A 69,049-nucleotide genomic window follows, 5' to 3' on the forward strand; every position below is an offset into this window, starting at 1 on the left:
GGCGGCCCCCCTCCTCCACCCCCAGCGCAGCTCCGGCAGCGGGCGCGGGGCCTCCTGGCTTCGCGCTCTGACCAGGGGTGCCCCCCTTTCGAGCGCGCGGGAACCCGAGGAAAAGAGTTAGCCACGTTCAAGCAGGGAGCAGCGGAGGCCTTTGGGCCTCCCGGGACTCTTCAAAACCGAAAACAATTCATTGCCCTTTGCCTTTGCAAGCTCAGCCTCCTAAACCTATTTCGCTTTAGAGTCCCCATTTCCATTCAGGCGTAAGGGAGCGTCCGCGTTGCCTGGAGACTAGCACTGCCTGGATCCGGGTTCAATGCCCAGGGTCTCAGGCCTTGGGGAAGCCCCAAGACCCTAAGAGCGCCTCATTTTAAAATGAGAATATGCCCGCCGGTTACTCCTTAGGTGGTGACAAAATTAAATGAGATAGTGCATACCAAGTACTGAGAACATATTAACGATCGATGAATGTTAGTTGCTGTCATTTTTAATGTCGTCTTGATGGAAAAGGATTTGAATACTAACTCTGTCACTAACTCACTGAGCACCCAGTGGATCGTGTGACTGCTGACCCTTAGTTTTTCCCTCTACAAGATAGGGGCCAGTCTCTTCTTTTTAGGGGTGCTACATGCCGGTGACACCCCATAAAAGCAGACGCATGCCCAAGCGGAGGTGGAGGGTGGATATTCTCCAGGGTCTCCAGAGTCTCAGGAGCACGCAGTTTGGCTTGTGGCGTACCCCACGTTCCCTTAGAAACCCGATGACTGAACCCACACAAAGTCCTTGGGGTACCAGGCAGGGAGCGCTCCCTGGCGGCAGTGCCCGCGCTTTGGCGCCCGCCCGGGACCCACCAGAGAACAGAGGGCCGCAGGTGCCTAGGTTACCAGTGGTTATAAATAGTTTGCATCGTCGGAGAAACTAGGGCGCCTTGGGGCGACTCTTTGGGGTCAAGGGACGTTAACAGAAGAAAGAGGAGAATTACACTGATCCAGACTATCCTTACTCTCACCTGTCCCACGGCCCCAACCTGTTCAGCCTCCAGCGTCATTCACCTCCTCCCAGTTTTCTGACTCCGCCCTCAAACTCTGTCGTCTTTTTCCCATGACAGCCCAAGGGCGCCTGTGAACACTGAGTCAGGTCATGTCCCTCTTCTGCTTAAATCCTTCTCTGGCTCCACCTTCATCAAAGTAAAAATCAAAGTCATACCCGTAGTGCACAAGGCCCTGCAAGATTTGCCCTCTTCGCCTTCCCTCACACCTCTCCTCCCAAACTCTCTCTTTGCTCACACCCTCCAGCTACACAAGTTCTCCTTGAATATTGAGAAATTTAATTAGAGAAAATTTTAAGCTAGTCCGTTTACTCTCCATTTACAAATGAAGCTCAGAAAAAAGAGCTCTCCACCCCACCCCCCATTTATGGAGCCAGAATGTTTATGGCCCCTGTCCCAAGGGACTTGGTGACTTCCTCTAATCTGCAGTCCCCTACTTATGGATGAGAGAATGTGGAGAAGCAAGGCTCCAAGCCAGCCTGGGGACTGGGCTGCCTTATCCAGGGATGAGGCCACTGTTGCCTGCCAGATTCCAGGATGCCTCTCCGGATGGAGCTGGGGATCCTGGCCAAATTTTCACTCCAACCTTCTGGCATTCTTTTACTCAGTAAATATTTATTGATGACCACTGGGGATTTTGGTGGCACTGGCAACAGAGTAGCACTCCGGACTTGAAGTGAGGAGAGCAAGGACCAATTGTACAACCTCAACAAAATATGATAGCTACACAGGCGCCTCTCTGTAGCTGCTCTGGTCTCTCTTCCATTCCCTCTAAGGCCTTGGAAATTCTAAATTGCCTCCTACTTTTGCCTCCTGGAAACTGTCCTGAGTTCTCTAGATCTCTTCCCTCACCTGTCAGGTCTACCTGTCAAACTTCTGCCCACCTATCCAGCCATATCCCCCCGCACTCCCCTTACTCCCACTCAGTGACACTGGCTTTCATTTTCCTCATATAGACTAACTTCACGTTCAACCACAGGCCCTTTGCACTGGAGTGCCTTTCCATCACATTTCTTCAAAGTTGGTCTTTTTTGATCATTTAGGTCTCCATTTAAATATCACCTTCTCCGAGAGCTTTCCCACTGTACCTCCACACTCTGTTATTTATTTTCAGTGTCATTTATTTTTGAAATTGCCCCATGTCTGGCCAATGTTCATTCAATCTTTGTGAAATGAATGTGTGGACACCATGGTCCAGGCCTGTGGCAGTCACCCCCCTGTGGAGGAGGCAGAAGGGCTGGCACTGAAATTAGGTTGCAAAGGACAAACTAGGAAATTACAATATGGACAAAGAGAAAAAGGGCATTTGGGGGAAAGGACAGCAGAGGCAAAGACCTAGAGGTAGCAGAGAGAGAACCTGCTTTGTTCCAATTCCTCTGCTCTTATCTCCCCTAGTCAACATCAAGCCATTCTGGTCATATGGCCCCTTTGTTGTTCCACAGAGATGCTGGGCCTTTGCACTGGCTATTATTCTCCTTGCTTGCAATGTTTCTCCACATTTTGGTGGAGAATTATTTCTAGCTTTGTTCAAATATCATGTTAGAAAAGTCTTCCCTGATTGCATAATGAGCCCACCTGGCCCCCTTGCATAGCTTGATTTTTATTCCTTGCAAATTTCTTTCTTTCTTTCATTCTTTTTTAAAGATTTACTTATTTATGTGTTCAAGAACTGGAGTATAGGCCAGAGGTGTGGGGGGTGAGAGGATTCACCAGAAACAGCGAGGAGCAGAACAGGCAGATGTACTGAAATACACTGCTGAGGGGAGCAGTGGGTGAAACAGGAGAGGTCTGCTGTGCCATGGGGGTCACCTCCTCTCTGGGGCTGTGGATATCTCATAGTGCTGCATTTTTACCAATTGAGCCACCAAGGAGGGACCTCCTTGCAAATCTAAATAAATTTTTATTCTACTATTATCTTTCTTGCCTGTATGGAACAGGACAATGTCAGCTCTCTGTGGGCAGAAATTGTTGTCTCTCTTGTTCACTGCTGGGTATGTGGTTCCTAAAATGGATCTAGCACATAGAAGGTGCTCAATAAATTGTGTTTAGTGCTCATGAAGCTACATTGAAGTGGAGAGTCACCCACTTCTTCCTGGAATTCAGACTTTAACCTTAGGATTGTGAGAACCATGGGGGAGAAGAGGAGGCAAGGAACAAGGAGTCTCTCAAAAGATAGACTCTTTACAAACTGAATTTCCACCATCAGGGGCCCGAGAAACCTGACATCAGAATAACTAAATGTTATCTGTAAGACCTCAAAAAGCAGGTCCTCCCTGGTGGCGCAGCGGGTTAAAGCACAGCACTAAGAAGCTAAAGCCACTTCCGCATGAGTTCGATTCCCGCCTGCCCCGGAAGTGACGACATGGTGCGGCAGACCTCTCCTGACCTGCCCGCTGCTCCCCTCAGCAGTGTACTTCGTTGATCTGCCTGTTCTGCTCCCCGATCTGTCTCTGGTGAATCCTCACACCCTCTGCATCTCTGGCCTGTACCCCAGTTCTGTATGAATAAAAAAAAAAAAAGACCTCAAAAAGCAAGTAAAATGCTAAAGTTCATACTATTTAGGTCACTTACTACAGAAAGTGAAATGACTTATAAAGTCTATGGATTTTATTTTATTTTTTAAAGATTTATTTATTTGTGCATACAAGAGCAAGATTATAGGTCAAAAGTAGGGAGTGTGGGGGCTGGGGTGAGAGGATTCACCAGAGACAGATTGGGGAGCAGAACAGGCAGATTGACAGAAATACACTGCTGAGGGGAGCAGCAGGTGAGGCAGGCGAGGTCTTCTGTGCCATGTGGAGCAGCTCCCTGGCTGGAATGGAAGTTGTGCTGCAGACAGCTTCATAAAGCTGCACTTTAACCCTTGAGCCACCAGGGAGACCCGATATGTGGATTTTAGAGAGTAGTGGTATAGTGACCTGGCATCAGGCTTCCTGCGTTCAAATCCTGACACCACAGTGAAACCCTGGACAAGTTACTACACTGCTCTGTGCCTCAGGGAGTGACACTTCATAGTAGCACCTACTTCATAGGGTGCTGGGAAACATATTAATCAATTCTTGTAAAGCAGAGTATAGTATAGTGATGTTTCAGTATTATTGTTTTTAGAATGTGGTTTCTGTAGTCGATGGAGGGGATGGGGTTGGGGAAGTGAACACTGAACTTTCACTTTAATTGTAATTACTTATTTTTTCATTATTGTTTTGTTTGAATTACAACTTACATAAAAAAAATAAAGTACACAAATCTTTGAAGTAGCAGTCCATAAATTTTTATATGTGCATACAGATACACCTCAGAGATATTTTGGGTTCAATTTCAGACCACTGCAATAAAGCAAATATATTGCAATAAAAGGAAAATTGAAATAAAGCAAATATTGAAAAAAAGTCACAATTTTTTTTATTTCCCAGTTTATCTAACAGTATGCTTACCAAAACAATAAATAAAATTATGTTTACAGTATACTGAAATGTGCAATAGCATTATGTCTAAAAAGACAATGTATACCTTAATTTAAAATTACTTTATTGCCAAAATGAAAAATGAAGTGAGAGCATGTTGGGGAAATGAACATATAGACTAGCTCAGTGTGGAGTTCCCAGAGACCTTCAATTTGAAAAATCACAATAACTGTGAAGTGTAATGAGGCGAAGCACAATGAAACACTTCCATGCATACATTTACTTGTGCCCTTTCTCAGCTCAACTCCTGTAAGTTCTGTCACCATAGATTAATTTTGCCTATTTTTGAATTTCATACTGCATGGAGTCATTTCTTGATTTTTTTAAAGTTTATGTATGTATTCTTTCCGCGTATTTTGGTTTTGTTCTTTTGAAATGAAATTCACATACCATAAAATTCACCCTTTTAAAGCTGGTGATTTTTCAGTATATTCACAGAGAACATGGTATTTTTGAGGCCTATCCATAATATTGTGTATACCTTTGTTCCTTTTTAGTTCTAGATGTATGCCAAGGCATAGATGTGTCATAGTCCCCACATCCACTTACTGATAAATACTTGGATTGTTTCCAGTTTAGGGCTAGTAGGCCTAGTGTTCCTTGCTCATGTATTTGTGTGGACAAAAAGTGTTTCATTAACAGGTCTATACCTAGGAGGATTGGGTAGTCTTGACATAGAAGCTTGTTTAACCCAGTGAGTTTCACCTAGGGTGATTTTGTCTCCTTTCCTAAGGGGGATGTTGGCAGTGTTTGGAGGCAAGTTTGATCGTCACAGCTAGGGGCTGAGAGTGGGTGTTACTGGCATTAGAGGCCAATGCACAGGTTGTGCCCCACACCTACCCCCAAAAATGATCTAACCCAAACATCAGAAGTGGTGAGTTTCAGAAACCCTTCCTAACTTCATTACAAACTGTCAAATTTGTCTTCCAAATTGATCTTTCTCTCTTCGATGCCCATCAGCAGTAGATGAGAGCTGTGGCTGTCTAGAGCCTCTTTAGCCCTCAGTACTGTCAGTCTTTATCCTTTTAGCTATCTGAGTGGGTGTGGTTTAAATTCTTTATATCTTAAAATAATTCAGCATGATTCAGCTAACATGACAAATGTTAACATTTTTTCATCTTGGTTGCTTAAGATGTACTTTAGGAGGTTCTAATTTTTTCTGAATTTAAATTATATCTGTGCTTTTGTTTTGTCCTTGGCTTTTTTTATTTTTATTTTTTTAAAGGTTTATTTATTTATTCATATGGAACTGGGGTACAGGCCAGAGATGTGGATGGTGAGAGGATTCACCAGAGACAGAGAGGGGAGCAGAACAGGCAGATCAACGAAGTACACTGCTGAGGGGAGCAGCGGGCAGGTCAGGAGAGGTCTGCCGCACCATGTCGTCACTTCCGGGGCAGGCGGGAATCGAACTCTTGCAGAAGTGGCTTTAGCTTCTTAGTGCTGTGCTTTAACCTGCTGTGCCACCAGGGAGGGTCCTGTCTTTGGCTTTTTTAAATGATTTATTTTTATTTACTTATGGATAAAAAATTTTTTATTTATGCATACAAGAACTGGAGTGTAGGCCAGAGTTGCAGGGGGTGAGAGGATTCACCAGAGACAGAGTGGGGAGCAGAACAGGCAGATCTACTGAAACAAACTGCTGTGGGCTCTCCCTGGTGGCACAAACTGCTGAAGGGAGCAGCAGGCAAGCCAGGAGATGTGTGCTGTGCCATGTGGGTCAGCTCCCTGGCCAGGGAGCAAACTCATGCCACAGCAGCTATTGATAGCTTTATAGCACTGGGACTTAACCCCAGTGCCACCAGGGAGGCCCTGTTTGTTTGGTTTTTGAACAGTAGACCACCTGCCTGGCTGCACTGATAGTGGGTATACATTACCTAATTGGATTTTCAATTGGATTCAATTGGGTTTGGCCATCTTCTACATACCTTATCTCAGATGATCTAATTACTCCAAAATCGCCTCCCACCAGCTTTCCAAAAGGCATCTCCATTTTCCCTAGGGACTGGTTTTCTCCAGGTTTCCTGTCTCCACCTTTACAGGATGCAGCCAACTCTAATTTAGGGATGTGGCTTGAGTTTGAATCTTTGCCAAATATATGACCTTGGAACTGGGATTAACCCTGTCCAGACCTCAAGTCACACACCTGGCAATGGGTATGCTAATTCATTCACATACCTCATCTGCCCCAGGTGGGATTCAATCTGTTGATATGTTTAGATTTCTCAGAACAAGGCTGAGCACTAGGTGGGACCAAACAGGTGAGTGAAGTATTTGTCTCAGGTGCAGCATTTAAGGAAGTGCCAAAAAATTCAAGATACACAGTGTTTTAATGTGATAATTTTTTTTTAGATTTATTTATTTATGCATACAAGAACTGTGCCAAGTAGGTCACCTCTTTGGCCGGTGTTGCAGTGGCTAGATAACTTCACAGTGCTGCGCTTTAAACCCTTGTGCCACCAGGGAGGGCCCATCTCAGTTCTTGTATGCATAAATAAATAAATCTTTAAAAAAAAAAAACAGGATTAGTAATCAGGATCTCTTCCTCTTGCCTCAGGCACCAAACTTGATTGATCCTTCTTTGCCTGAAATGTTGGTTTTTTCTTATCATGTGGTTTTTAAATCAGTTTTGATTTTAAGATAGTTTATCAATACACAAGACTCTGGACTTGATCCTCATCACCTCCACCAAGACAAATAAAAAGCTGTGCATTATAGGTTATTTATATTGATGAATGGGGTTTTTGGTGCCTACTCAAATCTTGCATGTCCCGTCCCCCCCCCGTCCCCCCGCCCCGACCTTGCTGGGCTTATAGTAGTGTAACAGGTACAGGTTTCATGGACTCCACCCCTACTCCAGATGCTGGAACTCCAAATCCCATGAGTACCAAGAAGAAGCACGCCAGGATGTGAGGGCGGAGCTGAGCAGCCAGGTTGGGATAAAACCGGACTTGTGGGCTCTGGGGGGACCTGGTGGTTCGCAGCTGATCGTTTTTTGGCGCTCAATCGGTTTGCAGCGTGCCGGTGGGGTCCAAGTCAGCAGAACTGGTAGGACATCCTAGTTAACCTGTGTTTCTCTCCCTCTTTCCCTGGGTTATTCCTTTACCTTTCTCCTTATAAATAAATCCATTATTTAACCTTTTGAGTGTGTCCATAATACGACTGAATCGTAAGCGCACGGGTGAAGACCCACAGACAGGCAACCCAATTCACATTGGGGTGCCCTGTAACAGTAGGGCCTGTGTAAATAGCATGGTATAAACATTACATGGGATAGAGTATCTTCCTTATATTACATAAAGGCTACCTCTGGACTAACAGGTTTTACCTCATTGGATTTTTTGGCTGTAGTTTTATCTTTAGTGACTTCAGCTCTGAATTTGTTGTCTAGAACATAGACTTCCAGGCAGCCTATATGAAGTGAAATGTAAAGGCTAGAACCTTCTTGGAAAATTGTGCAGGAAGGTACTTAGGGAGACTGGCATGTTAGAACAAGATTGTTAGAGCTCCTTGCCTGCCCCTACTCCTCAATCCTCAAATTGTTACAGGGCAGGGAGAGATGCACCCCTGAGCCCCCAAACCTGCCTACTCTAAATAGGTTTTGCCATCCACTACATCAAGACAAGCCATAAGAACTTTAATGGAAAGGAACTTTAATACAATGAGAGTGCAATACAGAAAAGACAAAGAATATAGTTTCTAAATCAAACACCCAAAGTTCCCCATCCCCTTGTGGGTAAAAGTCCACCCAAAAAGGGATTGGCCCAAAGCAAGGCCCAAATGCCTGCCACAAGCCTAAAGCACTTTCTGGCTGGGACCCATGAAAAAGGGTCAGAAATAGCCAGATAAGTCCGAGAGGGAAAGAGCAAAATCAAGATAAACGCTGCTATGGTGAAACTTCCCACGGGTCTCTCACCCACATCTGTTTCAACCAGTTCAGGAACAAGAAGCAAGCACATTTTCTTAATATGTCTGTCTCTCTGCTCCATGTGCCTCCCTCCCGTCTCCTTCTGGCTCTTCATCTTGCTTCCTTCTCCCTCAGACTCCTCCTCCAGATTCCTCTCTTTGCTCAGCTCCACCCTCCTCCTGGGCTGGGCAGGGAACCTGGACCCTCCCCTTTTCCTGGGTCCACCCTGTTACAAAATCAGTCTACCAGCTAAGAAAACGGACAATATCAGGGATGGTTGAAAATCGGGATTAAGTGGGAACTTGGAGGGGGAGAGTAAAGTGAACTACTGAAACCATGCAAACCTGGGGGATGTCACATGAGTCCTCACCATTGCACTCAAAATTACAAGACGCGACTCAGGCTCAGAGTGCAACCTGAGTTTATTAACAAAGGGGAAATCAAGAAAAAAGAGTTTCTAAGGCCACAAATGGCCAGCTGTCCTATCCCAGACAGTGTCTGCAGTCGTCTAAATCAAAAGCTGCTTGTGCTAGATGTTGTCCCTTCAACAGAGCCTGGAACTGGGGCACACTGATAAGTGGTAGACAAGGACCCAACTCGTGGCAGCAGCTGGTGGTAGTCAGAGGTGGTGCTGGGAGGCAGTGCTGCAGCAGCCAGCAGCAGCAGTCTGAAGGCTGTGTTAGACAGCTGTTGCTGAACACAACAGTACCAGAACGTGATGCTGGAAGTGCTGGGGGTAGGGGCAGTGCTAAGGGGCTGGGCCAGAGGGTCAAAAGTGGTGTGTTGCTCTTGGAGATGGCCAGGCAACTCTTAGAGGTGGCCAGGCAGAAACCAGAAGTGCTGGTCAGTGCCAGTTAGCAGACAGTGATATGGAGGATCAGGTACCAGTGTTCCAGCTCTTTAGAAATGTTAGGCCTAAGTCAGTGGCATCTATCAGCAGATGATGTGGAAACAGAGGAGGAGGCAGGAGCAATGATTAATCAGGCATGTGGTGGTGGCAGAGAATGAGGCACCAGTAGTCAGGATGTGGCAGTCAGGCAATGGTCTGAAGCAGAGATCAGATGAGAAGGTCTCAATGAGTCTCTCTGAAGCAAAAGCTCTTGATGATTAAGAATTTCTGAGAAAGTCTAATGGTCTGTAATGGTCTGGAGCCCTACTTATATCCCCTTCAGATTACCCACCTATTTTTTTTCACCTTTCTTTAAAAATTTATTTATTTATGCATACAAGAACTTGGGTACAGGCCGAGGTGCGGAGGTGAGGTGGGAGAGGTGGTGAGAGGATTCACCAGACACAGAGTGGGGAACAGAACAGGCAGATTGACTGAAATGCACTGCTAAGGAGAACAGCAGGCGAGACAGGATAAGTCTGCTGTGCCATGTGGGCCACTTCCCTGGTCCGGGATCAAACTTGTCTGCAGTGGCTGCAGATAGCTTCGTAGTGCTTCACTTTAGCCTCTTGTGCCACCAGGTAGGCCCAAGGTGCCCACCTTTCAAACCAGATTGGCCCATTTTCAACATCTGTGCAGGATCCAAACCCCAAATCTGGCCAATGTGTGAAAACCCTCCCCTGCACAACGTTTACCTAACTCAGGCTGGGGGCACAGCAGGACATGGGAAGCTCTGTGGCAGGTCCAGACCAGGAACTGCAGGGCTCCTATCCCACAACCGTTTAGAAAAAGTCAAGATCTACTATAAACTGAACACACACGACTTAAGGCCTAACATTCCAAGATGGATTCATGTTCACAAAAATACTAGCACAAGCTTTATTAATGACCAAATATTGGAATAAACCAAATAGGTAAATGGAGAAACTATAGTCATGCCCCACCCTGGGGGTCTTGTTCTAAGAGATGTAGTTAAGATTTTGTCCTTGTGTTTACAGTGTTGACAGAAAATGTCTAAGCCACATGAATGATATATTGGCTACATTGTGGTAGTATAATCAGGGCTGAAGGCCAAAAATTGTTATAGATGGTGCCCTCAAGGGGTGAGTGGGGAGACACAGGTGAGAATGAATAGCTACATGTGATATAATCCTGAGCAAGAAAGAATCAGTGAGGTGGAGACTCTAATAGAAAATAAAAGGGAGTGCAAAAGCAATATTCAAGGTCAGCCATTCCTGGGTTTAGTCATTCCTGGACTCAGCCATCCCAGTCCCCACACCAATCTTCCAGACTGCTGTTGCTGGTCTCAAAGGAATGTGCAGAGGCAAAAAACTGCTCAAAACTATTATTGTTGGCCTTTTGTTTGGATCACATGCTTCAGGTATTCAGCGGTGGGAAGACACCATCTTGGCTGCTTTTTTGTTTAGAACTTCTGAACGCTGTGGACTCTAGGGTGAGATAACCGGCCACTTATGGCCTCAGTGACTTTTTGTTAAATAAATCCCATTATTATTCCCTGAACCTGAATGGTCTTACAATTATGCTTCTGGGTGAAGAGCTCAGACAATGCCCAGTACACTATTTGGCTGTGCCTTGGCAGTTTTAATATTCCTTATTGCCTGGTAACAGTATAAGCACACAGTAGAATAACACTCAACGATTAATAAATGCAACGAATTGGGCCCCCCAGTGGCGAAACCGGTTAAAGCACAGCACTATGAAGTTCAGTCAAGTTCAGTCCCCCAGCTGACCCACATGGCGCAGCAGACATCTCCGATCTCGCTTGCTGCTCACCTCAGCAGTGTACTTCGTGGATCTGCCTGTTTTGCTCCCCATTCTGTCTCTGGTGAATTCTCTCAACAGCTACCCCCCATCTGGCCTGTACCCCAGTTCTGTATGCATAAATAAATAAATCTTTAAAAAAATGCAACAAATTGACAAATCTCAAAAACATTTTGTTGAGCAAAAGAATCCAGACACAAAAGTTAATCACGACTCTATTTATATAAAATTCAAGAACAGAAAAATGAATCTATAATGATAGAAATCCACATTGTGGTTGACGGAACTTAAGGAGGGGTGTGGATGACTTGAGGACACAAAACTTTCTGGGTCATGCAAATATCTTGTATCTTCACTGGGCAATAGTCTCTTGGGCGACAATTGTCAAAAATCATAGATCTCTTCAATTATCAATTTTACCTCAGTATAGGTGGGGGGGAGGTTGGCAAATTTTAATACAACAAAGAATAAAATAAACGACAAAACACCCGGGCCTTGGCTTTGTGTTCTAAACCTGCATCGCAGTGTCTGATTCAGACAAGACTCTTCAGCAAATGAGAACCGATGCTTAAGACCACTTCTCATTCACTCCCTGAGCGTCCCTTTCTGCATTGCCGTTGCAAAGTTGCAAACCGTCTTTTCCTTGCCGGAGTCATTCCCACAGTCCTTTCAGAGCCCTCCCTTGAGGGGGCCAGGGGGACTGCGGGCTGATGCCCACTCCCAAGCCCAGAGTTCGGAACCCAACGTAGAGGCCACATTCCATAACGGCAAGACACAGGCCAGTCGCCCGGCTTCGCCGCCAGTACTAAAGATGAAGCCGCCCGCCCAAGGCAAAACCCAGGTCACGTGACGGCGTGCCGGGCTCAGCCCACTCCCGCGCCTACTTTTAGACTGACCAATGAACCCGCGCCATGGGCACGCCCTCTTTCCTTTTTCCACCAATAGTTTCTCAACGCTTCCCGCAAGTTCCAATCACCGCTTCCTTCTCTCTTGAATGAAAAGCCAGAGATCCAGTGAGGGGGTTACAGTCGGACGCCGGAGGCAGGAAGCTCGGTAGCTCGAGTGGGGGCGCGAGACCAATACCCGAGTCGAGCGGCTCTCCTCGAAGCACGCGGAGGCGAACGGGAACCAGGTAGGCGGCGGGGCTGCGGCGCGGGTCCGCAGTGCGGCCTTGGGTCTGCGGACGATGTTGCGGGGAGACGCCGAGGGTTAAGGAGAGCTGAGGGGGGCGGGGTGGCTGGGGTGTCCCGCGCGTGCGGCGGTGGCCGTTGGAGGTCGGGGCGCATGCGCGAGGGGCTGGCCGGCCGTTGGCGCGCGGGCGCGTGGCCCGCTTCCGGGAGGGGCTGTCATGGCGGCCCCCGGCCAAGCAGAGTTCGGGGGAGGTTTCTTCCTGTCGGCGAAGAAGCTGAACCCGTGGGGGGCCTTTGGCGCATGGCGGGTGGAGTGGCTGAGCTCGGAGGGCGAAGGCTAGGTCTGACTAGTTTGTCGGAGAAACCAGGGTTGCAGACGGGTTGGGCTGCTCGGAAAGGAGCCCCCCCACCTCAGTCTCTCTGCTCTGCGTTTAGACGTTCTGGGTATCTGCGATTTGGGGCAAGACAGATCGTCTTTGGAAATAGTCCAGTAGGGAACAAAATTCGAATTCGGAATTCTCCCCGGGGCATTTGAGTGTCACTGAGTAGCGTTGGTGCTTTCCAGGTTCACGCTTCTTGGCTTGGGCCGGCAACAGCCACCCCTTCAGAAGGGAACAGAGCCCGCCAAATCCGCTCTTGACCTAATTGTCTAGCTTTAGATCTATCCTGTCTGGCCACTTACAAAATGTTGTGCCCCAAAATCTGTCCCCAAGTCTCTTCATGAAACAAAGAGACGGGGATTGACCTTATTTCTTTTATGTTCACCTTTGCAGTCACCGAGATTTGAAGCCCTGAGCAGATGACACAGAATACCCAGAAAAGATGGTCCCACCCTATGGTGGTCCACCTTCTTCTCTATTTAATGCCTCCACCCTAGTTAATCTTAATCCTCTTTTTTTTTTTAAGTGAATGTCTTCTACCCACCCACCATCATATTACAGTAGTTATTATTTCTTGGGCAAATCCTCGTTGAGTCACTCAACTAGAATAAATAGCCACAGGTTCTTGGCTGCTTAGCAAATAAAGTGAAAACTCTAGATCTAACCAGCCTTCACCTGAACCAGCCAGATGCTCTCTCCGGCCTCCAAAAGGATGCTTTTTTGGGCTCACTTCTAGCTTCTTGTTCTCCTTGCTGGCTGGGAAAGCGCCCCTTCTCTTTTTTTGCCAGTCATATTTATCATGACTCATGCTGGATGGCCCTTTTCATAATTTGATGAGCATGAAAGCTGGCTTTAGCCCCCAAATTCTGTCATAAGGCCTTGATTCTAGTTCATTCATTCAATCATTACTAGCTTAAGTAATGTATGCCAGCTCCTGTGCTGGGTGCTGGGTTGGGCAAGGGATTGACATGACTGGAGGGGATGCTGGCAGCAAATTCCCTTCTAAAGCAATATGAGACAGGAGGTTTGTGATGGTCCAGGCTCAGGAATAGCAAGTACAATGGTGCTGAGGTGTGTTAGTTGTGTGCAGTTAATGAGGGGTATGGGAGAGTTGAGGGCTGAGCACAGAGGGGCTCAGGTTCTGTACGTCCTGGTAAGCCATAGTGAGGACTCTTATTCTGAGCAGAGTGTAGAGGTTCTCTTTGGCTGCCATGGAGAGTGGACAAAGTAGAGTGGGGGGTTGGAAAATAGGGATGTGGGGGGTTGGAAAATAGGTATTGGTGAGATTATTGGCATTACCCAGGGAAGAGATGATGGCACCCAACATGCCCATTACCTAACTGGTAGCTTAACACAGGAATATATTCAGAAAAATGTGTTTTTGTGGAGATTCTTTCCTTATGTAGACATCATAGAATGTAATTAAACTAAAGTGGTATATTCTTACTACATATCTAGGCTATATGGTAGAACCTGTGAGCATCATGTTTGACTGAAACATCAAATGTTGCATGGCTGTACTGGTACAAGAGAATATTAATCAGCCATGAAATGTGGTTAAGTACTGATACACTGCAAAGTCGGTGAACATTGAAAATATGATATCAGTGAAAGAATCCAGTCACAGTCAGAGTGTATGCTTCCAATAATAAAATAATGCCCAAATCGGCAAATCTGCTGGAGAAGGCACTGCTACCTTCCTCAGGCCCAGGGTACCTCCTTGCAGACCCTGTGGGTCTCCATCCCCACTCATGCCCCCCATTTTACCCTCTTGGAAAGGGAGGGGGCAAGAAAGAACGGTGGCTATTCTTGAGACCAGACTCACCTGTTGGGCCCCTCTGGTGGATTGCCCCAGTTTTGGTTGCCAGAGAGGTGGGCAGTACTGGCCAGCCCAGGGTGAGCACAGGAGGGTTCTCCCCCAACCCTGCATCCTTATCCTTCCACCCCCACACATGCCACCCACCCCAGGAAAAACAACAGGCAAATCCACAGAACAGAAAGTAGATTCGTGCTTGGGGGAGGGGGTAGGCTGATTCATTAAAAGTATAGCATCTTGAGGTGATGAAATGTCCTAAAACTGACAACAATCGCACATGCCTGTGATTACACTGAAAACCACTGAACTATAATTTTAAGTGGTGAATATCTCGATGAAACAATTCTAACTTAACAAAAAAAGCCGATGGCAGCTGGGGCCCACCAAGGAGCAAGAGTGAGAAGTTGCCTGATTGACCTAGAGGTATGTTGATTGATTGGACAGAGAGGGTAGAGAGAAAGGCCACCCTTGAGAGAAAGGGACCCCCTTTTCTGAGATGGGTAAAACAGGCCTTTGTGGAAAAACAGGTTCTGTTCTTGGTGGTGGTTTGAATTCAACATTTAAAAGGGAGCTGTAGAAGAGATAACTAGCTGGGTAACTGCTCTGGAGTCGAGGAGAGAGGTTACTGAGAGACAGTTTGAGAGGCATACACATGGATGTGGTGACAGCTTTGGGGCCAGATGAAGCCAAGAGAGATCACTGACAGCGGGGTCAGAAGCAGCCTCCATTCAGCTCAGGAAGAAGCAGATTGCTGCAGTACTTCTACCCTGAGCTGGAGGCTGGGTGGGGAGGGAGGAAAATGACTCTTCTCAAGTTTGGGTCCCCTGTAACATGGCTTGCACCCAGAAGATGTACTGTGTATGTTGGGTTAAATAAGCCCTGGAGGTAAGCTGAGCTTTGTATTCATTTACCATCTCAGCTTTATTTTTACTGGCCCAGGCCCAAAGGGATGCCTTTTCATAAGAGCACTTAATTATTCCCTTGTGCAGACCACAAATAGCGGAGGAGCAGCAGGGTGGAGCACACCCTGCTCTCGCAAACAGGCTCCCTAGCAGCTCCAGCTCTAGGTCTCAGGGGTCCTTGCTCCATGCAGACCAGGTGGGTTCCTTGGGGAGTGACAAGGAGGAGGCTCCTTTACTAGGGTGGTCTGAGGCAATTCATTGGCCATGAAAGAAGCATTGGTGCCAAGAGCCAGGCACAGCCAGATCCTGATGGTGGCAGTGGGGCACCAAAACTAAGGGTACAGCTTGCGGAGTCTGGCCCAGCCAGGCTGAAGGTGGTGTGGAGTGACAATAGACAGTGACCACTAGAGAGGCCTGGGAGGGCTGTGGGGGGAATTGAAGATTGAGCTTTCATTTGGGCTGGGGGTCAAGAAGGGTGTACCTTTCTGTAGGGAGAGGGAGACAGAGGGGGTGTGGTATAGAGGAAGGTGAGGAGCTGTGGTCACCACAGGCTGAAGCTGGGAGGTGCTGCTCAGTAGAGCTGGGACCTGCTGCAGATCCATCTGCTGTGAGTGGAGCTGGGACTTGCTGCAGACCCATCTGCTATGAGTGGGTTCTCATTTCTGCACTTGTCCCCTTGATCCTGCACTCCCTTCCCAGCACCATGGCAGAACAGGATGTGGAGAATGAGCTTCTGGACTATGAGGAAGATGAAGAGCCCCAGGCGCCTGCAGAGAGCACTCCAGCTCCCCCTAAGAAAGATGTCAAGGGTTCCTACGTCTCCATCCACAGCTCAGGCTTCCGGGACTTTCTGCTGAAGCCGGAGCTCCTGAGGGCCATAGTGGACTGTGGCTTTGAGCACCCATCAGAGGGTATGTATCCTGGCTCCCTTGTGCTAAGCTTTTTTCCTTGCCCTTGTGTGTGTGTGTGTCAGCATCTATGTGAAGCCTGCAGGAGGGAGCGTTGGTTTTTAACCACTTTTACCCTATTATTCTCAGTGCAGCACGAGTGCATTCCTCAGGCCATTCTGGGCATGGATGTCTTGTGCCAGGCCAAGTCAGGGATGGGCAAGACGGCAGTCTTTGTGCTGGCCACCCTGCAGCAGATCGAGCCTGTCAACGGACAGGTAGGTGGGTGGACAGGTTAAAAGCTCTTTTTGTGTGCCCTTTGACATTACATAATTACTAAGTGACAAAACCTGAAAACACCCCTACATCAAGAGATAAAAGTGAAAAGTACCCTCAGTTTTACCATCTAGGGACATGGCTTTTAGTTCAGTGTGTACGTTTGTGAAGGGAGATTCCAGCAGCAAGGCTGCTGCTAACGGTGCTGGCAGGCGAAGCTGCCTGCTCATGTCGTAAGGGTATGTTCCGCTGTGCTGAGGACTAATTTAGGCGAATTCCAGTGTTTTGCTTTTTTCAGGCACACATCCTTGAGGGTATGTAAGCCCTCATTGCCTTAAGGTGGTTGGTGAGGACAGGTACCCTGTGTGTGGGGCGGAGTTTATAGGAAGGGAACAGTGTGTAGTTGCTGTGTTTGGTATTGGGGAAGAAGGCATGGCAGCTATCCCCAGCGGTCAGTCAGCCAGAGGAAACCTCCAGTATGTTGATGGCACCGTCTAGGCGGGACAGAACCAATCGTCTTGAGAGGAGGCAGGACTGTGGAGGTAGAGGCATTTAGACTGAACCTTGGCATGATTCAAACTTGGAAAGGCAGGGCCTGGCGGGCAGGGGGCCAGCTATTGTGGGGAGGAATAATGACACTGCCTTGAGTGTGTCTCACTGACCCACCTCCCAGGTAACAGTCTTGGTGATGTGCCACACACGGGAGCTAGCCTTTCAGATCAGCAAGGAATATGAGCGCTTCTCCAAGTACATGCCTAGTGTCAAGGTGAGTGCCCTCTGGCCAGCCAGTCACCACGTGGTCTTCTGCAGTTTTGCTGGGCTCAGCTGGGCCCTAGCCCGCGTTTACCAAGCTTGGCTGAAGCTGCTGCCTTTGAGGTTTGTGGTGGTTTATGCTCCTTAAAAGCCTTATGAATTATGCACATCCCCAGAGGCCATGCCAGTCCCAGTCTGGGGGCTGCTGTTCAGTGGAGCCATAGCCAGCTCTCAGGCTGGCCTGTGTCCTGCAGGCCTTCAGTCTCTAGGCAGCAGGCTGAGTGTTGGGGGGGGGGGGTTTGGGTCCATGCTGCCACTCGCACTAGCACCAAGTGGGTGTGAGCCTTCGGCCCCAGGTGAGTGAAAGCAGCGTTTCTCTACCCTCACAGGTGTCTGTGTTCTTCGGAGGCCTCTCCATCAAGAAGGATGAAGAGGTATTGAAGAAGAACTGTCCCCATGTAGTGGTAGGGACTCCGGGCCGAATCCTGGCACTTGTGCGTAACCGGAGTCTCAACCTGAAGAATGTGAAGCACTTTGTGCTGGATGAGTGTGACAAGATGCTGGAGCAGCTGGGTGAGTGTTCACACAGCTTTGTGGGGACCACATAGGCCCCAGCTCTACCTTCTCCACCCTCGCAGCCCCCCACTTAGAGCCAGGTGGGTGAAATGAATGGGGTCACATGGGTGGCTGGCATTTAGACCTGTGAGTGATTTTAGGGAAGGTTCCCGTATTAGCGGACCTGTTGCTTCTGAACTCAAGCTGAGCAGGGTCCCATGTACATGTTACTCCTGGAGTACTGTGGCCTCACTGTTTGCCGAGTTAATTCTAGACACTTGCCTGCCCTCAGTGAGCCCCATAGGCTGGTGGGAGATGGGGCTTATCCTGGGAGGCAGCTGCAGCTCTCACCCCAGCAGCTGTCTCTGCCTCAGGCTGCCCTCCCTGAAGCGTGGCTCGAGGTGCACTGGCACGGCTGCTTCGCTCTGGCAGCGTGTAAGTGGACGGCAGCTCCTCCCGCTTGTGCTGGCCCTGAGTCCAGCCCCTCAGGCACCCTGGACTCACCCCTCCCTCCACTGCTCGGCTCACACCGCCCTCATCATGGTGCCCACGCCTCCCTGGCACAGGTGGGAGGGGCTGGGCCTGGTCTCGGGTGGGGGTCAAGGTCTGGCAGACACTCAAGCTCACCCATTTCTTGCCCTCCTCCCCAGACATGCGGCGGGATGTACAGGAGATCTTCCGCCTTACACCCCATGAGAAGCAGTGCATGATGTTCAGTGCCACCCTCAGCAAAGAGATCCGGCCCGTCTGCAGGAAATTCATGCAAGATGTGAGTAGGGCGAGACAGTGACCGTGACCTTGGTGCAGCAGCTTTGGCCCTCTTGGGTTGGGGGCCTGAGCTCGTGCTGTTCCATGAAACCCACAGACTGGGGGCCCAGCATGGTCTCCACCTGATCTGGACAAGAGCTCAGCCCCAGCCTTTGGGAGAGAAGTTTTCGGGGGGCAGCAGGCCCTCTGGGGAACATCGAAGCTTGGAGTTGCTCCCTGGAAGGTTCTGGGCAGACAGGAGGCCAGGAAGTAAGCCCTGCCTGCCCCTTCCCGCACAGCCCATGGAGGTATTTGTGGATGATGAGACCAAGCTCACCCTACATGGGCTGCAGCAGTACTATGTCAAGCTCAAAGACAGTGAGAAGAACCGCAAACTCTTCGACCTACTGGACGTGCTGGAGTTTAACCAGGTGACTGACACACTTATCTAGCCTGTCTTGGGTTCTTGAGAGGCTGTTGTACAGGGCCTGACTGCCCTCACCCCTTCACCCCCTTGCAGGTGGTGATCTTTGTGAAGTCGGTTCAGCGCTGCATGGCCCTAGCCCAGCTCCTTGTGGAGCAGAACTTCCCAGCCATTGCCATCCACAGGGGCATGGCCCAGGAGGAGCGGTGAGTACACCACCTGCCAGGCCCCAGGCATGCCCCAGAGGGGAGTGACACCAGGAACCTGTGTCTGATGGCTTCCTCTTGTTCTTCCTGCACCCAGGCTGTCACGCTATCAGCAGTTCAAGGACTTCCAGCGGCGGATCCTGGTGGCCACCAATCTGTTTGGCCGAGGGATGGACATTGAACGAGTCAACATCGTTTTCAACTATGACATGCCTGAGGATTCAGACACCTACCTCCATCGGGTGAGTTATCCTGCCTAGCTAGCTTGTCCTTGGGTCTCCAGCTCATGCCTCAGGCCTGACTCTTGTACTTCCACCCTGCAGGTGGCTCGTGCAGGCCGCTTTGGCACCAAAGGCTTGGCCATCACTTTTGTGTCTGATGAGAACGATGCCAAAATCCTCAATGATGTTCAGGACCGGTTTGAAGTGAATGTGGCAGAACTTCCTGAGGAAATCGATATTTCCACATACAGTAAGTAGTCTAGGGAGCCCTGGTGGGGGTGGACCCTGAACGTCAAGGGCCCTGCCTCACTGACCTCCTGTTTGTGTGTCTTACAGTTGAGCAGAGCCGGTAACCATGTGCTGGTGGCCCAGAAATACCTTGCTTCCCACGTGCTTCTTCAGGTCCTCTTTCTAGGCAACAGTGGGGCTTTCTTTTTACTGTTGAAGGCTGTAGATTTGTGTAAGAATAAATTTTTATTATGTATGTCTGGCTCCCACTTCGTGTAATTCTGTCAGCTCTCAACAACCAATGAACAGGATGGGTCTGGTCAGTGACCCCCCCCCCCTCCTCAGCCAGCCAGTCAGCAACACTCCCTTCTGTATTAGTTTGTTTTTTAATTTTTTTAAAAGTGTCAACATGGAAAGGTTTATCATGTAAAAAAAAAAACAAAACAACAAAACGTTATTCAACATCCACAGCTTTCAAAATAGTGAGAACCCTCTGCACTGGGGCAGGTGGGCCTCCGTACCGTTATTTTCAGTCAGTGGCCTGGAGGGGCCTGGCCCTTCTCTCATCCTCAGTCTTAGCTTACTTGGGAAGTTGAGCCTAGCCCCTTAGCTTCTTGTTCTGTAGCAAAGACAGCCCAGGGAAGGGTCTGGCTGCACAGAGCTCTCGAGTCTGTACCAGGGCGAAGGGGCTTCAGCAACTGCACCTGCCCCGACTCAGCCAGGATGGAACAAAAGCAGCCAGAAGCAGGCCCTGCAGGTCCAACCTTCCACACCAGCTGGGTGTTGGGTGCCAGACTACACCTGTCCAGCCTTGGTGGGGGCAGGGCGGCAAAAGGAGCAGTCCAGCATGTGCAAAGCTGCTGAGGCAACAGGAGATACTGCTTGGCCCGGACTCCATCACATGCCAGACTCTGACGGCCTGAGAGCCTAGAGAGAAAGCTGGTAAGGACCCAGAGGGTCTTGGGGTACATTCTCCCCCACTTCAGGCACAGCCCTTACCCGAGTCTGGTTGTGGCTGGAGCCCGACATGGATGTCGTAGCAAACTCTGAGTACTTGTTTCCAGTAACCATGCAGGCCCACTTCCGGTATTCCTCCCTCACCTGTCGACGAGGGTGCCGGGTCAGGGGAGGAGAGGCCAGAGCCTGGGGAGTTCACCGCCCGCAGTCATCCCACTAGCAGCTCACCTTTTTGTTCAGCAGACAGTGCAGCACAAAGAGGAAGAGACCCTGCAGGCAGTTGAGGATAGTGAAAGTGTAGGACAGCAGCCAGCTCTGGGGGTCAAACAGGAACAGTCCAAAGACCCAGGTGCAGCCCAGCACAAAGAGCTGGGCGATGGCCGTGATGGTCAGCACCCTGGGGGAGAAGGGCATGGCGGTAAGTGGACCTGCCTCATAGCCCATCCTCTCCCCTCCACCCCTTTCTGCCCCATGCTGTCACCTAGCTTTCTTCAATTTTTTTATGTCAGGGTTGATGTCAGCAAACTTCTGAGTGAGCTTCCAGACAGTGGTCACGAAGATGACAGCATTGCACTAGGTGGGAGCACAGGATTCATATGAGGGGCCTTTCTTGGAATGCGAGAGAGCTGGTGTGGACCAGCTGGGCTCAGTGAGGGGTGGGGTAGTTACCAAAACAATGAAGGTCACAGGTCCCAGGAAGCTCCAAAGAAAGCCGTGCTCGGGGTTCAGCCAACAGCTGGGTGAGAAGGGATGGACTCCTGTTAGCTCCCCATAATGCCAGCTCAGATCAGAGCCAGAGTAGAGAGCTCTGTACACCTGGTGCCCCATCCTCCCTTGCCCCACTACTCCGCACTCACTAGAGGTCACGGCCGTAGCCCTTGAGATCCAGGGCGGCTGAGATGGCAGCTGAGATGGACACGATGAGCAAGGGCACACCATAGCCAATCAGGTAGAGCCAGTGCTTGCCCAGGCCCTGGCCCTGGAACACCCGCACCACGAGGAAGTAGAGTTCCAGACCCTCTAGGCTCATCCAGCAGAAGGCGGCCAGGAACCAGTAGTGCAGCAGCCCGGCCACCAGGCGGCAGCGCAGCCCCACCTGCAGGATGGGGGCGGGGCACCGAGCTGGTCTTTAAGCCTTCATGGGGCCAGCCAACATGTGGGGGTGGAGTGGGAAAAAAACGGGGAAGTGTGGGCTGGCGCTGGCCCATGGCCCAAGGTGAGAGTGGGGCCTTCCACCTGGCAAGGCCTCACCTGGCCACCTTCATTCTCGATGCCCACTAGGAAGATGGTGGAGCCCACGAAGAGGCAGATGCAGAGGTGCAGGTGCACGGTAGTGCGCGAGCTCTGGATGGGCCGCACCAACAGGAAGGTGAGAATGCACAGTAGCAGGCAGAACACCGACAGCGACAGTCCCACCTTGGTGATCACAGCCAGACTGTGGTCCTGGATGCACGTGGGTGGGGGGAGTTGATTAGTGCCCCTATGCTTTCCAGCCCTCCTTGTCCTCCTGGGGCTTGACCTGCACATCTCTATCAGGCTCTTGCCTCCTCACCCACCACTTCCTTTGTTTCCCATCTGAGCGAGCCTCCTGTCTGTCATCCTAAACACTGGCCCCTTAGACCTATGGGTGCAGCGGGGATCCTCCTTTCTCCAAGCACCTTCTGATGGGGCCTTCCATGGCAACTTTGCTGACCTCCCATACCTGGCCAAACTGTCACCTCTCCAAGTCCATGCTTTTTTTAAGATTTATTTTATTTATGCATATAAGAGCTAGGGTGTAGGCCAGAGGTACAGAGGCATGTGTGTGTGTGAGAGGATTCACAAGAGAAAGTGGGGAGCAGAATAGGTGAATCCACTGAAATACACTGCTAAGGGGGTCTTGGGCAGTACAGGAGAGGTCTGCTGCACAGTGTGGGTCACTCTGGCAGGCCAGGGCTCAAACTCGGGCCATAGCAAGGATAACATGATAGGGCTGAGACTTAACTCCTACACCACCAGGGAGGCCCGAGTCCCACGCCTTTCAGCTTCCTCTCTTCCCTACATGGCCCATTCCAGTTATTCACATCGCTTGGCCTCACTAAAGGCTGAGAGGTCACACACTCAAAGTTGTGCTCCCTCTGTGCTCCAGCAGTCAGAGGCCCTGTTGCAGGCACATTGTTTAGTTGCCGGTCCTAGGGAGGGACAGGAAGGGAGAGCCACTAGGGCATGCAGTCAGACAAGCTCCGAGCAGAGAGTTTGTCCTGCCGCTCGGCACCCGCTGCCTGTCTCAAACCAGCCAACCTGCTACCTGTCTGCTGTTGACGCTGACCCCCCAGGCTGCTTACCTCCACGTCATATTGGGCCATGAGGATAGCAAAGCTGCTTAGGTGGTCGCATTGGCAAGTGGTGCTGCCATTCCTGCTGCCCAGTGTCCGGCAGCCTGTGGTGGCCCAGTACCCGGTCCTGTGGCTGTCATGCTTCCAGAAGGCACAAATCAGCTTCTGCCGTGGTCCAGGTATCTCCTGCTGGCCTAACTCCTGCTGACAGGTGGTGGAGGTGTGAGGATTTACCCTGCAGGCCACTCTTGGGTCCTGAATTCAGGCTGAGCCTGGGGAGAGCAGCTTTTCATTTGGTCAGTATCCACTGAGCACCTACTGTGCCCCTGGCCTGGGGACGCAGCAGTAAGCACAGCAGACATGGGGGAGTAATAAAAGGTGATACGTGCCATTTTTAAAAAAGGAAGCAGCATAGGTGAAAGGTGGAGCATACTTACAGAGGGTAATTTTATGTAAGAGGAAGGTGGCATTTGAACAGACTGGAAAAGGGGTAAAAAGCTGAATCATGTGGGAGAAAAGTCTCCCAGGCAGAGGTCACAGCAGTGCAAAGGCCCTCAAGTAGGCGCGAGGGAGGAGCAGAATGGCAGGTGCGGGGAAAGGAAGGGCCACTCTACCCTGGGTATGGGGTTAGCAATAGGGCTCACCCCACCCCACCCCACCCCAGCTACCTCCCAATAACTTACCAGGTGGGAGAAGGCGAAGGTGACTGGAAAGTCAAGTTTCTCTGTCTTCTCATTGCTCAGGAACACAGAGTTGATGGCTGAAATGAGCCTCGGGTAGGCACCTCTGCGGCTTTTATGAATCATTCTCAGCTCGGCTTCCTCCTCAGGGTCCAGATCCAAGGAGGCGTTGACCAACATTTTCCGCATGTTCGGGCTAGAGAAGATGCCTGCCACAGTGGGACCTGGGGGAGACATGCTAGCTACCTTCTGCCTCCCGCCCCGTGTCCCGTTCTTCCTCCTACGGTGTCTAATTCACAGGCTTGGCCTGTTCCCCATGATGTCTGGACTCCCTCCCAGTGGGTCAGTTTACAGCTGTTACATATTCTGAAGCTCCCCACTAGCCATATCCCAGACCTTGCTTCCTCCCCATCAGACCCCTGCAATTACTTGAGTCTTCAGCTCCAGTAGCCACAGCCCAGTTCAGCAGCATCTTTGCATGGCCCTGTTTCATGGTGACATTTCCATTCCCTGCATCCTTAATCTCCAGGGACAGCACTAAGGGGAGAGAGCAGTGATTGGGGGCTCTGGGTGGAGAACGGAACTCCAGGACTGGGGCAAGAGAGGATGATACCTCACCTGTGTCTGAAGGGTAATCTAAGGTGAAGGATCCTTTAGGCATGTACTTGGCAAGGGTCCTCAGGTTCATCTCTAGGTATGAGAGCAGGTCGGTGGCCTTGCGGTGTCGTTCAGGAAGGGCAAGGGCCTCCAGGTCCCCAGGGTTTTTCAACAGGTCATCCAGTAATCTGATGAAATCCTGGGGGTGATTGTAACAGCCGTTGGATCATTGCTGTCCCTAGGACTCTAAGCTCATCCCTCCATGGGGACACAAGGGAACCACTTGGATTGCCTGGGGGACAGGTTTAGGGGAGTCATCCAGATACTGCAGTAGCCAGAAGGCAAGGGGATTGAGTATGTACACCTTTATTATATGTATAAGTGTTAGGTACACATAACAACAGTGGCGCCTGACACTCATCAGGCCTGTGCCTGGTGTCAGCCTGTCCTAAGTCTGCACTATCAGAAACTTTGAGTTACATGTGGCTATTGAGCACTTGAAAGCTATCCTGCATTGAAATGGCAGTATTTTGCATCTCTTAGGCTTATTTTTATTTTGTTTTAATGCAGCCACTGAAAAATTTTAAAAGACATAAGACGCTCCTGGATTTCTACTGGGTTAAAACTTGTCTCTGATGCTCATATGGGCCAGACACTGTTCTTTGAGCTTTACTTGTGCTAGTTCATTAAATCTTCACAATGACTGTGAAGCAGGCACCACTGCCCAGAGTGGGTGAGTCACTTGCCTGAGGTTGCACAGCAGAAAGTGGCAGCAGGGATGATGAGGTGGGGGTGGGGGGTAAGGGAGTTGGGATTGAGCCCTTGTGGTCTGGCTCCCTATGATTTTTTTCTATAGTGGCTCTGCAGTCATGGATTTGACCAACCGTGGATGATGTTGGCTGGTGCATCCAGAGATGCAGAGCCTTCAGCTACAGAGGCCCACTAGTAAGTCATCTGCTGACTAAGTTATATGTGAATTTTTGACCGTGAGCGAGGTCAGTTCCCCTAACTCCCAGTTTGTTCCAGGGTCAACTGTGTATATACTGTGTGTATATGTGCATATATACTGGGTCTTTGGCTTACCCGTGGCCCATGCTTGGGCTGACCCACCTCACTTTAAAGCATTTCCTGGCCATCCGTACTGTTCTGGGGACCCCTAGGTCCTGCCCTTACCTTGATCGTGTCCTGGACATTGGTTGCGTTGAATTTTCTCTCCAGACCCTGGACTTGTTCAAAGAAATTGGAGAGTCTCTGGGGAGAAAGAAGAGGAGGGGGTCAGAGAACTGTAGGAGTGGGTGGAGGAGTTTGGGGAAAACGGATGTAAAGGGATTCCTGTCCCCTGGCGCTGCCACCCTGCCCCCTGCCGCCCCCACCACTCACCTTGCTCTTGATCTCAGGCAGGGTCATGGTGGGGAAGGTGAACTCTAGAGAACAAACAGGTCATTTTGTTGAGGGGAGGTCTGGGGTCAGGGTAGGTGTGAGTTCTGGGGATGTGGAGGAGGGGGACAGGTCCCTCCCCTATGTGTGCACCACCCCCTTTAGAGAAGTACCACCCCACCCCCCAGCCCTCCCACCCGGCCTCTCTGGATGGGGATGAGCCACGCCCAACTACACATCCATGAGCTGTAGACTCAAAACAGAGGACGTGTGCAGAGGTGACACTCAGCACGTGAGCCCCTTACAGATGGTGAAAATGTTGACTCCAGGGGTGTGTTTCAGGTGGGGACAGATCGCTGGGGAGAGACAGCGGATCTTTAGGTGTGAGACTCCCCGGAGGGAGGGGAGCTAGGTCAGGTGGGACCCGGTACCTTCACAGACGGTGGTGATCTGGTTGTACTGGAATCCCAGTTTGGGCTTCCAGCCCAGGCGGCAGCGGCACTGGTAAGAGCCCAGAGTGTTGAAGCAGACAGAGGAGTTGTGACACTGGTGCTGCCCGGAGCTGCACTCATCCACATCTGGGGACAAGAAGGGGGTCAGGCCCCTCTCCTGTGTGTGCCAAACTCCCTTCTCCCAGCTAAGCGTCCCCACCCACACTGGCTGAAGGCGATGCCACCCGGTGCCCACACATCCCCGATGGTGGCCTGGGCTCATGGGACTGGGGCAGAGACCCCTCAGGCCGCGCCTGAGCCCCATCGGATGTACTGGCTGTGAGCTGCTGAGACAGCCTCATCTCGGGTAACGTCAGCTGCTGGGCCCCTTCCCCTTGGTTCCTTCCCCAGGTCCCCAGCTAGGTCACACGTGATCTCTAAAGCCTGTCGCCCTGCTTGGCGTGTGATCAGGTGGGCTGTGTTCCCGCGAAGGGGGCTCTGGGCTCTGCACCTTCGCAGATGGTGTTGTTTGGGCCACTGGGGGGCCCAGGGACCGGCCTCCAGCCGGGGCGGCAGCGGCACTTGTAAGAGCCCAGAGTGTTGTCGCAGACAGTGGAGCTGTGACACTGGTGTTGCTGGGAGCTGCACTCGTCCACATCTGGGGACAAGAAAGAGGTCAGACCCCTCTCCTGTGTGTGCCCGACTCCCTTTCTCCCAGCTAAGCGTCCCCACCCCCACTGGCTGAAGGCGATGCCAACCAGTGCCCACACATCCCCGATGGTGGCCTGGGCTCATGGGACTGGGGCAGAGGCCCCCTAGGCCCCGCCTGAGCCCCATCGGATGTACTGGCTGGAGCTACTGAGACAGCCTCATCTCGGGTAACGTCAGCTGCTGGGCCCCTTCCCCTTGGTTCCTTCCTCAGGGTCCCCAGCTATGTCACACGTGGTCTCTAAAGCCTGTCGCCCTGCTTGGCGTGTGATCAGGTGGGCTGTGTTCCCGCGAAGGGGGCTCTGGGCCCTGCACCTTCGCAGACGGTGTTGTTTGGGCCATTGGGGGACCCAGGGACCGGCCTCCAGCCGGGGCGGCAGCGGCACTCATAGCCTCCCACGAAGTTGAGGCAGTGGGTGGTCTTGTGGCAGGGGTTCTGCCCGCTGGAACATTCATTCACGTCTGGGGACAAAGCCAGAGGGTCAGGTCTCCACTCACTGCACCAGCTTCTCACTGCCCAGCACCATGGGCACCATCAATTCACTCTCAAAGCATCTTATGGTGTCTCCCCTGCAAGACGAGTGCAGCAGAGACCATGGTCCACAGTTTGTAGGTGGCAAAACCAGGAAGGAAACTGAGTCACGGGGGCTGGACTTCCTGACCAAAGAGTTTGCCTGCTTCTTCCTGAGCCCCAAACCCAGGTTCCCCTTCTGGAAACCAGAAGTGATTCCTCCCTATTTTCACATGAGACATGAGGAAGGGGCAAGGTCTGAGGCTGCTCACAGGGCCAGGCGTCACCACAAGTGAGCCCCAGGCCTAGAAGGCCCTGCCGCTTCTCTGCTCTGTGTTGGGCTCTTTTGGGGAGGTGTGTCCTTCGGCAGCACCCTGGCGGGCCTTGTTCTGCAGGAACCTGAGCATCTTCTCCCTCCTCTGCACAGGACATCAGCTCCATCCCACAGTGTCCTCCAGGGCCTCTACCTGTGCACTGCTTCGGGTCCTTCGGGTTGAGCTCAAAGCCGGGCTGGCACTTGCAGGTGTAGCTGCCCTGGGTGTTGATGCAGATGCTGCGGCTTTTACATATTTTGGGGTTCTGCTTGCATTCTTCCACGTCTGCAAGGGGAAGGAAAAGGTGATAGGCGCCTACGGCTGTGGGCAGCTTTCAGGGCTGGGGTCAGCCACATTTCCTGCCATAGAAACATCCAGAAGTTGCCACTGTTTCCTCAGTGAGTGGTGCCATTTTTAATTCACCTGGAGGCATCCCCTGGGTGAATGTGGTGGCCTAGATGCTCTGCTGTCCAGATGTGGCCTGAAGCAGCCTCAGTCCTCTCTGCCAGGCCCTGGACCCTCAACCTTCCTAGGCAGCTCTGGGTTGGGGCGAACACCTCACAGCCCCTGTGTCCCAGCCTGAAGTTTTGGACGAAGGCCAGAGTGGCTCTTCCTGGGAACTGAGTACAGGAAAAATGCTCACAGATCCTTTAGCTTATGATGATGGTTGAGACTCCCCAGCACACTGCTCACTGCATGACTCCGTCTGGGAGTCCGGTGACCAGATGGGACTGCGCTTTCTCATCCACATTAACTGAGACTCCAGCTCCATGGAGACAGGCAAGACTCTCCCCTCCCTTGAGCCCAGCCCCAGAAGGCTTTCAGGCACAGGCAGGGAAGCGGGTGCAGACTGGGTTGGAGAGCAGGGGCTGATATCCAGTATGAGGGTATGCAGATGTCTTTTGACACCATGAAGGACTCCTCTGGACTACAGGAACTGACAGCCCACCTCTAAGCAAGACCATCCTTGGGTAAGGACTGGGCACTGGAGAGGGGAGCAGGTGCTGCCGGGTGAGGAGTAACAGGCGTTTCTGTCTTCTCAGCCCTTGGTTTCCTAGTAGGGACGCAGGCCCGCTGGCTGAATGGAGCTCACCTTCCATCTTCTGTCCCCAGGTGGTCTGGGCTCCCTCAGGCTGACCTCCTCAGGTGAGGGTTGGGCCGGGGCTGGGCTGTACCCCTCAGTGAAATCCTCTCTCGCCATCTGAGCTGCACAGGAAACTCTTCCATTTACCCAGCTCTCCAAGTGTGTCTGGGGTCCATGTGACCCGAGTCACGGTCACCTGAGCTGCCCTCAGTTCCCCATGATTAGATTGATATCATTGGGCTGGCTTGGGGCAAAATCTTGCGTGGCAGAGATTGAGCAGCCAAGAAATGGGGTCCGGATGCCAGGAGGCATTTTCCTCAGGCAGGTTGCTGGCCAGGAGCAGGACATGGTGGACCCAACCTCAGATCTCAGGCCTGACCTTCCAGATAGGGCCCCTGGGTCCATCTGGTCTGAGGATCTGGAATGACCAAGTCCATGTGGGTTCCGGTGAGGACAGGTCTCACCTCCCACAGTCACTGATGATGGTGAAGTGGATGAATGTGCTGGAACACTTGAGTGCTGCCCTTTTTTGTTTTACACAGGATGGACATAGCAACAGAAGTTACCCTGCATGGAGGGTTCTGACTCTTGGGGTTCAGAGAAGATAGGGAGATCAGAGGTGTCCTCTGATGTCCGAGAAAGTGGGGAGAGGAGCTCAGGGTGTGGCCTAGGTCTCCCGCCTCTAGCAGGCCCCCCTGCTGTGATGGGTAGAGGTGTCCTGGGGATGGCAGCATGGAATGCTGAGGTGGGGGTGGTGCACAGACAGCCCCGCTGTGCCTGTCACAGAGCAAGGGCTCCAGGCGGCAGGCTCTGGTCCTTTGTCCCCCACCTTGAGGAAACATGGGAACCTTTTCCCACCTCGCTCTTGCTCATCCCTGCCTCTGACCAGCAGCCAGGGTCTCCTGCTCTCACACAACACATCTTCAATAATAACCAGCACTACCTGTGCCAGGCACCGGCAGCTCCTCAAGCCCAGACACACGGAGTGGGACCTACAGTCACCATGGTTGGTTGTGACAGTTGCTCAGTGCACAAGGGCATCTAGCAAAGAGGTAAGTGGAGGCTGAAAACAGCCCTCTCTCCGTTCCCTAAACACACTGTTCACCTGGAGCTGGTGACACGCCTTTTGCAATACCTATGAAAACTGTCCTGTGACCAGGCCATATGGATGGGCACCACACCTTTATGCGGGCCTCTGAGGACCAGCAGCACCCAGGAGGGAGCCCTCACACTATGCCTCATGCGGATGCTTCACTCGCTTGCTCTCTGTGTTCTATACTAGCCTCTCTCTGGGAAGTCGTGGCTCCTGCATGCCACCGCAGACCCGTCTGTCCCTCTGGATGCCTGAAACGCCCGCCACTGCCTGTCTGCTCTCCTCAGAAGGGGCCAAGCCTAGTAGTACCTGGAAGCCCAGCTCCTCCTGGGCACAGTTTTGGCAAAGGGTATAGCTGTAGGTTGGGGCTGGGGGTAACACTGAAGCAGCATGGCCCCCAGGAATGCCCATGTTGGAGAGAGTGTAATGATAGTAATTTTAATCTAAAATCCCCAAAATGATAACTGTTTTGTGCTTTGTAATTTTACATATCTCCCCAGTAATTTTGAAGAAAGCACCATTGTCACCTCCCTTTTGCAGATGGGTAAACTGAGGCACAGATTGGCAAAGTAGTATGAAAGTCATAAGTTAACAAACAGCAAAGCTACGTTTGTTTTTGGGCTCTCCCTGGTGGCTTAATGGGTTAAGATGCAGCACTGCAAGCTGGCCGCAGCTGCTTCAGTGTGCGTTCTATCCCAATCCTGGCCCTGGAGGTGATCCATATGGCTTGGCAGACCTCTCCTGACCCGCCCACTGCTCCCCTCAGCAGTGTATTTAGTCGATCTGCCTGTTCTGCTCTCCATTCTGTCTCTGGTGAATTCTCTCACTGCCCCTGCATCTCTGGCCTATACCCCAGTTCTGTATGCATAAATAATAAATCTTACCCCCAAAAGGGATTCTTAAAAAAACCAACATAAAATCACAGCAATGTCACATCTTGTATGTTAGCAGTGATTTCTGAATAGGAGTCCTGGCCAGCATCACACACAGCTATCAGGTGGCCAAGTCAGGGATTGGGTCCTGGGCTCCCATGCCACCTGCCTGTCTGTGCCAGCGGGACGGGCTCAGGCTACACTTGGAATCACCCTCGGCCTGCACCCTGAATGTTGCAAGAACGGTCACGGTGATATCTAACCCTCACAGATGAAGAGATGGAAGACTCGGGGTCACTCTTACCTTGGCACGTGTTCTCACTCTCATTCCTGAATGTTGCTCCCCCAGACACAAGCTCATATCCCGGGATGCATGTGCAGTAGTAGCTCCCATCCGTGTTCTGGCAGTCTGCAAATTTTCCACAGGACACTGTCACTGGTGGTCCACACTCATTGATATCTGGAACACAACAGGCCAAAATGTCACCTCCTAAAGATGTGAGATTCCACAGGACAGAGATCTCCAACCCTACCTGATGCTCCAGCATAGAGCCAGATGCTTAATCAGAAGACAGACTCCGCCCCACAAGGGACTGGATCATGCATCACAATCCCCGTGTACCCCTCCAGCACCCCTCAAGCCTGTACCGTCACAAATCTCCAAGGGGTTGGTGATGAGCTCTCCAGACAAAGAACTGAATCCCGGCAGGCAACGACAGGTGGTGGCGCTGACACACTTGGAGTTCTGAGGGCACCACGGAGCACAGGCTGTGGCTGCAGAGGCCGTAGGACAGAGACCACCATCAGGGTGAGTGAGGGCTGAGGCTGGGGCCCCGAAGGGGCGGTTCATCTCCAGAGGAAGGGCCCTGGGGAGGGTGGTCCTGAGTTTCAGCCTGCCACTGGCTGAGGGGATGTGGGTGGGGGTTAGGGCCCTTCCCCAGGCTCTTGTGTAGCCCGTGTTCCCAGACTCACCCCTGGTCTTCCGGGATCCAGCTTCTGATAGGGTCAGCCTGACACACAGCACTGGAACAGAGGTGGAGGGTCAGGGAGATGCTGGAGCAGGAAGGTCTAAGTGGGTCACATCTGGGGGGCCAGGAGCTGCTAACCTACCAGGCTCATGCCCCCCGCCCCCTTTGCTACAGGAGAGAGTAAGCTGAGCACCTCCTTGGGCTCCAGATGCCAACAAGCCAGGAGTGGGCTGCATGACCTGAGGGATGATCAGGCCGGAGCCAGGAGGGGGCTGGACAGGCAGCAGGTCTGACTCCAGCTGACCTGTGAGCTGAGGAAACAAACTAGCCAGGCAGACACAGATTCACATCCCAGACCCTGGTCAGTTACCTCACTGTTCAGTGCCTCAGTTTCCCCTTCTGTAAAGTGGGGGGGGACGGGGGGCCTACTTTCTAGAGTAGTAAAACATGCAGTACCACCTTGTGTGTCCATTTACTGTCATTTCTTTATGTAAACATGGGGAGACTGGGCCAGGTATTCTTTCAGAGCCCAGCACTAAGGTGCTCTGGGCCACATCCTTTCTCACTTCTCAGGTACACACACCATATCCACATCTGTCAGCCCTATGATGGGCCAGGGACCCAGTGGTGACATTTCGCCCCAGGCTCCTCAGACACAGGAAGACATTGTGGCTTCAAAGTCAGGGTAGTGCCAAACAGGCCCCCCCTTTCCTGCGATTCTACAGTTCAGAGCACCCCACTCCAAAGGCATGTGTTGGGGGACCTTCCCCAAGTCAGCAGGGGTTCTAGAGGGGGCCCTGGGCCAGTCATCAGGGGGACTGAGAGGGAGAAAAAGAGGAGATAAAAATGCAGAGAAGAGAGGTGGAGCATGGGAGGGAGACACAGACAGAGAAATGCGGGAGAGAAGGAGATGCAGAAAGAGAGAATGAAGACAAGAGACAGAGCCAGACAGAGGAACAAGGCAGAAGTGAAGACAGTGATAGAAAGGGATGGGCAGACAGACATGGTGGACAATGGACAGACTCTTAGAGATAAACAGGTAAAGAGGGAAGGCACATTGGGGATGCTGGGGAAGCATTTCAGACCCTGATGATCCAGGGGATCCCCAAAGTGGGGTATGTGTTGGGGAAGAATGGGAATGGAGGCATGGTGGGAATGAGTCACTTCCTGGGCCTCGGGGAGGGATGACTCATGGCCCATCCATGCTGGAGCAGCTCCCAGAGGGACTCTAGAGCCCAGCTGGAGGTGCTGTCAGGGGTGCAGACTGGAGGGTCCCTCGACCACTTAGTTCCTACGTCAGCTTGGGTTCCCCTCAGGCCAGCAGGGCAAAGCCCCCCTCCCGGAAGCCTCAGCCAGGTAAACAGGCTGGAGTGCCTGCTCCTCTCTCTGCGAGGATCCATCTCCTTCCTCTCCGCCACAGAGCTGCCCTAGTTCCCTCCTCACTGGGACTCAGTTCCTCTTTGCAGGACAGACCACAGAATGGCCGTCCATGGCAGGATGGGACCTGGGCTGATTTGGGCCCAGCTCCCAAAGTTCCAAATAGCAACTTTCGTGCTCTGAACAGCCCTGGCTACGTCCAGTCTGCATATGGACAACCTGAATCTGGGGGCCCAGAAAAGTTTCAGAGAGAACTGGTGAGCAGTGAAGGGGCTCGAGAAGGGGAAATTGAAATCTCAAGGTCCCCAGACTGAGGAGGCGCTCATTCCCTCAGCCTGGACCGGGCTGGGTTCTACCACCCCCTAGCCCTGCACTGCGCCTTCTCCATCTGGGGCCTTGGAAATGACCCAAACAGGAGCTGGGAGAGAAGTTGTTTGCTGTTCATGTGCTCCCAGTCCATCTGGTTTGCATTTCCCCCGCAGTCCTGAGCTTTTGGATTCTTGCTTAGGGACCCTGTGTGGGGGTGGGGCTGCCACCTTGTTTGCTTCTCCAGCCCATCCCAGACCTGCCAGTGTACTACCCAGCAGGAAATAATCGTGACAACAACAATGATAATCCTGTTTGCTTAATTCTTACAGTGAGCCAGGAATAGTTTGTCTCTGAACACACTCAACACTTAACACGGCTCTAAAAAGTGGAGACAAGTCTGACTCCACCCATGTGGAAAGTGAGGTTCAGGGCTCTATGACAGTTTCAGTGCCACATGGCCCCCCATCACATGTGCCTTTTGGACCCCTGAGAAGGGGCCAGTGGCTGGGAGTTACCCAGAGTTCTTGCCTGTCATCCTGGGCTGATACAGGGAATCCCCACCCCTGTGGTCGGGGGCAGGTCCCGGTGGCACTCCAGTGCCATGTCTGCATTCTCTTTGTTGCCTGGTTGCTTGGGCAACAAGTTGTCCTGATAACCATGAACCGTTAGAGCCACGCTGGGTGTGGCAGAAGCACATGAACAGGGAAGTCACAGCAAAGGCAAATTCAAAGCTGTACCCGGCAAAATCCCTTCACCCACAGCTGAGTCCTGCCCCGTGTGAGATCAAGAATGGAGTCTCTGGGGCTTCCCCTGCCATCGAGGCAACAGGGGACAAGTTGGGGGAACCCCACAATGGAGGTTCTATCCTCCAGCCCCCTTGGCATGCCCTTTGCCCTCCATTTAAAGCAGACGATTCAGGGTCCTGGGACACCCTTTTTGCCTGCTTTCCTTCCCCTGTGGCTTCCTCCACCCTGAGCCCAGAGCTGCCAGCAGATCCATATCTCCAAGGTGGAGGGTGCAGTCTAGAACCAAAGAGAGACCCCCAAAGCTCTCACCAAGAAGAACGAGGAAGACACTGTTGTGGCGGGAGCCTTCCATGGTCTGAGTTGCTGGCACGAGAAGCAGAGGACGGGGCAGGACCGGCAGTCTCTGTAGCTGGGCAGCTGCGCCGTGTCCCCAGGCTGCCTGGCCTTTATGAAGTGGGGGCGGGGGAAACAGCCTCGGCCCAGGGCCCTCCCCGGAACTGGCAGGGCAGCTGAAAGCCAACAGGAAAGTGCAGTAAAACACAGACCCAGAGGCGCTATGAGCAGCCGCGTGTGCATGCACACACACGCACACACACACGCACGCACACTCATGCACACTGCAACCTGCTTTCAGATCCTCTGCCCTGAGTTCCTCCACTTCAACTACTGACAAATATTTTGTGCACAGAAAGCCGTATCCCAGGGAAAAGTGGGCATCAAGACAGGGTGGTCAGGGGGAGTCCTGTCCAGCACTCTGGGTGGGCTGGGTACTGGAGAGAGGCGGTGTCAGAAAGCGCCCAGGGCTCCCCTTCCTGGCCTGGGCACACCAGATTCTCTAGGGCCAGCATCTGTGCTAACAGTCTCGTCTTCCTGTTTTTCAGATGAAGAAACTGAGGCACAGAGAACCAAATAGGAGTTGGAGGGCAGCAAAGAGACCCTTCACAGGTGCGGCCAGGCAGGCTTTGGAGCCCTGGGGCCACCGCACTTCTGGAGTTGGCTTTTTGAGCCAACGGTCCGGCTGGTGGTACGCTTATCTCAGGGGCTCATGGACACTGCCTTGATCAACAGAGAATCACATGAGGAGCTGTTTCCATTTCCAATAAGTCATGTGATTGGCTTGTCTCTGGGGCCATCTAATAATTTTTTAAAACGCTATAACATATAAAGCGCTTAATCCAAGCCAGGTCTGAGTCTAGGCGCTTTGTCTAGACTGTGGCTCGGGGAGGGCGCTGCCACAGATCCCACCCTGCAGAGGGGGACGAGGCCCAGCGAGCAAGCCGCCCAGCCGAGACCCACGGGCAGCCAGCAGGTCCAGGAGCCAGTCTCTGGGGGGCTGCTGTGTCTTGAACAGCCAGCTGGCCCTCAAGTTTCGCTGGGAATGGTATCCTGCTAGGAGCCAAAAACCGTTTTTTATCTTTCTGTGTTATTTATTTTCAGTTTATGGAACTCTTCAGTTTCCTTTTTTAATAAATAGATTCAAGGATGAAAAATTGTTGAAAATTGAAGAAAACATGAAGTTCAAAGGGGGAGGATTCTGGAGAAAAGGTCACTGATGATTTTGTGTGAAATCTGAGGAACATTAGCTCAGAGGTGGTTGAATACCCCCACTCTGGGAAGTGACCATGACCTGTCCACTCCTGTCCCTTTGTCCTGGACGGCTCATGCACAGGCTCCAGCGGAGGGAGGGGGCGAGGGACCTGGGGAGGAGGCTGGAGGGGAGGGGATCAGACTGGCCCCGAAGTGGGATTTTGGCTTTCTTCCCAGAAAGCTGGAAGCCCCAGGGCTCAATGTTCTCTTCCCATAGGTCCCTCAGTCAGGCTGTTGGTGCCAGGGAAACTGGGACATGGGGTTCAAGCCTGGGTGAGGGTTTCTAACCTGGAGGAGGGAGCTGGAGCCTCGGGCAGGAGGGAGGCGCTGCCCGGGGCACTGTTCCCACACCCGGCCATCAATATTATTTCTTGTGCCCTTTCCCTGGGGTGTGTCTGTGGCCCTTGGAGCAGATCCTTAAGACAGTTTTCCTGTCTGGTCATTATGATACTGCCCATCGACCTCCTAGAGTCCAGCAAGGAAGGAATGGGGAAATACCTGCTGGACCCCATGGGGGAGACATGTGACACAGCCCTCTCCATGAAGCTGTGTTTTCAACAAATCCTGCAGCCCTGCATTGAAAGAGTTAACCCTCCCATTTCTCAGCAACCCCACCCTGGTCTAACACCTGTCATCTCCTGCCTTGGTGCCCTTTGCTCGTCCTGCCCCATCTCTGACACTGCTTGTCTCAAAGTGGCCCAAGATGCCGCAGCATCAGCGCCCACCTGGTCTCTGCTCAAGGATCCTCTATGGCGCCAGCCTCACTCAGGGTAAAGCACCAAGTCCTCCCACAGCCCAAAAGCCCTGCACACTCTGTTCCTCACCTCCTGTCCTCACCTTCTCCTTCCTCACCGTCACACTTGGCTGCAGTTTCTAGATTGCAGACAGACCTCAGGGCATTTGCACAGGCAGCTGCCTCTGCCTGGAACAGTCTGGCTCTGGTAACCTCACAGCTCCCTCACTTTTCTCTTTAGTTTTTGCTCAAACATTCCCTGACCTATACCTTGATCTGAAATGGAAGCACCTCCATTCTCAGCACCCCCATTTTCCTCCATCATCTGTAGCATGTCACCATCCCCCTCCCATCATGGAATTTACCCACTTACCTTGCTGGCTGGCAGCCCCCACCCCAAGACTGCCAGCTGGCTTGGGTCTGTCTTGTGTCCCTGCAGCACCAGAATAGAGCCTGAACACAGAAGGGGCCCATGGTTTGGAACAGCACCCGCCCTGGCCACTGCCCACGTGAAGGGAACACGTCTTGCCCAACTGGAGTGTCAGCACGGGTCCTTTCCTTCCCTCTGCCTTGAGTTCCAGCGCTGCTGACCTATTTGGCAGTCCCTGCACAACGTCACGACCTCTGCTCCCCAACTGTGTGAGGCAAGGATCTGAGTTCCCATTAGTCAGATGGGAAACCAGCAGTTGGGGGTTACGCCACTGGCCTGAGGGTCCTCAGCTGAAAAGTAGCTGAGCCGGAAGTAGTCAACTAGCTGTAATGATAGTGTTATTTATTATATTACATCATTTATTACTTTTGAAACTATAGCTACAGCAATAACAAATCACTATGGTAGATAATTTTACTTATCTCATACCTACTCTGTCTGGCCTTCTAAGCACCTCACAGGGATAAAACCCACTAATCTTGCCAGTAGCCACCGGAGACAGGAGCTGTGATTCCCATTTGACAGGGTGAAACTCAGACCCAGAGTGGTGAAATACCTTACAAAGTCACAGGGCACCCCACCTCTGATCAGAGGGCCTGGGTAAGCCCCACCTGCTCCCTTCTTGGCTGTGTGGCTTGGGTCAGGCCCTCTCTGGGTCTCAGTTTCCCCAAGTGTGAAATGGTCCGAAACTGTAATACCCCAGTGAGGATCGCAAGGCAGGACTGAATTGCAGGGAACAGAAGCAGCTGTTAGGGTGATCCCCTCCTCTATTCTCTTACCTTCACAGTGAGGAGGGGGACAAGGGCACCCCATGTCCTGCCCCTCCCCCTGCTTCCTGTGCACCAGTCCATGCCCAGCCATTTCACAGGCATGGGCTGAAGCGGGGGGTCAGATGGGGTCTTTGGGTGGAGGGGGTATAACAGGAAGCCCCCTGCTTGGGAGACAATGGTAAAGGAAGGGGCCGGGCCAGCCCCTGTGCGGATGAGCCCAGCTGCGGCTCCAGGAGGGCGGCGCAGCTATTGTGAGTCCAGACAGCTGTCCCTGAGCCAGGAAGCCCAGAGAGTGAGCAAAGAGGGTGGGAGGCTGAGGCCAGCCCTGACCCTCAACTTTGGGGCCTGTGTGACAATAGAAACTTTGTCTCCTCCTTCAGGCTGGACCCCTGGCTTGCCCCCTAGGCCAGGGCCTTAGGGTCCATCTAACCACAGGCTTCTGGCTTAGACTGTGCCCAACCCTAGCTGACACTCTCCTAGTCCCCACCTCCTGCCCTGGCCCAGCCCAGCCTGGGAGTTGGGAAGCTGGAGGGAGTTGTGCCGTATTTATAGATCCCGGGCACTGTAGTTGAGCAAACTCCTAAATATAGAAGCCAAGCTATTTGGGGCCTTGGCCCTGGGGCAGAGTGGGGGCAGCACCCCACGTGGGTACCTCCCTGGCGTAGGCCCCCAAGTCTTCTCAGACCTCTCAGTCCCCTGGGAGCGGGGCTGGGAGGCCCTTGGGGTAGGGGAAGTATGTTTACTTAAATGCAGTATATAGAGAGATTGGATGGGGGAGTCCAGAGCAGATGAGGGGAAGTAAGAGGCTGTGATGTCTCAGGCTCACCATCTGGGCCCAAGGCTTGTGTTTCATGGACTGTTGGGGTCCCTCTGCCTCCTTCAGCCCATGACTGACTGTGGTAAGAAAAGCGGGTTGGTGGTGGGATGGCACTGGAGCAGGGAAGGTGCCCTATGGAACATGGTGGATGACAGCTGGGCACCAGGTGTGGGGAGGGTGTGAAAATTTACATTGTAGAGGTTTGAGCCTGTAACCATGGGGGCAGCTACAGTGATGTAAAGCGCTTTACTTTAATAGACATACTTGTGGGTGGGGGGAAAGAGTGTTGAGGTGACACCTCAGCTTCTAGGAAAGGAAGGTTTTCAGGAAATTGCAGGGGCACCCCAAACCCCAAACAAACTCTTTGCCTAGCAACCCACTTCCCCTTCTCCATGAGCTCACTGATTGGGGAATGGGGAAGGGGTGGTGACATGGACTGGGGGGGGTTGGGTGGGGCTATATATAGCCAGTTTATAAGCAGCTAGAGACAGCTGGGTAAGGGTGACTAGCGTGGAAAGGTCTGGCCCCCACAGACAGCTGGACCCCAAAATGCCCCTCCTAGCTATCCCCAAGATTTGAGGAAATAAGGGGGAAAGAGTTGCTTTAAAGGGAGCTATACCCATAATTATATAAGACAGCACATTAATGGGATTGTCATTAAGACTTTAAGGGACTGTCGGTTTTTCTCAGCACCATCTGGATACAGGGATTGGAATACTAAAGAGCTGTGAAAAAGCAGTCTACCCACACCCACCCCCCCACCCCACCGCCTGTCTGCTGCTCAGGCCAGTGCATTGGGAGGGCGGGGTCTCCTCCTTGGCAACACACTTGTTTATTCATTTTAGAATTTGAGTGAAGTGCAAAAAAAAATCACAGTTTGCAACTTGTCAGATCAGACAGAACCCCCAGTCTCCCCCCGACACACCTTAAGTAGTTATAATTAACAAACAGAAACGTCTTATGTTTGCAGTCTACAACTTGGTGATCTGGTTTTAGTGGAATCTTGAACAAAGAAAAGAAGACTCCAAAACCCCACACAAAAGCCATTCTTGTCCTAAAGCTCAGACATGGAGAAAACAAACCAAGATAAGCTGTCAGATGCAAATGTGCAAGAAAACGTAAAAGAATAAACAGGGCTTCCCTGGTGGTGCAAGGGGTTAACTCTCAGCATCATGAAGCTACAGCAGCCACTGAAGCAGGAGTTTCATCCCCAGCTGCAGAGCTGACCCACAGGGTATGGCAAATCTCTCCTGGCCTGCCCACTGCTCCCTCGGCAGTGTACTTCGTTGATCTGCCTGTTCTGCTCCCCACTCTGGCTCTGGTGAATCCTCTCAACCCCTTCGCCCACACCCGCACATCTAGCCTATACCCCAGTTTTTTTATGCATAAATAAATAAATCTTTAAAAAAGAATAAATGAGTAAGGGGCCATTTTGTGGTGATGGACAGAAGGAGCAGGGTTATTGCCCGATTTGGTGGGGTGCTCGAGTTTGCTTTATGGAGTTAAAAAAAATAATGAATAAAGGAAAAAAAGTTGGGTCTGCAATAAACCGATGGTCGTGATGATTGGGTTGAATTGGTTTTGTGAAACTCAAACCCCGTAAAAAGTTGTTTTGAAAAATTTTAAATGTTTAAGTTTCTTCAGGAAGGGTTAAAGAAAGCAAAGGACAGTGATGGGGTCAGTAGCCACAGAGGGGAGGTCTAGCTGGTGAAGGGGAGCAGCCAGGGTGTCTGTGCCAGCCAGGGGTGGGCAGCACCAACAGGAAGCTTTGCAGTCCTGAGTTAGGGACACTGTGGTATCCCTGGTATTTCTGTCTCTTTCTCACATTTCTCAGCCTATTCCTCATTTTTCAAGGGCTTCTGGGAGCAGTGGGCTAGGGGCTGGCAATGCCTTCAGATGGGCTTAGGAATCTTGCAAGGGGCTTCTAGAATGTGGGGTGGAGTGGGGAAGAAAGGAAGTATAGGCAGAGTGCCCAGTCAACCTCTCCCCGTCAGTTTCTTTATCTGTGAGTGCCCCCACCCTGATTCCAGGTCCTGGACTATTGTGTGATGAATGGCTTATTATGGTTATGCCCAGTCCCAGGAAGAAGTGATGTGTTTCAGGAATCAGGGCTTTGGTAAAAATAAACTCACATGCCCTACCCAACCCCCCGCACTCTATCAGAGTGGGGTTCCCCTTCATCAGCTGTGGGAAACAGTTCAGTAGCTCCTCAAAAAGTTAAACATACTCTAAGACCTGACTACTCTATTCTTAGGTATATGCCAGGAAGAATCAAAAGCAGGGACTCCAACAAGTTCTTGTACAGTCATGTTTATAGCAGCGTAATCCAAAATAGTCAAAAGGTAGAAACCATTGGCAGAAGGTTGGATAAATAAAATGAAGTCCATGAATATTATCCAGTTACCTAAAGGAATGAAACTCTGATACACACTACAGCATAGGTGGAGGTAGTGATTGTACAACTATAGTAAATGCTACCAGGTTGTTCACTTTTGCTTTTTCATTTTAAGTTTTTGCTTTCTATTATCTAGTAGCAAAGTTGATCTGCTAGAGTTTGACTATATCAGTTTTTTAGATTAAAATTTTTCATTTAATTAAAAAAGTGGTTTTGCATAGAAGAAGTGGGGTGTAGGCAGAGGTATGGGGGTTCACCTGAAACAGTGGGGAGCAGAACAGGTGGACTTACTGAAGAACACTGCTGAGGGAGCAGCAGGTGAGACAGGAGAGGTCTGCAGCACCATATGTGGGTTAGCTTCCTGGCTGGGGATCGAACTCAGACCACAGAGGTGATAGTGCTGAGACTTAACCTCTAGATCGCCAAGAAGGCATTAGGTTAAATTTTAATTGATGTAACAAATAACATGTAGAATTCAGGTGTTCCCCATTATGCTCACTTTTAAATGGTTAATTTTATGTCATTGTGAATTTCACCTCAAAAATAAAAAATCCTGAATGGATCATGACACTGTTCCCCAACGCTACCCTGGGCATCTCTGCTAACGTAACCTCTCCTTTGTGGCTCATGGATCATCCCTTGGTAAGTCCTTCCACTACCCTGAGTCAAGATAGGCATTACTCTTCTTTTATACATCTGACAGTCATGTATTCACTTAACAAACATTGCTTGCCAGGCTCTTAAGGAACTGGCACTGACTACCATTCCGGTGTCGTAAAGAACCCTTTCAAAATAAATTCATTTAAGAGTTAAAAAAGGAAAAGTAAGTTGGTTGAAGAAACAATCTGGAGTCAGTGGAGAGAAGAACGAATAATGTTGGAGAGCTGCCAGTCAATGCCACACTGCAGGAGGCAAGGACAGGGTGGTATTCAGTCAGGAGGCGGCTTCAGCCAGCATCTTTTAGCAGCAGCACCTCTGGGTGGATGGCACTGTCTTCAGTGAGAGCTCCGAGGGGTGCTTTTCTGAGAACATTTCCTGTATACAATCTGATATCTGGGGGTGAGGGTGTCATTAGGGTTTTCGCGGTTCCCAGTGTGGGTGTCGGTGCCAAATGAGCAGCAGAAGCAGTACTGGATGTGCCCTGCCACTCTGCTTCTTACTAACCCCCTTCTTCCTGGCTCCAGGAGTTAGCCCAGGGACCCCATTTATTGCCTACTGCCCACAAGGCCAACTGGCCCTGCCATTGGCCAGGAAACTGGCACCCATGCTCTGAGCTTTCTTTGGAGCAGTCACTAAGAGCCCTGGCCAGACATATGACCGCTAAGCAGGTGAACAACCATACAAACTGGCTTATGACCAGGGACACACCAATGACAGTGAGAAACCAACTGATACCCACACAGATGGCTACTGTCAAGACAACAGAAAATAAAGATAAAAAATAAATAAAACATAAGATTAAACATTGTCAAGACAACAGAAAATAAGATGTGGAGAAACTGAAACCTTGTGTGCTATTGGGAATGCAGACTGGTGCAGCTGCCGTGGAGACCAGTGAGGCAGGTCCTTACAAAATTCACATAGAATTTTGTGATCCCACTTCTGGTTAGATCAACAAAAGACTTAAAAGGTGGGGCTCAAACAGATTCTTGCACATCCATCTTCACAGCAGCATTCCTCACAATTGCCAAAAAGTGGAGCAACCCAATTTTCCATCGATAAGTGAAGGAATAAACAGAATGTGATGTGTTCAGCTTCTCCAAAGAGGAGATGCTGACAGCCAACAAGCATATGAAAAAATGTTCAACATCACTTGTAGTAAGGAAGATGCAAATTAAAACCACAATGAGATACCACCTCACCCCAGTGAGAACAGCACATCTTAAAACAACTAGCAACACCAAATGTTGGTGAGGATGTAGAGAAAAGGGAGCTCTCCTGCTCTGCTTTTGGGAATGCAAACTAGTGCAACCACTATGGAAAACAGTGTGGAGGTTTCTTAAACTGCTCAAAATGGAGCTTCCATATGACCCAGCAATCCCACTCCTAGGTATCCATCCAAAAGACACAAAAACGCTGATTCAAAAATACACCTGCACCTTCATCTTTATTGCTGCTTTATTTACAATAGGAAAGACACAGAATCAACCCCAATGCCCAAAAGTAGATGACTGGATTAAAAAGATGTGGTACATATATACAATGGAATATTACTCAGCAACCAAGAAAGAGACACACATGTCTTTTGCAGCAACATGGATGGAGCTGGAAAAGATCATGCTTAGTGAGATAAGCCAGAAAGAGAAAGACAAATACCGGATGGTTTCACTCATAGCAGGAGAATAATGGACCAGGAGAGAAAATAATAATAATAATAATGAACAACAATATACCAGAGACATTTTACGGGGGTGAAGTGAGGAATGGGGTAAAAAATGGTGGGGGGAGGGAAGTGCACTGGACTATGGTGATAGCACACGGGTTATTTTGGTGATGGAAAGCCCATGGGGATTGCAACTGAGATGAAAAAAGGCACAAAATGATGTAAAAATAAACTATTATATTATTTAAAAGAACAAAATGTGATGTGTTCTGACAATGGAATAATATTCAGTCTTAAAAGGGCAGGAGATTCTGACGCAGGCTATAACTTGGGTGAAGTTGGCTAATATACCAAGTGCCTTACGTCAGAGGCCGATTGGGTGAAGGCCCAAGAGGAACCAGGTTCTTCGAAACAGAAAGTAGGATGGTAGGTGCCACTTGGGGGATGGTCGTGGGGGAAGTGCCATTGAGTGGGTATAGTTTCAGTTTTGCAAGATGAGAAAGCTCTGGTGGTTGGTTACACAAAAGTGTGAATCTTCTTAACACTATTGAATAGTCCTCTTAAAAATGGTTCAAATGGTGCATTTTATGCAATATGGTTGCTGCTGGTTTTTGCCACTTATTTTAAAAAAAGGAAGGAGGAAATCCTGTCATGTGCTACAACATGGATGAACATGATGTCGCCCTGAGTGAAGTGAGCCAGTTACAACAGCACAAGTGCCATGAGGTTGCACTTAGATACGGTCTAAAGTGGGGTTGTTGGTGCCAGGGGTGGGTAGGGGCGGGGGCGGTGATTCATGAGGACAGTTTCAGCTGAGGAAGGTGGTGATGACACAGTAATGTGAGTGTTCTTAGTGCCACCAACTGATACTGGTTAAGACTAGATTTTATGTGAAAAACATTTTCCACTTAAAAAAAACTCAGGAGGATACGACAGAACTGAGACTAGTCCCTATAGGCTAACAGACCCTCCAGGAAGTCAATACTGGTTAAACCCTGGACCCCTTATTTTTCCATGCTCCTCACCGGCCTGCTTAGCCCCATCACCTACCTGCCCCCTCTGCTTCACCAGGGCTGCTCCTTGGTCACTGGGATCTGTCACCATCCAGGAACCGGGAAAGTAGGGGCTGACCCACTCGTGGCCATGTGACTTGCTTTGGTCGGTGAAAGTTGAGTAGCCATCACATGTGTCATGGTGTGGAAACTCTTGGAGCTGCTGTGGCTGTGCTAAGACAACTTGTAAGGTGCCAGATATTGGCCGAGAAAAAAACAAAGTCTCTGATGTTTTAAAGTCCCTGAGACTTGGAGATTACTTGTTACTGCAGCAGAGCTGAGCCTGCCCTGACTGATGTATCAGTGAAAGCTGAGTCCTTTTAGCTGTCCCCTGGTGCTTCAAACTGAAAACTTGGGTATGGAGCTTCCTGAGGGCTGAGGTATTCACCTGAGGAGCAAAACTTAAGGGGGTGCCAAAGCACCCACCGTCGAGATGACTATTATTTTAATGCAATATCTTAAATAATCAAAACTAATCATGATGAATAAGGCAGCACAATTTCAGATGAAGACAGAGTGCTATGCTTAGACATATTGGAGTCTGAAGCCAAAGCAAAAATCAACCTGTGTGCCTCACTCTGGCCCCAGCCCTGATAAACACCCATGATGCTCAGCCCCTCATGTTTCCAGGTCCATGTTCCTAGGGGTCACAGGATCAGTCTCCCAGAGGCAGCTGCAAGCCCAAGTTGCTATGTGTGCTTCTGACTTACTGACTACAGACTGGGTGGAATCACAATCCCCTTCTCAGGTTCAATGAATTTGCTAGAAAGGCTCACAGAAGTCAGGAAACTCATTTATTTACTAGATAACTGATTTATTACAAAGGTGATAACTTCACAGTCAGTTGGAAGAGATGCATAAGACAAGTTATGCGGACAGGGCACCCAGTTCCACACCCTCTCTAGGTGTTCCTGGAGTTCTCCCCATATCTCCTCATGGTCACCACGTTGGACATTCTCCAAATCCTCCTCTTGTTTTTTTTTTTTCTTTAAAGATTTATTTATTTATGCTTACAGAACTTGGGTACAGGCCAGAGGTATGGGGTGAGAGGATTCACCAGAGACAGAGTGGGGAGCAGAAAAGTAGACATACTGAGATATACTGCTGGGGGGAGGAGCAGGGGGTCAGGAGGGGCCTGCTGCGCCATGTGGGTCAGCTCCCTGGCTGGAGATCGAACTTGTGCTGCAGTGGCTTTGGAGAGTTTTATAGCGCTGGTGTTTTTTTTTTTTTTTTTAAAGATTTATTTATTGGTGCATACAGAACTGAGGTACAGGCCAGAGTCTCAGGGGCGGTGAGAGGCTTCACCAGAGACAGAGCGGGGAACAGAACAGGCAGATCGACAAAGTACACTGCTGAGGGGAGCAGCGGGCGGGTCAGGAGAGGTCTGCCACGCCATGTGGTCACCTCCGGGGCAGGCGGGAATCGAACTCATGCGGAAGCGGCTTTAGATTCTCAGTGCTGTGCTTCAACCCGCTGCGCCACCAGGGAGGGCCCAGCGCTGGTGTTTTAACCTGTTGTGCCACAAGGGCAAGCCCTCCTCTTGTTTTTTTTTGATGGAAACTTCACTACACAGGCACGACAGATCAAAGCACTGACCATTGGCAATTGTACTCAATCTCCAGCCCACCGCCCCACCTTACAGGTCTGGGGGCAGGACTGGAATTTCCAACCTTCTAACCACATGGTGGCTTGTTCTTCTGGCAATCAGCCCCCAACCTTAGGTGTTTTCCCAAAATCACTTCATTCATCTAACAAAAGACACCTTTATCATTCTCAACAATGGAAACTCCAAGACTTTTGGGAACCGGAGGCAAGGAACTGTGGATGAAGACTATATATAAGCGTTGCCATCTGATTGACCAAAATGTGTTTCTTATAAATCACAATATTACGGAGTCCTGCACACTTTCACGTGTGGGGTGAGCTCTAGGAGCCCACAGCAGAGAAGTGCTAGTCAAGCTCAGTGTTTGCTGCCTTTCCCCACCCTCCATCTCATGCTTCCTGCGCTTCCTTTCTAATGAAGAATCTGCACTCAAACTCTCCTCTCAGGATTCGCAAATAGGGGAAACCAGCTGGGGCAGAAGGCTAGCAGCACTTTTTTTTTTTTTTAACATGGCAAACACCAAAACTCATGGTTCCCTTCCTAATCTCTCTGGTCAAACCTGCTGAAATCTGTGAGTAATCACCCCACACTTAGGGGCTTGAAGTAACAGCAGACTCCAGTTTCTGTGGGCTCGGAGTGGGCATGGCTTGCTGGGTTTTCTGTTTTCAGGTCTCCCAGATTGCCAGGGAGGTGTTGGCTGGGGCTGCATCTCATCTGAAGACTCCACTCCTGAGAACACACATGTGTTTCTTTCAGGATTCAGACCTCACTGGGGGTTAGGAGGGAGCTCCCAGTTCCTCAACACATGGTCCTCTCCACAGGGAAGCTTACAATATGGCAGGTGACTTAATTGGGGAGGGGGGCCAGGGAGAAAGAGAAAGAGAATTAGTAGGCATGAGATAGACTTCTCTATCTCAGAGGCAACATTCCATCACCTTTGCCTATTCAATAGTTAGAAGCAAGATGGTTGTTCAGCCCTCACCTCGCCGCCGCCCCCCCCCATTAAGGGCCTTTTAACCTGACTCCAGGTGACTCCTTTGATCTTAGAAAACTTGACCTCATCTCAGGGCCTTTGCACCTTCTCTTTCTGCCTAGAATTCTCTGCCCATATGTCAGCATAGCTCCTCCAGCAGGGTCACTCACCAGTGATCTAGTGTCACTTACGGTGTCTGCTGGGGCTGCAGTCTCATCTGAAAACTTGATCAGGTATGGACCTGCTTCCTTCCAGCCTTGATTCAATATGAACTCCTTAAAATGCATTCCTGGCCCACCATAACATTTATGCCTGTGCAGTAAAGAGTTAACTCAGTGGGCTTCAGGTGCTCCAGTCCTACACATGCCAAAGAAAGGTCATCATTGACCTCCTTCCTGCTCCTAGGAGGTCATCTTTAAGTCCTTGTAATATCCTGCCTGATAAGAGTCTCTGTAGTCTTAGGATTTAGCCATATCAGATAGTCTCAGATCACAGTATGATGGATGGTTGGGGTTTTGGGCCACTGTGTGATGCCAACTAGATCTCTAGAGGGGTAGGAACCAGAAATCAGTCACGCAGGTGATAGTCAAGCTTATGTGACCAATTCCCAATAAAAGCTGGACATAAAGGTTTGGGTAAGTTTGCCTGGTTGGCAATACTTCATCTATGTTGTCACACATTGTCAATGGAAGAATTAAACACTGTTCAAACACCACCATTGGGAGGGGACACCTAGAAGCTTCTGTCCTGTCTCTCCTGTTCCCTGCCCCATCAGTCTTTGCTTTTTGCTGATTTTAATTGGTATCCCCTTCCTTGTAATAAATCATCACTGTGTATCTAGCAGCTTTTATGCATTCTGTAAGCCCTAGTGAATTACTCACCATCAAGGTGGTCTTGGGGGCCCCAAACCTATTCTCTCTATCCTCAGTAGCACTCTTTGAGATCTTCATCACTCTGGATTGGCATGTTCTCCTTATCACTGGCTATTTCCTGTCTCTCTCCTCTGGATCTACGGCCCTATAGGGCCAGGTCTTCACGGGTGAAAGGCAGGAGAATAGAGTGGCCAGGGGTCCAGTCTTGCTTCTGCCACTTCCTAAGACTCAGTTCCAGACTAGCAGTATGACCACTTTGTGCTCATGTCCCCAACTGTAAAACAGGATCAGGAACAGTGGCTTCTCCTTCGTAGAGCTATGGGGAATAGATGGACCTAACACCCAGAAAGAGCTCTATAAATGTTAGCTTCTAAGCATTGGCTATTCTGTCTCTTCAGTAGCTAGAGAAGAGTCCAGTAATCAGTGGTCAGTACAGAGAGTGACTTTAGGAAATCATTCTGAGGCCTTTGGCAGGGGAGGAAGAAGCACAGGGGCCAGAGAATCTCAGAGGTGCCAGTGGACCTGACATCTGACCTGTGACTCTGGCCATATGCAGGCCAAGTTAGGGCTAAATGGGACTTCCTGGGGGAAACTGGGCCCACTGTCGCCAACAGGAAGGACACCTGCAGAAGTGGCAGAATTAGATAATGAGGGGGAGAGAGGAGGAAGTCAAACCCCACAATCACAGTTCCCAGGAGGAAATGCGTGGGAGCCTGGGGGCAGTTGGAGCTGTGACCGGAAGGCCCCAAAGTAAGCCTGCCTTGGCTGGGCTGACCGGAGAGGTGCCTCCTTACTGCTGGAAGCCCTGAGATGCTGCTGGGTTGCCAGACGTGGTCTGCATAACACCCCCTCCCGGAGGAATGTGCCTCTCTCCCCAGGCTGATTTAGACTCTTCCACATAAGGCTTTCAGGGGGTGGTGATGCCCGTATGAGTTCAGGACAAAAGAATCAGAAGCACATGGCCTGGATTCCCCAGGGAAAAGATCTGGAAATGAGACTAGAAAGAAGAACAGGGCAAGGAGGGATTCTGGGAGGTGGCAGCCATGGGGAGATGACTGGCTCTGAGCAGCCCTGGCCCTCGTAGTGCCCACACCCACAGAGCTCTGAAACCAACGGTAATGCCGATGATGTCTTTGGAGTTCCTGGTCCTTGGGTTCACTCTGGGAAAGGTTTCACTAGAGCTCCCCTTTCAGCGGCACACGGCGAGATGCTCCACAAGACAGACTCAGTTATATTTAAAGAGTAAATTTATTAGAAAGAGACAGGAGAGGAAAAGACATTTGCATAGGCACAAACAGGCAGAAAGAGCTGCCCCGAAAGGGACCAGTTTGCAGAGAGAGGGAGACCTGCATGGTCATAGGCTGGCAGCCTTAGGAGAGTGGCCTCCACTGGGGAGGTCAGTGCAGAGACCAGGCATGGTACAGGGCAAGGGCAGGCAGCAGGCTGCTGCCCGCAGAGGGAGAGAGTGGGTGGAAAGAGACACCTGCATAGGCTCAGGTGGGCAGTGGAACAGCTGCCCCGTGCTGGGGGAGACACTGCCCCTGATACAGGCAGCTTCTCCTTGGGAGGGGCTCACTCCTGGCGAGCCGAGGTAGAACTCGAGAGGACCAGAGATTTCCCAATGTGCTTCCAAGTCCTTATCTTTTACCTTTTGGGGCTGAGCTTCAGGCACAGCCCCCAACAGTCTGTTATCTGCTGGGACCTCTTGGAGACATCCAGGCATCCCAGGCATGGGCATCCGGGGCACTGGGCTTTGGTGCCTGACGACCTTGATTTTATGGCTGTGTCAGTTGCTTCACAAGCCCCTTCTACTTGTCCTTTTTGTGTGACTCCATCTTGTGATGCCTCTCCTGCATTTCTTCCTCCATCACCGCCACTGGGGATTGGGTCACTGGGGACCCATGAGCCACCAGGACTGCTCTCTCTGCCTCTCTAAACCTTGGTTTCTTTCCTGCTTGCCCAGATGCCCAGGTCAAAGTATTTGGAGTCATCCATGTCTCCTAGTCTCTTCACATCAACAAACCCTGAAGGCTTTACTTTCAAAATCTCTCCAGAATTCATCCACTTTTCACCTCCTCCTTGGCCAAACCTGGACAGGCCCCACCATCTGCTGCCATCACCTGCACCTTGATCTTGCCAGCATGCTCGTCTTCCAATAGGTTATTCCCGACAGTAGCCAGGGGGTGACTCTGAACTCATCCCGCCTCTGCTCAAGAACCTTTCATGGCTGCCACCTAATTTACGCCCACCTTAGTCGAAGTCCTCTCTGGACCACCTACCAGGTCCTGTCCACTCTACCCTGTGTGCTCCCTGGCCTCCCCTCCTCCTGCTCTCCCTCGGGCTCCCCCAGCCCCACTTGCCTCCTCTGCCCTGGTGCACTCCCAGGGCCTTTGCACTTGCCATTATCTGTGCTTGGCTCCCTTCTCTCCTGTAGGCTCCCTCATCCTCCTTCAGGTCTTTGCGCAACTTCACCCACTCAGAGGATCCTCCCTGGTCACCCCACTCCCCCACCACTTAAATTTGGACTCGCCTCATCCCTACTGTATTTTTTGCACAGCACATGGCACATCACTGTTCGACACTGTATCTTAGATTTTGATCTTGCTTCCTGTTTCTCATGAGAATGTCAGCACCAAGAAGACAGGGCTTTATCTGTTCAGTTCTGCCCCATTTCCAGCAGTCACTAATTTAATCAAATGAATGGTGACAGTCCCATCTGTGGAACCTAGGCAAACTTTTATTGTATCTTTATCAAAACATAAATGATAAAACCTCCTCCTTGACCACCTAACCATACACATACAACAGGTGAATTACCTTTTACAGAACGCTACACATTCCCCAACCCCCAGGGAGGACTGAATCCTGCCCAAAACACACGCGTGAGTGGAGTGGAGACTTCAGGTTCTTCATTCGAAGGAAAGCTTAGGAAGCATGAGCCAGGGAAAGGAACTGGACAGAGAGGGGTGGGCAGCAAGCACTGTGCTTCACTAGCACATTCTGCGTGGGCTCCTGGGTTCGCCCTCTGGGTGCACGTGAGAGCAGGCGGCGCTCTGTGCTATGCAGCCTGTTACTGTACGCGTACATGTAGGTGGTTTTTAGTAAATTTACTAAGTTGGGAAACCATCACTGCACTCCAGGGTTTGAGAAGATTTTCACCCCCAGCAAAGTTGCCCCCGCCTCTCCTGCCCTAGGCAGCTGCCGGTCTGCCTTCTGTCGCTATCGCTTTGGCATTTCTAGAAATTTCATTTAAGTGGTAACAAACAACGCACATTATTTTATCTGGCTTTTTCCATTCAGCATTAATGCTGCTGAGGTTCATCCCAGTTGCTGCCATTGTCAATTGTTTGTTCCTCTTCAGCCATGAGAAATAGTTCAGAGCATCGTTGGACCACATTATATCTGTTCATCTGCAAATGGACATTTGGGCTGTTGCCACCTTTTGGCTGATACGGAGACTGCTGTTGAGCACTTGTGCACAAGTTTTTGTGAGGACATGTGCTTTTGCTTCTGGATCGAATGGTAAATGCATGTTTTACATTTCAAGAAACTACCAGATTGGTTTCCAAAGTGGCGGGACCAGGGGTGGCTGAGGATTTCCATACCTTTGGATTCTCACTAACACTAGGTATTGTTGGTCTTTTAAATTTTAGCTCTTCCGATAGGTCTGTACAGGGGTATCTCACTGGTTTAATTTGCATTTCTGTAACTACTAATGACATTGAATATCTCTCCCTATCTATCTTTCAACTTTGTTGAAGTTTCTGCTCAAATGTTTTGCCCATTTTTAAAAAAAGATTTATTTATTTATAAAAACTGGGGTACAGGCCAGAGGTGCGGGCGGTGAGAGGATTCACCAGAGACAGCGAGGGGTGCAGAACAGGCAGATTGCCAAAGTACACGACTTAGGGGGGAAGCACACTGCTGAAGGAGGCAGAGGGCGGGTCAGGAGAGGTCTGCTGTGCCATGTGGGTCACCACCCTGGCTGGGGATCAAACTCAAGTTGCCGTGGCTGCAGATTACTTCATAGTGCTTTGCTTTAACCTGTTGCACCATGAGGGAGGGCCCCTGTTTTGCCCATTTCTAAATTGGGTTTTTCTTTTCTTATTAGAGCTTTAAAAACATTATTTTCAACTACTTGTTACTGCTATATAGAAATATAATTTATTTTAATATAGACCTTGTATCCAGAGACTTCGCTAAATTTATTTAGTTCTATTAGTTTATGGGTAGATTTTATTATATCTGCTAGATACATAGTTGTGTCATTCACAAATAATGAAGATTTTATTTACTGCATTTTAATCTTTAAATCTTCTATAATAATTTCTGTCTCTGTTACCCTGGCTACATCTAGTGTAAAGCTGAAGAGATGATAGTAGTCATTTTTTTCCCTTCTAACTTAAGGTGGAAATCTTTTATTATTTCAAACTAAACATTAATTTAGTTTGATATTTGCTGTCTTATGTATTGCATGCATACATGTACATGCATACATACATACATATATATATATACACACACACCTTTCTTTGTATGTATCTTATACAGAATCCTTACTATGATATTTGTAGTTATAAGTGGAGGTTGTCCTACTGTTGAGTTTTGAGAGCTCTTTATATATACAACTTGCATACATTTCTCTGTAGTCTGTTGTTTGTTTTGGAGAGCACAAGTTTTCATTTTGATGAAGATCAAATTATTAATGTTTTCTTCTATGGATCATGATTTGGAGATATATCTAAGAAATTTTTGCCTAAGCCAAGGTCACAAAGATTTCCTTCTGTTTGCTCCCAGAAGAGTTTTATAGTTTTAGGTTTTACATTTAAGTCTACAATCCAATCAGATCACTTTTGTGTAGGATGTGAAGTAGGGTCCAAGGTGTTTTTCTTCTGTTGTTTGCTTCACATTGTGTATATTCTATTATTTGGAGAATTTGAGTGGCTTGGGGCGGGTTCTGTTTCGGGTGGAGTTCATGGAGTCTCATGCTTCCCTGGCTGTAATTCTCCCACCAGCACCGGGGCAAGCTGTGCGAGAGAAAAGCCATAGGACCTGACCAAACAGGATGTGGCCCAACCCTCCCAGGGCTGAAGTCCAAGCTCAAGGGCCCTTCTAGGTACTTTGTCAACTGCTCTATTCAGGGTGGCTGGCCACCCCACCCCTACCCTTTGGGCTTTGTCAGAAACTGTGACGCCCCAAAAAGCAAGGTGCCAAGGAGACCTCCTCCCCAGTCCTGTCTCTTCATGGAGGGGCAGCCCCTGCTCTATGGCCTTCCCAGGCCTCATTCCTGGGTGACCCAGCTTCCCTACCCAGCCCTGCCCCCAAGTTAGGCTGCGCCCCCAGCAGCTGCTCACAGCCATGCCTGTCCTCCTCGCTGAGCTGGAGAGGGCAAAGCAAACATTCCCAGCAGCCTTCCCTGGATGTGGCCTGGGTCGGGGTGAAACTGGGGGCTCCTGGTCTCCTGGGAGGGAACCTGGGTAGCCTGTCCTACCAGCTCCTCACCCCACCTGAGCTTCTCCCAGGGGTCATGGGAAAAGGCAACAAACCAAACCGCAGGGAGACTGGGGAGAGGAAGGCAGTGGTTGACCTGCAGAGACCATGGCAGGTGGAGTCCCACCCTGGGGTGGAGCCCGCTCTCAGCAAGGCCATTCCAGCTGCTTGTGTAAACAGCCTGTCTTGGCTGCATGTTGACAGGCCATCTATTCTTCCTGGGAGCACTTGTGTCAGGTCAGTTCTGCTGCCTGCTCTAGTCAAAACCACCTGCAACTCCCCCCAACAAAACCCCATCTTCATTATTCAGGTAAAATCCAAAGTCCTCCCAGAGGCCCACAAGACCAGGTAGTATTTGCTCTGTAACCAGCTCCCCACCTCACCTCTCCGTCTTCCCCTTGCTCCCTCTCACCAGAACATGAGCCTTTTCAGTGTTCCCCAAACACACCAGACATGGGCCCGCCTTAGGGTCTCTGCACTGACTACCACCCTGCCTAGAGCATTCTAGAATATCCTGTCTCAGATCTCTCCACTCTTCTTCCTCAAGTCTTTGCTCAGGTACTACCAACTTTTTAAAATCTCAGCTCCCTTCCCAGCTGTTCCTACTCTGTCGCCCACCTTAGTTTCTTCTGTAGCATGCATCATTTTCTAGCATCACTGTAATCCATTTATTAATCTAGAAAGTCAGCCGCAGGAGGACAGTGTTTTTTTTGGTCTTGTTCATTGCTGTATTCCTAGCACCAGGATCAGGGTCAGGCACACAGTAAGACTAATAAGTGTCTGTATGAATTTTCTCCTCTCTCCTCCCTTTTGTTCATTTATGAATGATGGGGCCAGCTCCACCCCTATCACCAGAGGTGGGTAATTGCCAATGGGCACAACCTACCTTTCAGCCATAGGAACTGGTTGCTAAATGACACGTGATCCCAGTCTGCTAGAGCCACTGGCAAAGACACTACCATGCTTGTTGGGAAGGTGAAAAGTATAGTTTTGACTCAGCTATGTAGAGGGGAATTGTGGTTCAGACCAGAATGGACCAAAGATTACATTAAATTGCTTCTTCCTTCCCTCCCTCCCTGCACCTGTCCTTCTTCCTTCTCCTCCCCCCTTCTTTCTCGCTCTCTGCTTCCCTCCACCCTCTCCTTTTCCTTCCCTTCATTCCCTCTATTTTTCCTCTATCATTAATTTAATCCTTAGTCCATTCTGCCCAATCACCATTCCCCCCCTACATAGCCAAGTTAAAGCTGTAGTTTTCATCTTCCCAGCAAACCACACTTCTCTCTTTGCTGTCTCCCAGGCCTTCCCCTCTCCCATGGCAGGCTTATTGGACTCTGTAGGGAAGAGTCGTGGCTCCCGCAACAGAGAGCTGTGTGCTCTCGGAAAATGGCTTCACCACTCTGGATTCCATTTCTCCATCTGAAAAGTAGGCCTACCGGCCTGGCCACTATTCCCAGATGGCTTCCTCTCTAAACTTGCAAACCACTGGTTACCTGCCCCTCTTGCTCACCGGCACTGTTCCATCTCACCAACCTGGAATCTGCTTTGGAATCCCTGAATCCATTCCATGGCCAACCTACTCTGGCCTCCAGGATCAGCATAGTCAGGACCCAGGACTCTGAGGGGGGCTATAGATATCACCCTAATTTTACAGATGAGGAAACTGGGCCCTGGGATATCCAGAAAGGACATGAACAATACAATTTCCCAGAGATGCAAAAGCATGAAAGACTGGAGAATTCCCGGGAAGGGAGTGGTGCATGGGAAGACAGGCTCGGGAGGGCTTTTCTGATACAACAACATCGGGGGAATTAAGCCAGGGCAGCAGGAAAGGGCCTGAGGTGGGTACAGTCTGATGTGTGTAGGACCCAGCAAGGGGGTCAGCAAGAGGCAGGGAGGTAGCAGACCCTAATACTCCCCTTGCTAGGGCCTAGCCAAGAGATGCTGAAAGAAGCAGAGTGACTGGGAGACTAGGTGAGCTCCCACTGAGCATTATTACCTTGGTACCCACCAGAGCTCCCTCTCTGCCAGGACAACATCTTGGCATACCTCATTCTGTTCACTTGCAGTACCTAGTTCATTGTAACTTTGCCCCCATTCAACAGATACGGAAATTTGAGGACCTACCTCAGCAACTTACCGCCCCCCACCTATACACACAAACCTGCCAGGTCCAGAAATATCACCACCAGTCCTCACCACCCACTGATGGGACAGAATCCCAGATGCCCAAGACCCATCAGAGATGACTTGAAGTCCTTAAGAAGAACCCTTGATCAACTCTTCCAGGAAGTCTTCTTAGCTTTCTCTGGCTGAGGATGAGGACCTCTCTCCTATGAATTCAGTCTTTGCCTGTGTCTGGCCCAGAAAATAGATTCTCTGGGGGTAGACTGATGTTTTTGGGTCCTCCTGACTCCCTCCCTGCAGTTTACCACACACCTCCATTGCTGGGGAAAGGGAAGAGCCAGAGGCGGGAGGGGGGGGGCACTTCTGGCAGGGGAAATATTTTGATTCTCAGAAGGCAGGAGAATTGCCTGATTCCCAACCGATTAGGGGTAATTAACCCTTCGCAAGGCAGTAATTAAGTCTGTGCCTCTGAAACCATAATTAGAAGCTCCAGGAGGCTCCACCCTCTCCCAAGAGCCAGGCAGTCCCCGAAGCTGAGGCCGGCTGGGACTGGGGGCAGGGCTCTTCTCTCACTAGTTTGAGACCTACAGCTTAACCTGTGGCCCCCAAAACCAGGGACCTATGAAACCCAAGCGTCTCCTATCTGGGGATCATAAGACCATTCAATTGGACTTTGCTCTGGGTGGGTGGGACATGAAGACAGGAGATTGGGCTGGGCTGGGGTGTGATAAGGAGTTCCTGACATATTCTGTGGGTTTTCCCCTCTGGCAGAGTCTCCAGCTTCAAACCAGAGCAAAGGGCCAGGGCTCAGGCTGGCCACAGGAGGACAGGGGCAGTTCTGGGTGATTCCAAAGAGGATGGGCTGTGGGTCTGCTGAGGGTGCAGGGGGTCTGGGAAGTTAGACTGGCTGTGTGTTCTGGGGGCTCCCAGGAGACAGCCAGGGGCGGGGGCAGGGGGAAGGGGGCTTTGTCAGCAGAACCTACCCCACACCTGGTGCCCATGGAGTGCCTGGTATGGGGCAGGTGGCATATAAGGAACCTCAAGGCATGTAGGTCCATATGGCCCTGAAATCCACCAAGGAGCTCTGTGGGGCCAACTCCAGGTGCTTCCCCTAACCCGTGGCATCATTCCTCTCCACTACACATTTAGTCCTGGCCTGTAGTGAAGCAGGGCAGGATGGGACCTGTGTGGTGCTGGGTGAGGTTGGAGGTGAGGTTTATTCTCCTCTTGGGTACTTAGGAACTGACCCTCAGGTTGGAATCACGGTTTCAGATTTGGTTCCAAAACGGACTTTGACACCTCCCCCTTCTCTCCAGTTCTCAGCTCTGACTCCCCTGACCGCCTTCCTTGTTGTCCAATCCATGCCCCTTCCTGTCCCAGGACCTTTGCATTTGCTCTAGCTGCCACTGACCCACCTTGCCCCAGTTTTCGAAATACTAGGGGTCTTATCCTTCTCACATGTCTGACAAAGAGCACCTCCTTGAAGAGCCCTCTTCACTTACCTGATCCGGAGCAAACTGCTGACACATCCTCCTGTTTCCTGTCTTCTTCAAAACACCTCTCTCAACCAGCAGTTGTTTTCTCACAGATTATAAGCCCCAGAAAGGCACTGAGGTTTATGTGTTCTGTCTTCTGAACCCAGAACAGAGTCTGCTATACCGTAGGTAATAAATGTTTGTTGGGGTAGTAGAAAAGAAGGCTAGTGTGGAAGCATTGACCGAGAAAAAGCAGAACGTGTGGAATTTCGTAGGCTGGGCCGGTTGGCCTGTTTCTTAAATGCTGGGGTGAGTGAAGGAGAGGGGCTCACGGGGGACCCTGGATGGGGAGAAACAGCAGAGGCGACCCACTTTCCGGGAGTGGCACGCACCACGTCCCGGTGGCCCACAGGTGGCGCTCGCTCCCCGCGCTGCAGCGACGGGAGGCAGGCGTGGGAAAACGCGAGCGAAAGAGGAGCGGGGTGAGGAACCCCCAGATTTAGCCCCCTCGCCTGTTCGCCTCCAGAGGTTAGCCGCTAGCCGCTAATTTGGACGCCAAGCCCTAAGGTCCAACCTTGGGTCCCAGCTCCAGGTTAGGATACTGATAAGTAGTGACCCTGGAGGCACGGGAGAGTGATCTGAGGGGGTGGCCAGAGAGGAGGGCTCCGCCCCTCTTCCCCATGCAGGCTCCTGTTCCTTACAAAACCGGTGCAGCAGCCCGGCAGGGAGCATTCAAGTGGAGTCCTGGGCACAGAGCCTAGCGTTTGGTTGGCCTGGGGGCAGCCGAGTGAATGAATGAATTCCCAGCTTACAGATGGGGAAGCCGAAGCTCAATAAGGCTACAGGGCTCACCCCACTTCACAGAACCAAAATAGTGAGGCTAGGCTTGGTGCTCCAGGGTCAGTCATTAAAAAAAGATTAGTGGTGGCCCTCCCTGGTGGCGCAGCGGGTTAAAGCACAGCACTAAGAAGCTGAGGCCACTTCCGCATGAGTTGGATCCCCGCCTGCCCCGGAGGTGACCCACATGGCGCGGCAGACTTCTCCTGACCCGCCCGCTGCTCCCCTCAGCAGCGTACTTCCTCGATCTGCCTGTTCTGCTCCCCGCTCTGTCTCTGGTGAAGCCTCTCGCCACCCCTGGGCCTCTGGCCTGTATCCCAGTTCTGTATGCACAAATAAATAAATCTTTAAAAAAAAAAAAAAAGATTAGTGCATTTCTTACTTTAAGCAATTTACTTCCTTAATGGGAAGGGTCCCCTTCCAGTCTCCTTTCTGTCTCCACAGGCATGTTATGCATGTATCAGGAGGTATCTGGTTACTAACTGGATTACTGGTCATAGACTGTCCTCTCTGGACCTCAGTTTCTTCATCTATAAAATGGGCTTAATGGTCGTTGTATCAGCTGCCCACATGACTGTGAGAATTGAATGAGTAATTTCCACAAAATTCTTCTGGAGCAGAGCCTGACACTTGAGTGGCACCCAATTCAAGCTGGTCCCCTGCAGGGCCTAAATGTCCTAATGGGAAACACATCAGGCTCAACGTGAGGCTGTTGCCCTGGTAGGAGGGCCTGGTGCACATGTCTCTGTGGGCTGAGGCTGCAGGCTGCATATCTATGTTTGGTGTGTCAGTGGCAGTCAGTGGCTTCCCTGGGGGGAGGGGATACCATGCACTTATAGATCAGGGTTTCTCAATGTCAATACTCTTAACAGGGGGTTGGGTGGGGGGGTGGGATAGGATCTTTCTTTGCTGTGGGGGTCAGTCTGTGCCCCCAGTGGCATCCCTGGCCTCCACCCACCATGCAAGCCTTTCCTTAAGTAGGACAAACAATGGTTCTGCAGAGGTTGCCAAATGCCCCTGGGAACAGCATGTCCCTCCCCCCTTGAGAATGGCAGCTCCTCCCTGACACAAGGTCAGGGCATTCTGTGTTCTGCAGGTGCTCTGTACAAGTGTGGGAGGGTATGTGGTTTATTTGGGACATGTGTAGAGCGAATGTTTATCTTCTCCCTCATTCATATGTTGAATTCTAGCCCCCATTGTGCCGATATTAGGAGGTGGGGCCTTAGAACCCTCATGAATGGGATTAGAGTCCTTATAAAGGGGACCTAGAGAGTTCCCTGTTCCTGCTTGCATGTGGAGACACAGTAGGAAGATGCACCTATGAAATGGGAAGCAGGTCCCCACCATAATCTTGAACTCCTCAGTCAGGACCTGTGAAAAATTAATCTCTATTGTTCATAAACCACTTCCTCTGTGGTACTTTGTTGCTGAGGTTCTGAAGGGGCTAAGACAGGAGGCAATTAGGGAACCTGAAGGTGGGAGGTCAGAGAGAGGGGAGGAGGACAGGTCTCAGGCCCCCAGAGAGGGACTTCTGGGAGGCCATGTGGACCACTCACTTGCCAAGCGAGACATTTACCTTCCCCCCAGTCCCAGCGTCTTTAGCCAAGGGCCTCAGGGCTGGGGCTGGGGGGGGGGGAGGTGAGTGCAAGTGAGTCTTGCACTACTGACTCCAAGCCAAGTGAAGCCCAGATGGGGCCTGGGCTCTGTAGCCTCTATGTGTGTGTGTGGTGTTTCTCTGCCTTTCATGCGGTTGTGTGTGTGTGTGGGTCTTGGCTGTCTGCACCAGGATGTGTGAGCCCACCCTGATTTCTGCAGCCGGCTGTGTGTATGTTTGGTGTGCCAGTGTGTGTTTATCTGCCATGCATGTGTTTGCGTCTGTATTTATCTGGCGAGAGTGTGCGCCTCTTTGTTTTCCCTTCTGCTCCATCTCCACGAATGTGGGGGAAACTTCTGTTTTTAATCAGGGGCCAGGCAACTGTCTCATCACCACCTTAGCAACGCATTATTAGCAAGGCCAATGAGAAAGGATCTCTTGGAGCCTTCCCTGAGATGGAGCCTGAGGCAGTCTGCCCTGGGACCTTCCAGCAGGGAAGGAGGCCTCCAAACTGCTCCCTGTGCAATAAAGAAGGAAACTGAGGCATGGGGCAGCACAGGGGACCTCTCAGTCAGCAGCCCAGAAAAGGGACTTTTATGTGCAAAATATTTTACCTGCATGAAAGTTTAATGAGTCACCTCACAAATGCAAGAAAAGGAATTCTTTTCCCTATTTCCAGATGAGGAAATTAAGGCTGAGGTTAGACCTGAATGCTTGGAGTGTGAGGCCAGACACCCTTGGGTCTCCATTGGAAGTGTTTTTGTTTTTTCAGGTGACAATCACTTTTGAAGCTGTTAAGGATTGCTTGGTCTTCATTTGTGCCTCAGTTTCCCCTTCTGGTCACCTCTGGAGACCATCCCATGAGCAGATGTGTGGATAATTCATGTTGATTGGTAGGGAGCCACTTTTCTTATGCTTTCCTTTCTCAATTGCTCAAAGGACAAGGGCCTAGATGTCTTTGTGAGCACAGATACTAATTGCCATTAATTAATAACCTCTGGAAGGGTGAGGGTGTTGACTGTGGATCCCTGAGCTCTACAGAACCAGAGTCTGACTTGGATCTCAGGTGTGTAGCAGGAAGAGACCCTGGTGGGCAAGGAGCCAAGACCAACACCTGGACAACTTTGAACAGTTGAAGCCACTCCTGAGCCCGAATCCAAGAGACCAAGTCCCGGATCCTATGTCTTCCTATGGCTAAAAACTTGTATTTGGGAGATGGAAAGTGTGGCTTCTCAAAAGACCACATGTTCAGCTCAAATCCCAACTCTGGCACCTACTGCATGACCTCAGATGAGTTGACAGCTCTCTCTTGCCTCACTTTCCTTATCTGAGTCTCTGACACTTACCAATTGAGTCAGCTGGAAACAGGGATTTTGTGTACATGATTGTCAGTTTCCCCATCTGTAAAATGGGGCTAACATCCTATGGACTTCACGGAATTGTAAAACTTTGATAAAATAGTGCCTTTAACATATTTAGCACAGTACCAGGCAAATCAAGAATACATGACGATTGTTGGCTAAATTAAGGGGAGAAAGAAACAGCTGTAATTGTACCAAGCCTGGGGGTTCATAGGTGAAGGCAGAAGAGTGTCCCTTCCAAGAAGGTTAATTTTTCTCACTTAAACAGAGTCACTTTGCTTATTATTAGTTCCTTTGGCACTACTGTAGTTCAGTAGTGTCCCCTTAAAAGATATGTCCTGTGAATAACTTATTTGGAAATAGAGTCTTTAGATGCAATTATAGTTAAGTCCTATCTTTTTGTTGTCTATAGAGTTTGGGAACTGTGACATTAAGCCAAGCAATGCACAACAAAAGCAAGTCCTCCTAACATCACTTTATTCGCTGTGGAGCAGGACTTTTCCCCTCAACATTATAATGAAACAGTGTTGGATGAAGTGACCTTATTTGAGGACCTGCTGTGGTTAGGTTTGAGGTTTCCTGGACTGCAGGGGAAGCCTAAATCCTAAGGACATTATGGCCAGTATTCTTATTAGAAGAAATAACACACAGAGGAGAAGGCTATGTGAAGATGGAATTGGAGATTGGAGTGATCCCTACAAAAGCCAAGGATTGCCCAGGATTTCTAGAGCTCTGAGAAACCGGGAGAGAAGCATGGGGCTGATTCTCCCTCAGAGCCTCCAGAAGGAGCCAGCCCTACCCACACCCTGACTTTGGATTTTTGACCACCAGAACTATGGTAGAGTAAGTTTCTATTGTTTTAAGCCACTCAATTTGTGGTATTTTGTTTTGCTAGCACCGGAAGTTGAACACAGGCATCTCTCTCTTTTCCTTAGCTACGTGGTATTCCACAGTAGTTTTATGGATCTTCCCATTATTTCATGGAGATATGAGGTGTTTTCTCATTTCATGTGGTCACCAAGAGGCCTACCCAAAACATCTGGCTTCCACCTCCATGCTCTGGAGCAGTGATTCCTTGTGGCCATCCACCCAGAAGGGAAACCCAAAAGTGGAAGGTTTGCACACTTTAGCAAATATTGTCAGGCTGCTCCCCAAAGTTTTGCTCAATTCACCTCCATTCTAAATAGGAACACCCCAAGAATTTCTTTCAAATGTGGGTCAGAATTGCTCAACAATAGCAAGGTATAGTGAAGTGTTTCTATTCTAGTGAGAGCTATGGCAGCTTTCTTTCTTTTAAGGAAAAAATAATATATATGTATATATATATATATTTACATTGTTGTTCATTTTTGTACAATGTTTGATTTCTCCCCTCAGGTGTAGTTCTCATAAATTCCCACCGCCACATGACCCATGAATGGTCACTATAGTCTCTTGTGCTTTTCCCTCCCGATTTTTGACCTTGTCCCTCACCTGCTGAGCATCTTGGGATTTATAGTTTGCCTGCTAGGTTCTTGTCTTCTTTTTTCTTTTTTGACACCTTGTTCAGTTTCCCTGTAAGTGAAATCATCTATATTTTTCTTTTTCTTTCTGACTTGTTTTGGAGAAACTTTCATAATTCTTCCTTGTGGATAGCGCTGAAACAACAGTCTCAGAAATCGAATTTTCCCAAACCTGAATCCAAAGAGCTTAAGGGAGTGGGAGAACCTGGATGCTGTTGACCTGGTAGGTGACCCCAGGAAGCTAGAGCAGGAGAAAGGGGGAGCGAGGGAGGGGAGGGAGGCAGCTGATGAAAGTGTGTTCATGAGGGCATCTCCTCTGTGGGCAGCTGCAGCTGTCTTGCTGGGCAAGGGTGACATACCCTCAGTGCTTTCCCAGCAGGTGGGGCAGGAGCTGGGGTCCAGATCCACAGACCCCATCCTCTGGCCAACGGCTGCCTCAGCAGTGAGTTTGCTCTCCAGCACTTTGCTCCCGCCTGGGGGAAGTCCACCAGCAGGGGCTGGTTGTGAGAGCTGTGGGGTCAGTGTGGGTAGCACTGACTCTGAGGAAATGGAGACAGACAACAAACAGAACAAGTAGCTCAGCATGTGGGTGCTGGTATCTGACACTGAACATGGCACTCAGTAGGCCAGTAATAAATATTGTGAAATGTTCTGTGTGTGTTCTGGAGAGAGGGGGAGGAAGGGGGGCAGGCTTGAAGCTTGAGTGGAATAGGCACTGGGCTGGGAGGGAGGCAGGGAGGGAGGCAAAGGCTGGTAATGATGCTGAAAAGTAATCCACTCTTCTCTCTGGGAGGTGGTGAAACTCTAATTAGAATGAAAATGTGGTTTAATGAGGATGAAAACAGTAATTGTGCCAGGCAACTAAGTCCCCACTTTCCCAAGGGGCCCCCTCACCCTTTCCCAGGAGCTGGGACAGGGCTCTGCATGAAGGGGACTTGGGGCTGAGGAGGGGTGTTATTGGAACCCCAGTTTCCCCCCAAAGGGCACCTTCCAAGACTGCACAAGGGAAGGATGCTCTGTAGAGCCCCATCTGCCTTTAGGGCTGGTGCCAGGTGCCTGAAGCCCTGCTTCCCATCCCATACCTTCTCCTCAGTCATAACAGCAAACAGAGAAGGGGGACAGCACTATAGCTTATTGAGCACCTACTATATGCCAACCCCTTTACCCCTGCTAGCACATGTGATCTCTAAAATGATCCCTATTTACAGATGGCAAAACTGAGGTACAGAAATCACAGTTTCTGACAGGAATTTATTTAAGCATGGGTAGCCAAGGGCATCCTCCTTTTCTTATCCAGGTGGTGCTGGAAACATTGAGGTGTTAACAGTCATCAAAGTCAAGGCATCCTTGCCTCGTCTTCACCCAGTATCCCTGACAAAATGTGAGGTGCCATTTGTCTCTCTGTTACTACTTTTATTTGAGGAAGGGGGTAGAACTGGAGGGAGGATGGAAGTGGTTTTAGGGTACAATGGTCATGGCTTTGGAGGTACAATGGGCATGGCTTGATGGGAGGTGGCCTGGCAAGATGGACTATAGGTATGTTTGGATTTGCCAATACTTCTGAGTCCAGAGGAAAGAGAAACTGAGGCACTATTAGTGGCTGAAGAATTAGAATGCAAGACTGAGGCTCTTCACTCTAGACTTCAACTTTCTTGTGCAAATTTGAAGGGTTCTTCAAATATTGGTCTGAATAAGAATGAAGTTTTTAAGATCCGATGGTCTTCAGTTTTGTTTCTGGTGCCACCAATAAAACGCAACTAGTGGGGGGCCCTTCCTGGTGGCACAGCAGGTTAAAGCACAGCACTAAGAAGCAAAAGCCACTTCAGCATGAACTCTATCTCTGCCCCGGAGGTGACCCACATGCACAGCAGACCTCTCCTGACCCGCCCGCTGCTCCCCTCAGCAGTGTACTTCGTTGATCTGCCTGTTCTGCACCCCACTCTGTCTCTGGTGAATCCTCTCACCGGCCCTGCACCTCTGGCTTGTACCCCAGTTCTATATGCATAAATAAATAAATCTTTTTAAAAAAATGTAGCTAGTGATGAGGATATCAGAACAGAAACATTAATTAGAGTTTTATTTTGGGCTTTCGAAGTGGCCCCAGGTCAAGAAGAGATTAGATTTTCACATAGATGACAGAGAAACATCAAAAGCCTTCATATACAAAGAGCCCTTACTAATCAATACGAAAAAGACAAACATCCCAATTGCAAAGTCAGCACAGGGGCTGAATAGCAGATTCACAAAAGAATGATAAAAAGTTGACAGACCTTTGCAAAGATGCTCAATCTCACTATTCATCAGTTAATGAATCACTTTTATTTGTCAAGCTTATTAGTGGTATGAAGTTTTGGAGATCACACACTCATGCACTGTCATGGGAGTACAAACCATCAATAACACAACCTTCCTGGAGGGAAGTCCAGATGTTATTTTAAACATGTGTGGACTCTCTAGCAATTCTAGCTCTAGCACTATACAAAGAGAAATGTTGGGTGGTCGAGAACCTGAGTCTTTTCAAATTCTGTTTCCACCATTGCAAGCTTCATGACCTCAGGTACATGACTTGATGTCATGGAGCCTCCCACTTTCCCAACTGGATGATGGGTGGGTGTGAAGTGTTTAGTTTCTTGCCAAACCCATAATAGGTACTGGCTATTATTATTATCAACATTTTGAAAATCTTCAAGGAAAGCTAGAAAACCATAGTCCTAGGGGCTTCACAATATATACAGTTGATCCTTGAAAAACATGGAAGTTAAAGATGCCAACCCTTGTGTTGTCAAAAATCCATGTATAAATTTTGATTCCCTAAAATTGTAATTACAATAGCTTGCTGATGACCAGAAGCATTGCTGAGAACATAAACGGTTGATGAACACATATTTACACACATATTATTGTATACTGAATTCTTTTTAAAGCATTTATTTATTTATGCATTTATGTATGCACATAAGAATAGGCCAGAGGAGTGAGGAGTGAGAGGATTCACCAGAGCAGAGTGGGGAGCAGAACAGGCAATTTACTGAAATTCACAGCTGAGGGGAGCAGCGGGAGGGTCAGGAAGAAACATCCAGAAAGATGTCTCAGAATGGAGCCACCCTTCCTTTCAGTAGCTGAGAGTGCAGATATTTCCTTCGAACCTGCCTTGATCCCCACCCCGCCCCCAAACTTCTGTGTGTCATCGTACCACCAGGACTAAAAACAAGAAAGTCATTTCACTATGGAAAGAAGGTTGTAGTGCAAAAAACTTCCCCCAGGGAAGCCTGCTGCGAAAGAGGGGTAGGAGAGATCCCCGAATTTATTGACTACAGTAATTGCTGACGTTTACTGAGCATTTCAGTGTGGACCAGGAACTGTGCTGAATGTTCTCTTGTGTGATGCTTCAGTGCTTTGTCTGTGACTGGCTCTGTGACAGATGCATGATGCTGGACAAATATTTGTTGAAGGAATGAATGACTAACAATGCGGTAAGCCCACCACCCCACACTGGGACCAGGGCCCCCGGGACCAGGCTCCCTCTGCTGTTCCCTCTGCCCAGCACTTCCTGCCTATGGCCCTCACATGTCAGGCTCTGGGTGCACATTACTTCTTCCCAGAAGCCCTCTCTGCTGCCCTCTGCTCCCACCCATCCATCCATTTCAATTCTCTGGATAGCATGTTTCTCATTCTTCCTCCCCCACTTTTTTTGTGTGTGTGATGTTTCTCATTTGTATTGCTCAGTATCCCTACTGGGGACAGATCTCTCATTCACCACCATTCACTCATTGCCTAGCACACAGCAGGAGCTTAATAAATACTTTCTGAATCAATGACTGACAGCCTTCTCCCATTATCAATTACCTCCCACGAGCTTATTGAAGCTCAGAGGTTCAAAGTCACCTACGTAAGGGGACAGCACTTTTCAGGTGAGGAGGCCAGGACTTGTATCCTTGTCCTTCTGATACCTGACCCTGTGTTACCTGGTCCCTGAGAGCCACTTACAAGTAGACCAGCTGTCATTGCCTCTGCCAATGCTGGAAACAGTAATGCTGCTTTATCGAGCACCTACTATTTGCCACTTAGGTGTGCCTATCTGTTAGGGTCCCAGAGCTGAAACATGGCCCATGGCCTAAGTAGTGGGCTGAAAGTTACCTTACAGGTATGCGTAAGTCCCAAGCCCTAGTACCTGTGAATGTGGTCTTATTTGGAATGAGGGTCTTTGCAGATGTAAGTAAAGAATGATTTTATGATGAGAGAATCCTGGGCTATACAGGTAGGTGCCAAATCTGTGGATGAGGATCCTCATCAGAGAAAGTAAGAAGAAAGACACTAGGGGAGACAGACATGTGACGGTGGCGGCAGAGCCCGAAGGGGTCAGCCACAGAACAAGGGCGCCTGGAGCCACGGGAAGCTGAAAGTGTGGGGAGGACCCCCAGAGCCCTGCAGGGGTGTGGCCTTGGAACACCTTGAGTTTGGACTTCTAGCTGTTTCTAAGTGTGTATGGATATTGGCCACAGAGGCCACAGGAAATGAATGCAGTTTATTTTCTACACTTTAGCAGAAATGTTGTCAAATGTACAGAAAAACCGAAAGAACTTTCCAGTGAGTGCCCACACATATACCCACCACCTAGAGCCACCGCTGACACTTGGCTCCACTTGTCACTAGCTGCCCTTCTATCTTTCTAGCTATCAACCTCATTAAACAGAAATTTCAAATTAAGACTATATTTAGCAAAGTTTTAGGTTCACAGGAAATTGTAGGGGAAAGTTCAGAGATTTTCCGCTTGCCGCCTGTCCCACACGAGCTTAAACCCCTGTTAGTCACATCCCTACCCGAGGTGTTAGTCATACTCAGGGATCCTGCACAGACACACTGTGCTCACCCAGAGTCCACAATTTACATGATTTTTTCCTTTAGGTATTGCACATTCTGTGGGTCAGGACAAACATATAATGACTTGCACGTACCATTATAGTGTCATAAAGAGTAGTTTCACTGCCCTAAAATGCTCAGTCAACCCCTCCCTTCTTCTAACCCTGTCAACCCTGATCTTTTTACCGTCTACTTAGTTCTGCCTTGTCCAGAATGTCATCTAGTCGGCATCAGATGATCTGTAGCCTTTTCAGACTGGCTTCTTCCACTTAGTGATATGTACTTCAGTTTCCTCCATGTCTCTTTGTGACTTGAGAGCAATTTCTTTATTGCACTGAATAATATTCCATTGTCTAGATGGACCCTGGCTTATTTATCCATTCAGCTGCTGAAGGACATCACCTCATTTCTAAATGTATTTCAAGATAAGTCGTCACCTCCTCCCGAGTTATTTTAACACAGCAGCCCAAGGGATCTCTTAAAAGTTAGATCATGCTCCTCCCCTGTTCAACACCATACCAGGGTCCCTGTCAGGTGGAAACCAAAGGCCTCACTGTGCCCACAGCTCCCACCCCTCTACCCTAAACCCAGCATACTCTTGACCAGTACTGCCTTGTCCTGCCTGGCCACTGCTGGCCACCAGCAGCACTGAGCACTTGAAATGACCACTTAAGCTATGCTCCAAATGCAAGCATACCAGATTCTGAAGACTTTGTAGGAATAAACATCCCACTAATCACTGTTTATATTTAGAACACATTAAAAGGATATTTTGGCTATAGTGGGGTAAATAAAATATGTGATTGAAGTTAATTGCATCTTTCCAATTTCTCCCTCTCTCTCTCTTTTTTTTTTTTTTTTTTTACTGTGGCTAGTGGGAAAAACTTTAAATTTCATATTATATGTGCCCACATTGGTGGCCTCATTATATTTCTATTGGTTGTTGCTGGTCTAGGACATGTTCCATGAGGGCTGGGGTCTCAGAGAGACCCAATAAATATTTGCTGAACGAGTGAATAAACCAAAACCTGAAGGACAGCAAAGAGGAACAAAACAAAGAGGAACAAATTACTGACCCAGGAATCGTGGATCTGTCCCCAAAGCTCCATGCTGCACAAAGCAAGTCAAACAACAGAGGCTACCCATGGTGATTCTATTCCTATGATATCCTGGAAAAGGCTAGATTACGGCCTATGTTGGTGGAAATCCCAGTAGAGGTTGGGGTGGAGGATAAGTGGGGTGAGCTACTTCTTGGGGCTTCTGAATGAAAGTGTTCCCCACTTTGATGGGACCTGGTCACCGGGTCAGATGCACTTGTAATGCAATCAGGCCCAGGCCCCACTAAATTTAAATATTCCCTCAACAGTGCAGGGGAATGATTTCCACCTAGGCACGATGACAAAGGAGTGAGAAGCCACAGGATCTGGACTCAGTTCCAAGCAGGGCCTGCAAGTCTTGCTGGTGGATAGAATGTGGGGGTGAGAGGAAACCCTCCGCCACCACGTTAGGGGAGGGGGAAGCCCCGACCTCTGTCCCCAGCTGGGACGTGTTGGTTGGTCTAAAAGCTTCCCTGCAGATGCCCAGGCGGTCGATAGCAGACACCCCGGCTCCGCCCAGCCTGCCTGGCAGCCCCAGCCCCTTCCCGCCAACCCAGTCCCCCGGAGGGGTCCCGCCAGAAAGGGGGTGGGAAGCTGGGGGTGGGCAGTGGAAAGGGAGATTGCTCCGCAGCAGCTGCCGTGGCACTGGTCCCCTCCCCTTACTCCCCTCCTTCTCGATGCCCAGAATCCTAGCCGGGAACCTGGCCCTAGTCCAGGCAGTCACCTGGGGAAGAGGAGGGGAAGAAGGCCTGCATGGTGATATAGCCCCCTCCCCGCGGCCGGCCCCTCCCCCCCCCTTCAAGAGGCTCAAGTGAAACCTGGTCGGCTCAGTGAAAGGACAGACCTGAGCCTCTTAACTCTAGGACACGCCACATTTTGTCCATATTGGTTTCATCTCTTCTCTCCCAACTCTGTTTTTAAAGGACTATTTTAAAGCGAATCCCAGGCACACATTATTTCCTAGAATGTTAATAGGAGCTTTTTCAAAGTGCAAAGCATGTGACTTTGTGATGTGCCTTGAAGTTATCCAGTGGTTTCTCATTGCTCTTAGAGAAAAAAAAATTAGGTTTCTTCCCACAGTCCTCAGAAGGCTGGTCTCTCTGCCTTGTGTGATTCTTCTCCCCGTCCTCAGCCCCTGCCTTTGTCTTCCTGCGGACCTTTCCCCAAGCCTGTGCCTACCTCAGGCAGGGCCTTTGCGCTCCC

At 50.2% G+C, this 69,049-nt stretch overlaps 2 protein-coding genes across 3 annotated transcripts; one reads left to right on the top strand and one right to left on the bottom strand.

Moving 5' to 3' along the window:
• The first annotated feature begins 12,037 nt into the window (after positions 1–12,037).
• On the top strand, positions 12,038–19,870 carry DDX39A (DEAD (Asp-Glu-Ala-Asp) box polypeptide 39A). Its single transcript, XM_004688236.2, has 11 exons — positions 12,038–12,219; positions 16,015–16,226; positions 16,353–16,480; positions 17,152–17,244; positions 17,621–17,804; positions 18,437–18,555; positions 18,833–18,964; positions 19,054–19,163; positions 19,261–19,405; positions 19,487–19,634; positions 19,721–19,870. Exons 2-11 carry the CDS (start codon positions 16,019–16,021, stop codon positions 19,735–19,737), a joined length of 1,284 nt encoding a protein of 427 aa, XP_004688293.1. The 5' UTR covers positions 12,038–12,219; positions 16,015–16,018; the 3' UTR covers positions 19,738–19,870.
• A 103-nt stretch (positions 19,871–19,973) lies between these two features.
• ADGRE5 (adhesion G protein-coupled receptor E5) lies at positions 19,974–34,370 on the bottom strand. 2 transcript variants are annotated; one of them, XM_012729196.1, is made up of 20 exons: positions 34,261–34,370; positions 31,524–31,574; positions 31,200–31,325; positions 30,856–31,011; positions 27,656–27,787; positions 26,993–27,139; positions 25,970–26,116; positions 25,542–25,585; positions 25,335–25,412; positions 24,183–24,360; positions 23,994–24,101; positions 23,568–23,788; positions 22,894–23,088; positions 21,821–22,012; positions 21,427–21,665; positions 21,239–21,305; positions 21,051–21,142; positions 20,798–20,966; positions 20,612–20,713; positions 19,974–20,539 (listed from the first exon to the last, which is right to left on the bottom strand). In XM_012729196.1, exons 1-20 carry the CDS (start codon positions 34,301–34,303, stop codon positions 20,510–20,512), a joined length of 2,517 nt encoding a protein of 838 aa, XP_012584650.1. In that variant the 5' UTR covers positions 34,304–34,370; the 3' UTR covers positions 19,974–20,509. The 2 variants fall into 2 exon arrangements, with proteins under 2 accessions (XP_012584650.1, XP_012584651.1); XM_012729197.1 differs by having other exon boundaries at positions 19,975–20,539; positions 22,894–23,085.
• Positions 34,371–69,049: the final 34,679 nt, after the last annotated feature.

The sequence above is a fragment of the Condylura cristata genome, unplaced genomic scaffold (genome assembly GCF_000260355.1).
Source record: "Condylura cristata isolate star-nosed mole 26May11 unplaced genomic scaffold, ConCri1.0 scaffold00024, whole genome shotgun sequence".
NCBI classification, from domain to species: Eukaryota; Metazoa; Chordata; class Mammalia; order Eulipotyphla; family Talpidae; genus Condylura; species Condylura cristata.

Coding starts and splice junctions, on each gene's coding strand:
- DDX39A (XM_004688236.2), top strand. CDS start 16,019: ATGGCAGAACAGGATGTGGAGAATGAGCTTCTGGACTATGAGGAAGAT. Junction 16,227..16,352: donor CTTTGAGCACCCATCAGAGG/GTATGTATCCTG, acceptor TATTATTCTCAG/TGCAGCACGAGTGCATTCCT. Junction 17,245..17,620: donor AGTACATGCCTAGTGTCAAG/GTGAGTGCCCTC, acceptor CTACCCTCACAG/GTGTCTGTGTTCTTCGGAGG.
- ADGRE5 (XM_012729196.1), bottom strand. CDS start 34,303: ATGGAAGGCTCCCGCCACAACAGTGTCTTCCTCGTTCTTCTTG. Junction 31,326..31,523: donor TGGATCCCGGAAGACCAGGG/GTGAGTCTGGGA, acceptor CGGCCTCTGCAG/CCACAGCCTGTGCTCCGTGG. Junction 24,361..25,334: donor ATGTCCAGGACACGATCAAG/GTAAGGGCAGGA, acceptor AATCACCCCCAG/GATTTCATCAGATTACTGGA.